The following is a 72,089-nucleotide window of genomic DNA, read 5'->3' as shown; positions in this document are numbered from 1 at the left end:
TTTACTGGCTTTAGAATTCTGTCAGCAAATCTCATGTAGGCATGTTTGCTGTGCTTCAGCTTTTCTGACCAGAAAGGAGAAATATGGGAAGCTCAAGATTAGCCTACGTAAAATGAACAAAATAAAAATTCTAGTTAAAACCTTTTTTTTTCCTAGTTATATTTTAGTAATAGCTATAAAATTGGCTTAGGGAGAGATTTTTGTTTGGCTTTTTGAGGTTTGTCACTTGCTTATTGGAGCACCCTTGTTCAATAGCTTTGTATTTTTTACTAATTTTCTTTAGTACAATGTCTTTGAGAGAACTTGCATTCTTATTGGATGATTAACTATTCATTTATAACTACTGGTAGTAATCTTTCTTTGTTTTCCTTTACACTCCTATAAAGGTTCCTTTTATGGAAGGGAAAAGGATACAGATGGTGTTTGCCACTCAGTGTCCAAACTGCTGAGCTGGGGCCCCCTTTTAGCAAGCTCCAAAGGCAGGAGGAGTTTGCTGGTCTCTTATTCTTTAAGTATGGTTCTGTTTTGCTACTGTGAAAGCAGACAAAATTGCTGCTGGCAGCACAAACTTGTACTCCGGTCCTCTCATGTTTATGGAATCACACATACAAATAAATGTGCCTGGTCTATTTGAAGAGGTAATTGGCCTGTGGTCACTACCATATGTGTAATGCAATAAGCTGGGCTCCTGCTTAAGCCAGTTAGCAAAATAGCTGCATCTCAAGTAGATTAGATAAATGTAAGAAAGGGGGAAAATGATTTGGAAGAAGGACAAACTTTATCAAAGAGTGTGTGCCCCTCTGCCTTGCACCTCTGTTTGTAGGTAGGGAAAACTGTAACAGCTAGGGACACTTCAAGAAACCCTTTATCAGTGCAATTATACCAATACTTATAGACAAAATGAAGTTATGCAAGTAGCGAGGGAGAGGAAAAACTACGGCTTATGTAGGGCATCTTCTAACAAGTTGAAAACAAAGTTGCTACTTTGCAGAGTTGCTACTTGTTGCAGATACCTAAAGCATTTACTGAATGATGAGCAAACTCTTTATCGCTTCTTATTAAAAGGTGGCTAAAACCCACTGTGCTTCTTGCAGTGCTTTTTTGTCTATAGCTCTTCGTTTCTCACAAATGCGTCCACATCCACAGCTGGAGAAACTGAGGTAAAGAAATGCAGCAATCTGCTGAATGGCAGCTAAGACTGGCAAGAATTATCACGATATCTTTGCAGCAGTAACATATTAAAGGCTGTTTCTAGATACTGAGCACGTGAATGAATTGGTCTTTTTCGTAATGGTTGTTATTGGAGAACATAAAGGTACATTCATGAAGCATATCCCATGTCTGCTGAGCACTGCTGCTTACTGGAGTGCCTAGGGTGTATAGCAGAATGTTTCTCTTGTCCTGAAGGAATTTGCTTGATCTAATGTTTAGCAGAAAAATTAAAAATACAAACAGCTAACTTGATACATGGAGAACAGATTGGGGGAATCCAGATTCTAGTTAACATTGAGCTCACACTGTTGTGGGTGATAGGATATGCTGCTACTTCAGAAATTACAGGTCTGCCTCCTGTAGGTGTTATGTTGGACCTGCCACCACTGTACAGAAAATTGAGGTAGCCTGGAACATCTAAACAGCATCAAGACCTTGTGATTAGACAACTTGAACCATCCTATATGTATAACAAAGTTTAACTTAGAAATTCTAACGCATGTGGAATTGTCATAGTACTCATATTTCATTAACTGTGTTGCCTCTGCAGTCTCACTTTGTTTGCTGTCAGTCTTTTGATAGCACTGTAGTGTTGCAGAATTGTCCAGTGGTGACTTTCTTCTGTTTGCTAATTATTGCAATAACAAAACTCAAAGGATTCGAATGGTATCAATTAAAGCCATGCTTCCACAGATCCCGTTTTGGGAACCAGCATCCTTTTAACCAAAGCTGTGATTGTGTTAGAATTAGTTTGATTTATTATATGAGTAATGAAGAATAACATGAAGGGCAACAAAAACTAATAGAAATTATATCTAAATTGCTTTTGTTGGCATTTGTGACTATTTGGTATATTATCAATATTATGAATGGCTATCTGCTATTTAGGTTTTAAGCAGTGTTTTCTATTTTAATAACTTTTGTGATTGTTTTTTGGTTGTGACAGTTGCTCTGAACAATAATGGTATTTTTAAATTAAATACTTCCAAATAGGAAGTCGAGAATTGTTAGTATACAGTGTATACAATTATGCTCTAAGCAGCTCTGTAACAAATGTAATAATAGATTTGGGGGGTTTTAATTGAGTTTTAACCTTTGTCAAAGAAAAAAAGTCTTAAATTGCTCTTAACATCCTTGTAACAAGAATTTAAGCAATGTTTGGCTGAATTTTTTAAAAATAATTTAAGTTTTGCAAAAAAGATAGTTGACTCACCTGGAACTACTGGTCTGTGGTGGTATTTCTAATGACCTAAACCACTGAGAACAAAATTTAAATTCAGTTAAAAAAAATTGTAAAATAATCTGAAGTCATCTGTAGTTTTCTGTCAGCAGCCCAAACTCTGGTTAGGAGTTTTGCCAAAAGCCATTGTTGCCAGGGGGTGCTTTTACTAGGGACTGCATTTTGTCCGAGTTTCTAAAACACAGTAATGTTTAGTATATGGTAAATACACTTAAAACTTAGTCAGAAAATACAGCAAAATTAACTTTTCTCCTATGTATGTGCAAACAGCTTTTCCTGATGGCTTAAAAAAAGTCTTCATAGCTAAAGAAGGAAAAAAACGTAATGTTAATCTTTCCCTATTAAACTTGGGGTTTTTTTCCTGAATAACGCCTTTGGTATCAGAGGCTTCCTCCATATGTTTTACTTATCTCATTTAATCGTGTAGGTAACTTATGTAAATGCTATGCTCCAGGATGCAGTCTCCTTAATAAAGCAGGAAATCCCTGGGAAACTGTCCAAACAAACACTGCACAGGCTACTGAAACAATCAGAAATACAGGTTTGTATATGAAATGTTTTCATCAAGCCTATATAATATCCCTTTAAAGTAATCCTTTTTCTTTTTTAAGGCATCCAATAAAGTGACCTTTTTACTTGTCAGACCATGTGTGCATCAAATTGCCTCTCCTCTTACCCTACTGATGAAAAGTGAGTTAACTTTTACTCCTATATCAATAGGATTGTTTTCATGGTGGCTTTCAGTTTACAGCTCTTGAAAATCAGCCATGTGCTGGGGAGAAAGTATATCGGGGTAAGATGCGGAAGAAATGCAAACTCCATAAATTAAAGAAGGAATGCAAATCAAATCCTGACTGAGACCTAAATTGCCTGTTTTAAAATAATCTTCTAAATAAGTGTTTCCATAAGTGACATGATTTGGGGTAATTAGGTTTGTGATGCCTAAATAAGCTGTGGTTTTAAGGTTCTGAGCTTCAGAGATCAGTGTCTTACAGTCTTAAATGTATTCTATAATCTTGACTATGCAAATCGATATGCAACAAATACAAATTCTCTTTACTCTCTTGCATACTGCAATTGTCTAAAGCAAATTAAAATAATGTGGTTCAAAGGATGAAAAATCCTCTGACTGAAGCATCTGCGTCTTGACAAGATGTGAGTCTCTGCAGCTCATTCACAAATCCTAACCTCAGCTATGTTCTGGTTCAGATTAGGTTTGTACTGAACAAAACAGAGTGTAACAAAAGTGAGCAGGAAGCAATTTCACCCCCCAAATGAGACCATTCCAGTTTTTGTAAGCGTTTAATAAGAAACTTAGCAAATTGCCAGCTCAGGTAGAACTTGTAGGATGTTACTGTCTCTCCTTTTGTATAGTGATGCTCTGTTGTTCAAAGTGTCACATCCAACAGCCACAGTTTCTCAGGCAATGCTTACCAAACTCAAGTCTCAACTCATTTATTTGAAGAAGAAATCCCCAACTCCACAGACTATTTCCTGCATTAAACTAATTAACCTTCACACAGAAACTACGTCTTGTAGAGGTGGTTATGTTTCCTAAGAGAGCAGCCGCAGCACTCCCAACAAGTGTTTGATGTGGAGAAAGAAAGTTTTTAAGAAGACTGAGTTAATTCCTAAGGGTGCTACCACTATGAAAAACAATTTCCAGCATTAACTGTGTTCTTATCTTAGCTATATAGTAAAATGTTTTTTTATTGTGTAAGCAGCAAGTACTCATGTTTTGTTTACCACACAGACTTTAAAAGTTTTTATTCTGCAAAGTTCTTCTAGTTAAAAGTATTATTCATGCATCATTTTGTAGGACCAATGTCAGGAATTTACTATAGTTTTAATAATTTACTCTTTTCCTTTAATAAGAAAAAAAAAATGGAGGTGGAAGATAACAATGGGCAACGCTAACCCAGCCAGGGCTTAATTTGATGCAGTGATAGGAAATAGTTCTTACCTGGGGTGCTGCTTACACAGTTTGTGTTGTAGATAAGCACTCCCTTTTTTTACAAAGTGACCCGACTTCAGCCTTCCCTTTGCATAATGGGTCATGTTTGTGGTTCACCTGCCTGTGCCAGGTGCTGTGTTATTGCTTTCCCTTACTGGTGGTGAAGGGGATGTGCACAAGGGAAGACTGAAAATACCTGGGGGCTAAGACAGGAGGGTACAGCATTCCTCCCAGGAAACTTGCTGATGTGAGACCTAACAAGGGGGGAAGTTAACAGCAGCAGTAGCATTCCAGATTTGATTGGGGGGGAAAAATGGTGAATTACATGGCACAGCCCGCTTTATTCCTCTAAGGCTCTTGTTTTGCCATTGTGGTAGATGAGAGCTTTCCTGATGTGAGATGATACCTTCTGATACCTGTCAAGAATGGCTCATTTTCCTTGCTGCCCTGCAAGGAGATGAGCTCTTGGGCTTAAAAACGCTCTTTTGAAGTAACAAGCAGGAAGGTTGAGGTTGAGAAATAATGAGCATAATAAAGAAAGGAACAACTTTAAGATGAACCTGGGTTTCTCTGAGCAGCCACTCTATCCACCACAAAACCCATTTCCTACGCCAGTGGAAATTAATTTTTTGTATAAGTTCTGCAGTGTCAGGAGGAGAGAGGTGTTTTTTTTCTGTGCCGGAAAAACTGTCCTTTAGATACACTGGTTTCTTTGAGAAACCAAGGAGTAGTTCAAGATACTGTTTCATGGAGCAGTTCACATAACGAATGGGATTGTTATGGTTGGATGAACCCATGTAGCTGAGCAAACACGTGAACCCTGAATTTGTTGGAAGTGAGTATAAACAGATTTCATGCCCTGAGAGGTAATTCCTGAATGGTGGCAAAGATGTGTAATTATTGCTAAATTTACCAGCATAATTAAGTCCTCTAGTCAATTATAGGTGATAACACTACTTGTGCACACTGACAAGAAGTTATGGGAATATCTAAATTGCAGGTTAGTTGGCTGGCTCTGTGTTTGGAAGACTCACTAAATTCCCTCTGGTGTTAAGGAGTGGTCTGTCGCACAGACAGGGACTCAATTTTTTTTCGTTCTTTCTCTTACGGCAAAGGTCAGATTGGCACAGTTTGTATTTTTAAAGGTCTAGGAAAAGCTTGCAAGGTTGATATACTTATTTAGTTTTTCATTTGCTGTTTTCCACACTTTCACAGAATCACAGGAATGTTTGGGTTGGAAGGGATGTTAAAGATCATCTAGTTTCAAACCCCTGCCAAGGGTAGGGACACTTTCCACTAGACTAGGTTGCTTTCTCTGGGCAACCTGTGCCAGTGTCTCAGCACCTCACAGTGAAGAAGTTCTTCCTAATATCTAGTCTAAACCTACCCTCTTTTGTTCCCTTGTCCTATCAGTACATATCCTAGTAAAAAGTCCCTTTGCAGCTATCTCTTTTCCCTTGTTCTCTGGTTCAAAACTAGCAGTTAACAGCAGAGTGAGCAAGTGGTGTTTTATCATGTATCCAGACTCAGAGATTAGGAATAAAAGATCAGTCTGGATGAGTCTGAATCAGACCAATCACGCTTTATGCCAGATAAAGTCTCCTGGACAGGTGTGGTGAATATGAGAGAATGCTGATTTTTATTAACTAAGTGCACATTGATATGTCCTTAAAGAAGAGTGGAAGAATGTAGCCTATTTGTATTGCCACTAAGACTCCCAGATAGATCACGTGCTTGACTGCTACCATATGTTAGCTGGGGATGACATTGCAGCCTGTGAGAAGACCCTCACAGAGAATTATAGCCCCTGATCTTCTTTAGGCATCATTTTCTGCTGTTGTACTGGATTTGAGTTTTAATTATATCCATATATATTTGCAAATGTTTTCAAAATGGAAAATTTCAAAAATTGCCTTTAGGCAGTTTAGTTTGCCTCAACATTCCCTTGCTGCCATTTAATTTGAGCTAATTTATTCCTTAGTTATGGAGTTATAGCCGAATAAAACCCTGCTCTTGCTGACTTGCTGAAAGAGAACAGTAAAGCAACACAACTATTGGAATCCAGCTGCTTTTCTACGTAAGCACTGAAGAAAAATTCAGAAATAACTATTCAAAAATGTATTTCAAAAAGTGAGACACAGTCTGGATGGTTGCTTTTTAGGAGGTCTTTGAGTACCACTGTGCCTAATAGATGTGTGACATCAGGATTGTGGAGGCACCCCAAATGGGCTGTGTGATTCTGATGCCTTGTACCGTTATTTTTTTCTACAAATAAAAAGGATTTGTTTAAAGATGCTAATGATAATCAATTTAAAATGCTTTTGTCTTTAGCAGCATTTTTTTGTGGAAATTTCAAGTCATTTCAAGCTTTATTGCATCCCAAAAAGCTTTATTGCATAACATACGCTGCAACTTAGTTTTCTTAAACAACGTAGAGAAGACCAAACTCTCATGTGTTAAAATCAAATTGTAGTATTAAGAAAAAAAGAATCACTCCTGCAAGCATACTCTCTAATGATCTCCATCCTGAAATTTAATTTGCAGAGGTGATGCTAGGAGCAGACATCCCTCATGTTTCTATGTTAAGCTCCTATGAAGTTGAAACTGGATGAGGGATTTTCTCTATCTATAAATGTGGTGTCTCCATGAAATGTGAGTTCATAGAACACAGAAAAATTCAATTCATGCACATCAATCCTCTTGTGTGTCAAGGAAGCTATTACTTTCATATGCTTTTATGCTTCTCAAAATGTAGGATAATGATGCTGTATATATTAAAACTTAAATATTTTATAGATGCAATAAAAAAAGCCATTTAAATAAAGCTAAGGGTCTGAATAAAGTGTAAAAGCAAAGAATTTTAAAGCTCAGGTAGGAAATTCTGGTCTATATGATATTCTTCAGGATTTTCAAGACTACTGCTGAGTGCTGCTGGATTGACTGCTTTGTATAATCTTGCATTGACCTAGGAAGACCCATATGTAAGTTCTGTTTGTAAAGCTGAGGGTTTTTTAAGAGAAAAGTGAAAGTATAGGTTTAAAATTTTCATTTTGAGGTTTATGGGAAGTTACCTACTGGACATAAATATATTTATGTAATGAGGCAAAATTATAGATAATTGTATTAATGCACATTTATTTTATTATATCCTTTTTTTTGAAAATCACATGCCAAGCAGAGAAGACAATGTTCAAATCTGTATGAAAAGACACATGGGTTTATTTTATTGAGTTTCTTTGCTTCTAAGTGCATTTCTGAATTGATTGCAAGGTAAAAATTTCTCCCATGATAGAGCATTAGGAATTCTGAACTAGATCTAGAACAGCAGTGAATTGCATTTTGCTTTGGAAATTCAGTTCCTGAAAAATATTTTTCAGATGCTGACTAAGTCCAAAGTTGCCTCAGTTCTGCAAATCATTTCCTTACTAAACTGCAAGATTTTCAGGAGCCTGAAGTCTTCCTTCAGAAAGTGACCAGAATTGGTTCAGTAGGATAGTGGTATCCAAAAGCGTATCAATAGGACAGTGGTGAAGCTGGAGACTATTCATAGCATATTCAAGAACCACAAGCTAAATATTTCTCCTTCTCTGTCGAAATTGCTTATTGATACTTCCAGAGAATGGCTGATGGGGGTAATCTCAGCTAACTGTGTTCCACATCAAATGTAGCAACATGCTTTGGCTTTCTCATCAGTGATAGATTTCGCCCTGTAGACGAGTGATGAGAGCATTACCCGAGGTAAAGAAGAATGAAAAGCACATCCTTTCTTCTGCCTAGAAGGTTTTAAATCCTGTTCTCCTATGTCAGAAGAGATTACACCACCTAATCATCTTTAAACTAGTTTTGGGAGAGAACACATTCACCTTCCGGCACAACTGTAGAAGAGAGTTCAAGATTCATTGGACTAAGGGATAGGGCAGAGAGAAAAGGAAAGATTCTATAAACAAGAAGTTATTCTGAGTTATTTTTTGAACTTTATCTTATTGCTAGTCTAACCTTTCTAACCTAAGATCATAGAAATGGAAGCTTCATCATCTGGACTGAAAAGCCCTCTATAATTAAATTTTGTCCTTAAATAAGAACCTAAAGATTATGGTAAGGTCATGTCTTTGATTTCTTTGATATAAATTATTTTACTGAATGCTCAGGTACCTCATAAAGAAGTAAGTTTTCTAATCCTCGCATTGTTCTGTGATTTCTACTCAAACTCTAATTCCCCAGGATGGTTCCTTATCTCTGGATACCAGCAGTGGGAGTGCTCCAGATTCAGCAGCACAGTTTCCAAGCACAGAGTTAATGCAACCTTCCTTCCCCAGTCACTATATTTACCTTTTCAAGTAGGGATCATGCTGAAAACTTGAGTTCAGCTGGCAATTCACTAATACTTCTCTCTCTCCTTCTCTCCTTTTTTTTTTCTTTCAGAGACTTTTTGAAGTCATAACCTAGTAGTAGTGATTATTCTTAGAGGTAATATTATATATGTGGCCATATTTAGGATCAAAGTGCTTGTTTATGGTTAGGATATGAGATGACTTCTACCACTTTGTTGATTTTTTTTCTGGTTTTTGATACAAGTAACTTGTGGAGATCCAAAAAACCCCCTTTGTTCTCAATTATGTATGTCCATTAGCAGTATGTTTGGAGACCTGTCAGTCACATAATTTTACTGATATGACCTAAGCTACATTTTTGCCACCATAGTTTCTTAGTTAATAAATAAATATATCAGGGAGTACTAAGTCAATACTGTAAAGAGATCTAAATATATGAATTCTCCATTATTCCATTTTTAACTAAACTTGAAATTTCATCCTAAAAGATTCCATTTTAGTTTGATGTAAACCCATGTTGATTGGAATTAGTTATATTGTCCTCTTTTGATTTATTAATCATGTCCTGCACCAGCCAGTTATTTGGCTTAGAATCAATGTCAGTGTGACAGGCCTATAATTACCTGGGTCATCTTATTTGCCCTTTGAAAGTATCTTCAATGCCTCTATTATTTCATGGTGTATTGAAAATCAACACTAATGGTCCAGAGAGTTCCTTCAGAAGCTGTCTCTGAAACCTTTAAAATAAGTTATTTGGACACTCCAATGTCTGCTTTTAGGAACTACTTTTTAATACCTTTGACAGTTACTATTAAAATGGAAAATATATTGACATCATCATCAACTGAACATGTAGGGAAACCTTTTTCATTAATGTATTTTGGAAGTCTTTGGGAAATGCTTCTACATTTTCACTACTACTATTGTTTGAAGAGTTTTTTAGATTTTAATCTTTTGATAATGGTTTGCAGATCCTCCATCTTGCTTCCTCACAATATAAGCAAAACCCCATTACTGAGTTTGACATCTACTTGCCATGGAAATCACTAAGGACTAGAGCTGTGTTGTCAGAGGACACAAGAGACAAAAGGTGAAATTTGAGGTAAACATTATATTTATAGTATTAAAAGCTCACCTGGATGCCACAAATAAGACTTCTCTCTCTGTATGGTTTCAGCACCAGATGATATGCCATGAAAGTATAGGATAAGGGACCCTTAATAGAGCTGAAATGGGGACATGAAGAGCCCAGTGACACAACAGTTTTAGTTAGTGTAATGGGGAGGACAAACATGTTTGACAGCCTGCACTGAAGCGCTGAACAAGCCTTGTAACATTGTTTTAAGATAAATGTAATGCATGAACCCTGAGACCCACTGATGTCTGTCAAACCCGATGTTCATTTTCTGAACAAGGAAAATATCAGAAAAGTATATATATCAGTTAAATTGTGCAGGATAAAAAAGCCTCTTTGAAACTGAGTAATGAGCAATAAATGTGATAGAGGGGATGCTTGATGGGCTCACAGCCCTGGTGCTGTGAACAGCTCCATTGTCAATTGTACCATTTCTCTGAACGTCACTTCTGGTGCTCCGGAGCTGTGGGTCTCCTCACTGATGGGGTCCTGCCATGCATAAACACCATCAAGCTGCTGCTCAGTAGTGGTAAAATCAGAGAAGGTTTCCTGCGCTGCTGCTGTAGCTGATGGCCTGGAAAAGGAATGCTTTTGAAATGGGCTGTGGTGTTCACAGCTCCACTTGATTGTTTCCATCTCTGCATCAATCCCTGATTCAACACAGTGTGAGCTGGCTCTGGGTGAAGGTGGGTGTCCATTTGACAAACAGGAAAAGGAAAATCTTATGCTATCTTTAATGAAAAATGTTTATACAAATGTATCTACAAAATGTCCAAATCTTAATTTCTAAAGCAAAAGTCCATATTGAGTGCACCTAGCTTCAGACGGAAGATTAATATTCATCCTTTAACACCTTGTGGCAGTACATTTCTCTCTCTGTTGGCTACATCTGCTCAGCTGGATTAACAGCTTCTTTTCAGTGTTTCCACCCAGTCTCTTTTTGTTGAGACTGGAGGTACATTCAGTTAAAGGTAAACCTAAAAAGCCAGTGCACCCTATTGCTCAACATCTGAGGCTAATCCACGTATAAACCACTATGAAATGTCAGGTCAAAACAAGGTAACAAAAGGTTCACGTTTTACCAGAAATACATACCCTTCAGTATCTGACTTTGGTAACTTCATAATGAAAATAATCAGTAATATTTCATAACAATGTACTTTCAGTTTCCTGAGGAGCTGGCTCTAAATTCTGTTACAGCCAGGAGAGATCAGAAGAGACATTCCCTATTCTGGCAATAAAATCTCCAAAGGCTTCTGATCATGTTAATCATCATGAAAAGCTTCATTTCAGTACAGCAAACAAACAAATAGACAAACAAATACTGTTTATACAGTAATTTTCATGAGCTCAAAGAACATTACCAGGGAAAGCCCTCGTAAGTGAAAATACACTCATTTTACAAAAGTGTCAAAACTGCCTTTTAAGACTTTAAACTCCCAGTGCTTGCATGCCTTTCAATCTTCCACAAATCTGTAAAAAAAATATAAATTAAATACAGAAGTCATAGATCACAACCCTTTCCTTTCTGTGTCTCTTAACATGTGAATAAAATTATTTTCACCAAAAATGAAATGAACTCTACATCTTGTCATTCTTTGTCCTCCTAATGCATGAAGCTTCTTGTCCCTGGTAGTGCAGTGGTAGAGTCAGCCTCAAGTATACAGAGCTTTGATTTAACTATAATACAAGACAACAGATAAAATGTAAGACAGAAAAAAATCAGAGTGGTGGCATGTTTTTGGTGGTGTTAAAAGTCAATGGGGATTCTAACTGTTGCTGCTGACATTGTAGAATTCATCAACATAGAAAATAGGGGGAAATCAAAATTATGTAAAGATTATATGGATATATAGGATATCTATATATAGATAATAAACATATATACAAGGACATAATTTTTAATGATAACAGAAATATTATGATGGATACACAATTTTCTGGGTTTTATCGGATTAGGAGAAGCTTTAGTTTGATCATATAAGGCAACAGCTGTGCTCATATCCTTACTATCATGGGAAAGAGACGGCTCATTTTGGGAAAGTGATAATAGAACTGTTTCTTGCAAAGGCTTAAAAGGAAAGGTAATGAAAGGTAAAGGAAACATGGGAAACAATTCAGCGGGAAAAGCATCTGACTACCAGTAAAATTCTGTATATATTCATCGTTGCTGCTTTTTATCTGTGAAGTCCTAAATCTAGTCTTTCCCACAGATTCTCTCTCTCATGTGTTATCACCACATTTGCAAATGCCAGTGAGGCTTGAATTGTAACCTTAATATGAAAAAGAGTAAATTTCCAAAGCTTTGTACTAAATAGTTTGTTATCATTTAAATATCAGGGCATGTTACAGAGCACATCTGTTTTTCTGGACATCTGGGTGGTAAGGGATTAGAGAGTATGGGATGGACAAAGTTTAAGAAAGAGTAGACTACTGGTATTCATTAATAACAGATAAATATTTAAATATTCAAAGATTATGACAGCTTGTATAGAGTGTAACATCAGTCTTTTATATTTTGTTATTGAAATAAATATTAATAACCATTGCCAAATTTTTGTACCTTGCTGTTGTTGTTGCAGCTTACAAACCCTCACAGTTTCTCTGTTAATTTTCTCTATGTATTTCCCAAAAATTACTGATACTTGTCTATTTTATTCAAGTTCTTGAATCCAATAAGAAACCAGCAATTTTTGTGTGCTTTCTTTGGTCTGTTAACTATAAAACTGTGGTGAGCACTTTGGTGGTTTAAAACCAGTTGTTCAATTTCTAAGGATATCATAAAGTACTAAATTTAATCCTTTCATTAATAGCATATCCCTTTTCTGTAAGAGCAGAGACACAGTGGGGAGTCACTGCTGCAGCTCTGCATATTGTATTCCAAAACTGTATGTTGCCAATATCTCAAAATTCCCCACCAATAACAATAATGGTCATATTGTTTTGTGATTCTGACTTTGTTCTTTAACTTTGTTTTATAATACTGTCAACCCTTTGACTTGATTGGATCCCGCCCCCCACTCTCTGAACAAACAGGTGACAGTAACCAGAGACCCATTAATCTGGTATATTTAAAAAGTGCAACTGTTTGGCCTCCATTTACTGTCTCATTAAACTGGATTGTAGTGTTCAAGTTTCCATGGCTTATGGCTGGATATTTAATGTGCTCTTTGATTACTGATGTACTTTGTGCTTCCAGAATTTACACATCGTGATTACCATTTTTGAATGGCTTAAATTGTAAACCTCAATTCTGTTTTCTACACTGTCTAAAACATAAAATAAAATCAAGGAAATAGGAAGCAAATTCTCTCTAACAGCATGATTGGTGTTTCCTGAACTGGCAAATAATGATGCCCATTAACAATTTTTTTCCCCTATTCTTCCCGCTTTAAAGTGTCCAAATGCACAAACAGGAGTCATGCCAGGTTAAGCGATTGGCTGTTAATGAAACCTCTGTGTGAAGACCCTCCCTAATCTACTGAACCCTCCAGAGATCAAACAGAGAGCTAACAGAGCAGAGCAGGTTATATGTGATGGATGTGTGTGTATAAATCACTTCCTCAAAGCCAAATTGTTCCAATTCACTCAGTGGCAACAAACTGCAAAGATTCTCACAGAAATGTAACACTCCCTCCTCCTCCTCCTCCTCCTTGGTAAGGATTATTGTCTGAGAGTTAGAAAAGCCCTGGGAATCCAGGTAACACAGTAACAGGGTAGGAAGCAGCAAGTCAAGTAGGGAATAAAAGCAAGCATGAAAAAGAAATAAGCATGATTTTTGTCTTCTGATTACCATTTTGTTGGTCCTGAGGAAATCCATACTGTTATTTCAGGTTTTGGCATTGTACAGATAGCTTTGCTTAGATGTTCTTAAAGAAGGTAACATTAAATGAGATGTAGCGGCAAAAGAAGAACAAGTGATGATTCTTTAAGGAATTACTTATAAAATTATGGAATAAAATTCAGCTGTGAATCATAAGCTCCAAGCTTCTGACAACTGCTACCCGCAATCAAAATTTTTTTCTGGTTTGCTTTTGTTATTCTGATAAAGTAAATTTTTGGAATCTGATGACATGAAGAACGCTAGTCTTTGTACTTATTAATGTCTCTCCTCTGCCTGCCTTCTCAAATATCTTTTTAGGAACTAATCTTAGAGCTCCTAGAGAAGAAAAGTTCAGTGCTGGCAGATTGTGCTGACACTAAAACCATCTTATTTAGTTTGAGAGAGAAATTTTGACCTTCATCATTATCCCAATGGTTTCAGTAGATTCTATTAATATAGTCAGGAGCTGAATGGCATCTGAGGAAAATTTTAAATGGATGCATGAAAAAAATTCAATTAAATGGATTTCTATACTCTTTTTTCCCAATTAAAATTATTCTTCATATGTTTATTTCTAATGTTTTTCCCTCTGCTTTTTTTCCTACTCTATTTCTAGTATGCACATTTTCTTCCTTTTCCTAATATCCCACTCCAACTATTTTTAGCTTTCTCCATACTCCAGAAAAAGACTTCTGACAAAAAAAATGCTTATTATTTTTCTTTATTGAAGCATTGACATTCATGGATAGTTGTTGCTCATTAGGAGTTTTTGCTGAATACACACTATAGAGTAAAGAAAGGTTGAATAGGTCATGATTGTAACTATGGGAAGAGTTAGTCTTGGAAGGAAAAGGAGGAGTGAAAGGCTCAGACTCTTGCCCCTGTTTCGTATTTTAAATTTATTATTTACACTGAAGACAATGAAGCTGAATATACACATTTCTTGACATGGTCATAGATCCAAATATGGTAATTTACATCTTTGTCCAGAGACAAAATATTTATATGTGAGATTAATGGCGAATAAGTTTCTTGACTATTTAAAGAAAAATCATTAACAATGGGGAGAGGGGGGAGAATCTAAAAAGGTAATCTCTTGTATAAAAGAAGTACCTTCAAGGCATTAAACTTCAGGTCATTCCTATGAAATTCATTTAATTTCACTTTAGATGACTACAATTTGGTCACCTTTAATTCCCTTCTTACAAGTACTCTTAGGTTTGCCTATGGCATTATATCTCACTCTATAGCTGATGTCTTTGGATTAAAATTAATCACACATCTCTTCTTTGATTATATAGGATATGTGATTAATTGAAATACTGACATCTACATATGGACATCTACATAAGTCTACAATACAGACATCTACAAATGTCTGTATTGATGTATAGACATATATATTTTGTCAGATAAATCCTGCCCAAAGCAATATATTCAGCAACCCCACTTTTTTTCCTTAAACCCCCCCCTGCATGTACGTTTCTAAAGACTTTCAAAGTATAAGGTTTCAATTTCAAAGCAGCATGTACAAGTAGACAAGCTTTGAGATTTCAGTCAAATATCATTTGTGACAGCTGAGCTTAGCAACAAAAAAACCCGAGTCCTTTTTTTTTGATGGTGAACATACTGACAAATCCTCTGTTATAATAAGTGTATGGATGAATACAATAAATTACAATTGAAAGCCAACTGATGTCACTTCCTTCCATACATTGTGGAAAACATAAGTGTGCCTTTGTACACGACAAAAATTAGTTTGGTTCAATTTATTGTGTGGGTAAATCTAAATCTTTAATCAAATCCCTGCTTAGTCTTCATGCCAACTTTTGCTCCTAACTTTGAAGATTTCATTCCAGAGGTTCAGACAAGTCAGTGCAGAGAACTATGTACTTCTCACACTTGATCAGCTGGGTCATCTATGTCTAGGGGAAAGGGTGGTGGTGGTGGGAAGTCAAACAACAGTGCAAAATAATTACTTTTTCTCTTTTTATATAGAAAAAAGGAATTTTGTTGAAATGGCTAAGTCTTCAAAAGGCCATTTTGCAAAACAGAAATACACTTAAAAGCATATAATCTTTAGCTGGAGGCCAGACTGAGTATGTTTCTGATTATACTGGTGACCCTCACCCTAAAATCCCTTTGTAGAAATGCCTTTATTCTAGACAACATACTGACTAGCAAATGATCTAACAGATTTCACAGCACATAAATTAAGACCCAATAAATTATTTCAAATTCAGACTCCCTAATTACAGAATCAGTGAAGCATTCCATTTACAATTGCAATTATCTAAACAATTAATAAATACAACTGAGTCATCACAGAAAAAATATTAGATACTTGCTTACTATAGAAAAGATAGGCTAAAATTTTAAGCACCAGATAAAACTGGTAAGGATTGTTTAAAGCCTATTATTCATGGTTGGTCTAGATATGAGGATAGGAATATTTCATTACGTTAGCTTATCAGAGTGTAAGTGGTCAGATATCAACCTCTGTTACTGATTAATTTTTATACTTATTTAGAAATGTTTCACTTTTCTATTCCTTTACAGTGTAGTAGTGTACTAATTCTAGCAGGAAAGGTTTTTGAAATGTAGACTATATATTATATATATTAAATATATAATTCCTGTATATTCTTTGAAATTTATAGATATGGGAAGAACAATTCTACCATTAAGAAATGTACTTTGTTTATAGGTATGACTATGGCTGTAAGTGGATCGCTCCAACACATATTAATGTAAATTAAATGCATTTATATCCTCTCATCACCCAATAGAAATGTAACATTGGAATGTGTATCACCCATAAAATATCAAGCAGCTCACCCTGTGCACAGAATGGTGCTTCTAAAATACCCTCCTTTTGTCTATTATTTTCCCCATGCCCAGAAACAAAGATCAGACAAACTAAAAAAAAAGGAAAATGTAAATTGCTACTATCAATTAATTTATTTGAGATTTGGGGATACCTTCAATGAGAAAATTAAGACAGACTATTGACAAATAACAAAGAAATCAGTATTGTGTGTAGGTATGGAGTGCTCCTGTCCCAGTACTTTGTATTCTCTCAAGCACTGTTACTGAACAATAATAGCACTGCTGCCTCAGAACTCCATGTCTCCATGATTTCTAGGGATTTCATTGCATACAGTACAGTGGGACTTCATTTATTTCTGCACTGCCATCTGAATAAAATACATGAAGATGTTGAAATGTAGTACTGAGCTTGTAGGAAAGATCCTCATTGCTCCCTGTGACCCTGAGCAGCAGAAGGTTGTTCATCAGAGATGGAACTTTAATGATGACCATGTCAAAAAAAAGGGAAAATGAAAACAAAAATGTAACTGCTGTTGTTTATTGTCTGCCACATGTAAGTGTCTTCCAAGCCAGATGATGCATTAGAGATGTTGGGACCTTGAGGGCTCATTTCAGAGTGTTCAGGAGCTTTCAAGACTCTTGTGTCTTCCATTCAAACAGTGGGTTCAGACTCTGTGAGGGAACCACTGTATTCATCATCTAATGGCTCTGAATTATTCCTTAGGAGAAAGTTTTCCAAAAAGTCAGTTCTTTCCAGAAACTGTTGCTTAAGTTTGAGATTAGGATTGTGAGTCAATTATGAGCTTGTTAACAGAGTTTCAGGGTCTAGTTAAGGAACTAGGACTGTTGAGGAACGTGCTGAGAAAGGTTTCTTTTGCAATTGCTGCATGTAGGTCTGAAGGAGCTCTTGCCATGGCTCTTTCATAGATTCTTTGGATTTTCTGAGATCGTGGACTGCTAGTAGAAGAGTGATAAAATAATCTGTTCAGCTGACTGAAATACTGAAAATGAATCTCTGCTTTAAATTAATAGTGGTCCAGCAGAGTAATCTTCCATATCCCAAATACAGGATTCTTGTTTGTGCACAGTCTATGTTTTTCTAGGCACAGATCACTCCATACAAACCCTGAAATAACAAATTGTCTTCATACAACAAATAGCATATTAAACTTTGCACATTCATCCTTGAAATGGTCCCTAACTATATTGAACTTTCTTTCTACTTACCAATCAGACCTGAAATATTCTGTAGGAATGTAAGAAATCTCATGCTGTTCAGACCAGTGATGAATGTGACCTCCTGCTCTGCTTCTGACAACAGGAACAGGACATTGAACATCAGCTGTGTACCCATCTTCTCTTTATCAGTCACCCTGTATTCTCTTTGTCCCACTTTTATTTTGTAACAGTAGGTGGTAGGTTTTTATTTCTAGTGAATTTAACACTGCTTGTTACAAGGGCAGAAAAAATTGGATGGAAAAACCCTTCCACTGAATTAACATCAGTGCAGTAGCAGATTCTAATCACATCAGATCTTTCTAGAGTCAACTCTTATGATCCTTACTGAGTTAAAGCTACACTCTGGAGTGGATGCAAGTTTAGCCTCAGTAATAACAGAGTAGTTCCAAGGTTTGTCCCTTTGTAAAATAATTTGTAGTTTTCCACATATTGCTGTAATATACATTAATTTTCCTTTTCACCCTTAGTCTACACAGGAAGCTGCTTATGTATTTTTTGGAATGCCAAGAAAAAAAATAACAAATCGTCTATTAGCTATTTGATTACACAGCCTTCTAAAGTTAGTTAGGTTTTCTTTACCAAATATATTCTACTCCTTCTAATGCAATTCACTAGGAAAAAAAAAAAACCATCAAGCTGCTATACATGTTGTCTCTTACTTTTTTTAATTGTTGGAATGTCATAAAGAACATCATGGCGAGGCTTCGCGAACGAAGATTTGGGTATAAAGAACATACATAGGTGCTGATGTGCACAAAGAACTTACTGTACATTTATTTGCAATATCAAATTCCAAGTCTTAGTGTAAATTATATTTGTGATACTGCTTTGCATCATAAAGTTGTGGTGTATTATTTATTATACAGCCCTAATCTTATTTCATTCAATTCTTGGACTCAGTTTTAGCAAACTGAAACAGCAAGAGAAGCATTCATGCTAAAATTCACAGAGAATCATGGCTGTTAGGCAGGAACGATTCACTTATGTCCAAATCAGAAGGTGGTCACTCTCATGAGCTGCACCTGAGGAAAAGGAACAAAAACCTCATCTCTAATTGAATCAAAAATGCTTTCTTGAATAACCTAACATCAGTAGGGACAACAGCTGTTTGACAACCCTAAGAATGGGCTTTTCCAAAATTCCGGTATGGAAACAAAAAAATTGATTGCTAAATCTGGCAGTCTAGGTCTTTAGTAATGACTTAAGTTGTGGGTATATGTCCATCAGTGGGTAGCTGAAACAGGTAGAGTTGCAATATAAACTTCTTCGAGAGTCAACAGTTTCTCTGGAAGCCTGATAGTTGCTATTTTAATTGACGATCTTTTGTAAAAGGTAACAAAGATGCAATGGCTTTAATTCTACTTACTAGAAAACTATTTCTAGGACACATTATTACTGGCTCTTTCATGCCAATTAAAAGCTTAAGACTTGATGCTGCTACATCACCTACTTATTTCCTCCTAGAAGTATGATTTGGTTTTCAACAAATATTTAGAAAGGCTATAAAATCAAAATCCGTCTCAAGAGTCTCTTCTGCCTGAATTACGAAGCAGTCTGATACAATGTTTGAGTAACAAATTGGAACAATGAACCTAAAACCAAACTCCTGACCTCAGTTCCTCTGAATTTTTCTTGTTAGTGAATCTTTGCTTGAATTTTGTGTCTTGGTTGCTTTCCAATAGCCTGTCCTATGAACCAGATGCTGCCTCTGAATCCAAAGCGTTTGTAAGGAAGATGAGGGGGACTATTTATAAACACATTTAATCAAGTGCATGAACAAACTAAGGTGTAAATGCAGAGTTATATTTGTTTTGAAAAAGTAACAGCTAAAATTGGTTTGCCACTCTTGTATAACAATGTAATTGAGCAGTAATGTCTTCACATCAGAAACCAACTCCTCCACTGGAAAACTTGTATATTCTTACACACAAGTGCCTCTGTAGAGGCTGTGCCTCTAACAGCCCGTGACTGACAGAGCGTGTTTCCTTGTTTTAAACTGGCGTTCACAGACATGTTTATAATTTTGATTTTAAGGATCCCATGGTACATTCCTCACACATCAGAAACGCCACTTAACTTCACTTTCCCTAACAGAGCTAAACAAGGAAGAAAACTGAATATAAATTTTCTTTGTAATAAGACTTTAGACTTTTGTAACAGAATCATAGAATATGCTGAGTTAGAAGGGACCCACAAGGATCATTGAGTCCAACTCCTGGCCCTGCACAGAACCACCCCCAAGAGTCACACCATGTGCCTGAGAGTATCATCGAAATGCTTCTTGAACTCTGTCAGGCTTGGTGCTGTGACCACTTCCCTGGGGAGCCTGTTACAGTGCACAACCGCCCTCTGGTGAAGAACCTTTTTCTCATATCCAGCCTAAACCTCCCCTGACACAACTTCAGGCCATTTCCTCAGGTCCTGTCACTGGTCACCACAGAGAAGAGATCGGTGTCTGCCCCTCTCCCTCCCCTCACAAGGAAGTTGTAACTGCAGAAAACAAAAGTAATCCTAAAAACCTAAAATCTACCAGAAATACCTAACATACTATTTGATCTTCTGCTTGTGCTATTTTGCTTCAATTCACAATAAAGTAACATTTCTGCTTCATCAGCACCTGCTGTGTATCACTGCAAATAAGTACATAAGCAGCACAAGTGCCTTGAAAAATGAGAATATACTGTTCAAAACATGCAGACAACTACATGTGAATTTATGAATTTCATAATTCCTTCTGAAAAATGTGAACTATTTTAAAAAATAATCCTGTTGCAAGTCTTTATTCTAGAAGACTATATTTTCTTTCCCAGAAAATTACACACATCAAGGGCTGAGGGTACTGGTGATTTGTCAATAATGACATTCAAAAAGATAAGAGCTTTCAGCTTTTCTTTAGAAACTGGACAAAAAAAGACGGATATTCAACTAGCAAGTGCTTATGAAAACAGTCTGGAAAGAAAATAAACAAATCCCTCCTGCAGTGCACAGTTTAAGGTTAACCTCAGACACATTTAGATGCATATATTGTTTGCCTCCCTCCACATTTGTGTTGAGACACCAGGAATAGACAGGTTCATATCTACATTTGGACACCTGAGTTGCTCAGTACCTCAGAAATGCTGTGTGTAAAATCCTATCAAGAAAGAGATTTTCCTGCAGCCCTCTCTGCTGCTGGGAGCCCGCATCCCTGTTAGGGAAGAGTGATGGCTTGGAACATAACATGTCCAGGTGTGTGCAAAAAGACTGATTTTGCTCAACCCATTTAGGTTCCCCAAAATCCTATCTGTGTGGGCGTTAGGCTTATTGCTATTACCCAGTTTGCCTCACAGATGTCTCATGGTGGAAAATAACCTTTGCCTTTGAAAAACAAAAAAGGTAGTAAGTGATTAACCCAAGAATATCCCTCCAGGAATGCCATTGCCTATTGCTGTCACTCCTGATGTCTTGATGCTCGCTCCAGGAGTACAATTGACCACCCTGACTCAGACACCATAGTTCAAAGCACATTGAATAGGAGGAGACAAATAGGTTTGAACACCTAGGACATCAAACTGGACAGTGTCCCATGAAATAGCTGTTCTGTTGGCAGCGGAATTATTGACATCCTAGGGCATCCAAGATCGGTAAAAAAGAGGGATGCCTGTGAAGTCTGCCGTTTCATCTTGAGCTTAGATGCCTATGTACAGCTGTGACTTAGATGTCTCTGAAGGCTAAATTCAAAAAAACCAGAATAAGTCTTACAAGAAGGCATCTCTTAGAGTGCAGGCAGCTGTTCCATGTATATTTTAGAGCACAGCCAGAGGAGCAGAGTTGCATGCCTTTCACACAAGAGCTTAGTGGCTGCAGAACTTGCTGAGGCTCTGAGATGACTCCCTCTTATGGGACTAAGGAGAGGAAAACAGAGGTGTAAGCAAAGGATTAGGTTACTTTGCTGAGGAGAAAAAGTTTTGGGTTTCCAGTCATTCCTTCAGTATTTCTGGTTTTATCCAATACTTGCTTATTGTGCAATATATAATCATCTAAGGTACCTTGCAAGTTCCTGTGTGATCAAGTGGTTATGTGGAGATTTTGCAGATCACTCATCTAAACTGCTGTTTTCAGGCTTCACAGTCTGGGCCTGAAAGAAACCTCTTGTAGTGTACATCTGGCTCCAACTTACTGTGCACAATAGCAATAAGACCTTCATAGCACTTCTGTATGGGATATTTAGCTTGTAGAGGTACTACCAGTGATTTTAGGCATGATTGTAACAATCTACAAAAACCCTCAAAAATAAATGCACTAGTAAGTCCATTTTTTTGTTCAGCTGCCTGTCCCAGCAGGGCTTCCCTGGCTGTTAGCGCTAGCCCTGTGTAAAGGCAGCAGGGCTACTTCTGCTGCTTGCTTCAATGATTTCAGGTAAGCAGGGGATTCTGCTGCATCAGTTTGCCGTGGGCATTGCCTGTGGGAGATCATCTCTTGAGAGAGAGACGATTCAGTTCTCTTAACACTCAGGCTTCCATAAAACTTCATGAAAATATTCTCTTTTTCCATGCTCCAAGCTAGAGTCATGACACCTTTAGAAGTCCATGATATAGGTGGTTACCTCTGAGCTACTGACACTGGCTCTTTTTATAGTCCATAGAGACAGGCATTTCCAGCAAGCAATTGATCCCTTTCTAATCTTTGGATTATTCACACCCTATTTTATTACCTGAGTCACTCAGGTGCAAATGTCTGCGTTTGGCCAGGGGGTTCCCATCCTTTTGTGCCAAACTGAAGTGACAGCTTTAAATGATCGCTGAGCAAATGGTTGCTGTCACCCTGTGCACATTTGTAGGGAGAGGTGATTAAAAGAATGGGTTGCATGCCCTTTCCTCTGCATTAACACCCTCAGTTCCTACGTGTATGCTCAGGATCATTTGAAAACTTTAAAGGCTGTTCTGCCCTCCCAGACAGATATCAGCGAGACCCACATGATTATGTCTGAAACTATTATACCATATGAAAAATAACCATAACACTTTTTATTTTAGAAGCTTTGATGCCATCTGCATCTTTTGAACTCCTGATGTTCACTGGTCACCCTTCACAGATCTGACTTATTCTGTACCCAGTTACAGGGTTATTTTTGTTTGTTTTTCTTTTTTTCATCAAAAATCTGTGATGGCTAAAAATGCGGCAAATTTTGCCAAAAAACAAAAAAGAAATTGGAGAGAAAATCAAAGAAGGTACCACATGGCTCCAAAGTTTTATCTAAATGTGTTAATCTGTTTTGCCATATTGAAATAACTTTCGTCATCATCATCATCATGGCTAGGCTTCGCAAATGAAGATTTGGGAAGGGCTTTACCAACGTTTGTTACTGAAATAACTTTAAGATGCAAAGAAATATCCAATACCAGCCGGTATATGAAGTGCTCCTAGTGTACTCAAATGTGTAAAATAGTTAGATGGTTCTGGAATGGCATTATTTAAAACACTTAATTTCTCTATTTGCCTTTTTTTTGTTTGTTTGTTTGGTTTTGTTTGTTTTTTTCGAGTGCAGTGCAATATTGATGCTGTCAGTTAATACAGAGTGTCATGTCAGCAACTGGATAAGAGTTCATCACAAATAATGGTGCTGTTTAAAAGAATGACCCTTATAGTCTACATAGATGGGTTTGTTCTTTAATAGATTTTTATTGCAAAACTAAATAATTTTCCCTCAGCATTTGTTAAAAAACAGATTACTCCTAACATAAAATCACCACAAGGGAACTATTTACATATTGCCACTCTTTAAAATCACGTAACTAATGGTTACAACTGCAACTTTTTACTGACCTTCTGTTTTTAAATAAAACCATCATAATTACATAATTTGAAGCACTTTCTTTAAATTGCAGCTTATTCCCTATCTTCTGCAATAAAAATGTTTTTAAATTATAATAATTCAGTGCTTTTAAACCTGATACTCTCCACTCTCCTAGAACTAGGGGTCCATACTAGATATCAGCGGCATTCCATGCAGGCACAGGAATCTCCACTAATGAACCTGAAGCAGATGAGGGTCATCATTAATGTTTGACTGTGTATTTACAGAGGGAGATTTGATGGGGAGTGTGGGCAAAAGTAATAGATCTCCCACCTTGCTTCCTTAACCATAAACACTGCTTGAGAACAAGTGGCTTGTGTTTGACTATACACTTAGATGGATTTCAGTCAGGCTAATGACTAAATATCACTGAATTTCCATAGGCACATGGAATTTAAAAACTTCTTTTTCCTGAATGAAACTTTGGAATAAAACTGTGTTTGAGCACAAATTGAATCACAAACATGTCATTTACCAGAAGCAGGAAAGGAGTACCTTTCACAGGCTGGTAAATTAGAGTGCAAATTCACGTGAATTCTGCAGGAGAGAGGGTGCCACTAAGCAGCCTCCCCAGTGCAGAGACAACTGATTGAAAAGCTACCACATGGCCATCTCAGCTATGTGTCCACACCACCTAGTTTCAAAGGGCAGGGAATTAAGCAGGGAATCAGCCTATTGACTTCAGCTGGCTTTAGATTAATGCCACCTCTTTGCAACAAATCCATGAAACTACTTTGAGAAGCTTTAAAATGTATTCCTGGATATCCCATTCCCACCTCTTGCAGAAGGGCAATTAGTGGCAAAGCAACTGTAAAACACAGTTCTCCTTAGCTTTGGTACCTTTTATGACCTGTCTAATAACATTTTTGTACTAAGCATGATGCAAAAATATTCTGTGGAGGTGTTGTTAAAGCTACTGGCAGTATGCCACTTCTAAAGACACTAGAAGATTTGTATTTTTCTTCCTACTGAATAATATTACTTCTGAAATTAGACTTCTGAAATTTATGCTGGATAAAATGAATCATGCCATGGAGCACAGGGCTGGACAACAAGGTGATAAATACACTTGAATCCTACCTATGTTTTATTGTTCCTTGTGAGTGCCAGCAGCCAGTTGGATGATGAACTGTGTCCATGCAGACAGTGGCACAGGCAGCTTAGAAATAAATGCTGTTGGTTTCACATGGTGTTGGAGAGCACTGAGCTGGAGCTGAGTGGAGAGAACATGACTGTGTGTGTTCATGGGATTGGAAGGGCCATCATGTTTCACAGATTTCCAACAACAAATTCTGACAAGTGAAAAATGTCTGATTTTAAAATGTCACACAGATAGCTTTTTTAAAACACTTTCTGTATTTATTTAACCTAGTAAATAGGTTTATTAGCAAGGTTCCATTCTTTGTAGTTTAGGTAATGGATTTACCATATGTTTATGCTTTAAGGACTTGTGTAAGACTGCTAACACCTATTTCTCCACCTCCTGTCTCAGGGGTTAAGACCTTGGTATGTTGCCAGTTTACTGCTGTGGTCCTTTCCCCTTGTATAATTGCAGTCCTTCCCAGAGTAAAGGAAATTCCCCGAGCTTTTGCTCTAACTAGCCGCAATGTTTCACTACAAAAAGGCACTTCTTTAAAAGAATAAAAGTAATAAAACTTTCACATTATTAACTTTTTCCCTTTTAAAAGAGGCTGAAAAATGCCATTGTACCACATTAAAGACCTTTACATGAGACTCACCATTGGCTAATGAGCCTTGCTGTACAATCTACCATGTGCAACTGCCTTCAAGTGCTGCTTTTAACTTAACCTTGATGTAGTGCCAGGAATGTGCAAAGTATATACTTTGATAGTGGGGGCAGTCTACTCCCCACCCCCTTCCCCACCCTTTTCCATATTGATACTCTTCAAAATACCTGTAACATTCAAATTTTACTGTTGTTTAGCAGAGCAACTGTTTTAAATCCTGTAAAGGCGGAATGACTGTGTTCTATAGAAATAAGAAAGTAGATCAGTTGTTTATAGTAGAAATGATAAGAAATTGTTGATACTTTGTACTTGTGCAGTGACTTTCTTCCTGCAGATTCAGAGCAGTACAAAAGCATCCTCACAACTTGCCTGTGGGGAAAGTATCATAATCTCTGCTTAATCGTTAATAAAACCAGTTCAATGAGTTTCCAGAAGATGACACAGAATATGTGTATCAGTAACAGGATCTGAAGAATTTTTACTTGTAGTTCCCTCTTTGATTATCAGTCATTTCCTCTCATTGCTGGAGTGAATTATTTTGGTAGCAGTGTTACTGGAATCTGTTTAAACTTGATGTTGTGGTCAGATGTGTTCTCCATAGAAACACATATTTGACTTATATAATAATGTTTATAACACAGGTAATATTCAGAAGTGATATTGCTCTTTCCTTGAATAAAATGGCTATGATGTTGAAAATGAAGCCTAAATTTTCCATTAAGACTATTGCAATGTTGAGTTTCTTGAGTTTGATTGCATTCTCAAAACATATAAGAGCTGTTATCTAATTTTTTTTACATTTCCATAATTTGAGAATTTGATGAATAAAAAGAGTGACAGATATTTTTGAAACCAGACATGAAAGGTCATTCACAAAGAATATATTCAAGGGTGAAATGGATGACATAGAGCATGGGAAAATGAATAGTGAGGGGCCAAAAAATGGTTTTGCTCTATGCAAATATGAACATTTTATCAATATCTTTTTAAGGCCAGGTTGGATGGGGCTTTGAGCAACCTGGTCTAGTAGAAGGTGTCTCTGTCCATGGCAGGGGTGTAGAATTAGATGATCTTTAATGTCCATTGCAACCCAAAACAACTCAAACTATGATTCTATGATTCCCTAAGAGTAGGCTATGAATTTTCAATTTACCAGGATAGCATAACTGACAGAATTAATAAAACTGAGTATGAATTGTCTCCTTTAAGTAAGGACTTAATTAAATTGTTCAAAAGTAAAGGTGATTTAAAATGAGACTTCCTTCCATTCCATCTTCTTCACAGTCAGGAAGAAAAGTATTTTCCGCATGCCAGCTTCTGACACAGTGGGAGGAAAACTGGTGCTCAATTTCACAAATTACCAGGTGGCATGACTGCAATAACACAGTTGAATCAAAGCAAGTGAAAACCAAAAGATTACAAAATGGCATTTGTATCTCCTTTCCCCCTCTTTCTATTACTCCATATTAACCATGCACTGTCATTGTCTTGAGCTTTTGTCAATTCAGTTGTCTCTCTCTCTTTATGGAACAGTCTTTTTAAAGAGAAAATTTAATTTTCATAATGTAATTTCAATTTTTTCTTTAAAATATTGTTAGTGGTTATGAGAAATTTTGACCATTTCACAATATGGCGGACTGACTAGAACTGGTTGAAATCAATCAAGATTTTTTTTTCAATGTATTTGAATGCTTTATATTTTTCAAATTGAACATAAATACATCGAGTTTTGGAGGTATTTATGAAATGTTTTCTAAACAATTTGAGGTATGCCTTTTTAATGAAAATCCTATGGTTCTGGTTTTATTCCCTGGTTAATCAAAAGTTTTGCTTAATTTTAAAAAGAAAAAAAATATTAAAAAGACACACATTTTTTGAAATGGCTAGTTTTTAAAAAATAGTATGGTTTATTTCATATTTTGAAAGAAAAAAAGAACAATCAACTTTAAAATATGAAAAAGCCCTGCTATGGGATATGTTGAGACTTAATTTGGAGATTCTCTGATCAAAAGATAATGATAATAGATGAAAGTTAAGATGGTGGTAGAGGCATGATAGAAGCACATACAGGTTGAAAGGAGAGCTGGAGGAATAAAGGTAAAAACTAAGAAGATTGAGACTGAGATAGGACAGGACTTAAAAAGTGTAAAATGAACAGTTTACCTGACCAATTTGTCTTCACCCTCCATCTAACTTCTTACAGTTATTATAAACACCCGAACAGTTTGGATAATTACTGAAAAAAAGTTATGTTGAAACAAAACAGAAACCCTTAGAAGACAAAAATATATAAATATATAAACACAGCACTGTAATTTCCTGAAAAATTACCTGTATGTGTATGGAATGTGATTTTTTGATGGAGGTTTGGATAAGAATCCACACGAGCTCTGTCTGTTACATGCAGTCTGCTTACACAGGCAGAATTGTTTTATTTTTTCTGTTAGTGCCCCCGAGTGGTATTAAATCCTTGTAACATTCTTCCTTCCACCATGTTTGGTAATTAACTCTTCAAATGCTAGCATGTGTTAGAGATTAGTCAAATGTGATTTGCTTTGTTAATATCTTTATGGAGAAAGGATCAGACATTTCCATGTAATCATATTATCTTTTTTTGATAGTGCTTCATGTCATTCAATCTATGATATACTTAAAATAAAGATATTTTCTTACTAGTTGAAGAATTCTGAGACTTCCCAGAATCCTGTGATATTTGTGGACTTCAGTTAAAATATAGAATTTTTGATCTTTATTTGCAAGGCACAACTTGCTTTGCAAAAAAAAGAAAAGGAAAAATACCTCCTGCTCTCCCCTCCACCTAAGGGAACAAAAACATTCACTGAAGTGCAACCAGACAGTTTATTTCAGCTGCAGACACATAGGGATAAGTGGTTGGATCTACATGAGGACAGTCCTATACAGTGGTCAGCCAACTACCATTTCTGTGAGGGAAAAAGGTCATATTTAGTTACTACCTAATAGCTTACATAGCTATTATCCTACAGCCAACCAGGTGTGTAAATTTATCGGTTAACAAAAATTTGTGGGTTAACAAAATCTAGATCCTCTGATATTAGTGGTGTTTGTAGGAGTGGCTGTGAGTCCACAGGTTGCTACAGCTCTTAATTCCCTATTAAAGACTTGAAGCTTTGTTGTTCTGAGCTTGTTGAAGTTGTTTCAGTGAAGAACTATGATCTAGGGAACAATTTGCCTGGCAAGTGTGTATTTGCGAAATGAATGGAAACTTTGGAGACTAGCCACCTTTCTTCGTATATTTTTAGTGGAAGTAAGAAGGAATATTAAAGATTTTTCAGGACCTCAGCTTTCAAAACTAATGAGTTGTTTCACTAAAACTATTTCCTTTTATCTGTAACTTTTTTACTTATTAAATTCCTCCTATAATGCTATTAAAGCAGATATTAAAAATTGACAGAACTGAATGTTCTGCCTTGGTGTTTGATGGGCTGCTACCAGTGTAGTGCATCTCTTTGTGACCGTAATTCTGAACTGCTCTGTACCATAGAATACACTCATGATGTGCTGAATGGTAGCTGTAACTGTAAGTTGCAAACAAAAAACCTGGAAATTAGCTGAAGTGCCTGGTATGCAGCATAAGCCTTATGATGGGTAATGTAGAAGGAAACTGAAAAGCAATGAGAAGAGACATCTGGAGATCAAGCCCTCTGCTCAAACCAGGGTCAATTAGAGCAGTTTGCTGAGGGCAATGTCCAGTTGACTTCTGCATATCTCCAAGAAATGAGAATTCATAACCTCTCAGCAATCAGTTCCAGTGTTTGACCACCACATAATAAAAATATTTTTACTCATCTTTAGATACAAATAATGCATGTGTGTTGTTGCTTGTCCTTCCACTGAGCACCACCAAGAAGAGTCTGTCTCCTTATTCCCCTCATGAGGTATTCACACACCTCAGCAAGATCCCTCTAGAGCCCTCTCTTCTCTAATCTAAACAATCCCAGCTCTCTCAGACTTCACTTATAGTATGCTATAGTCCCTTAAGCATCTTAGTGGCCCTTCAGTGAACTGTGTCCATTATGTTCATGTTTCTCTTGTGCTGGGGAGCCCAGAACTGGACACAGCAGTTGTATGTCTCACCAGTGTGTCTTTTCAGATGTGTTTCACCGGTATGGGGCAGAAGAGAAGGATCACCTCCCTCAATCTTCTGGCAACACTTTTCCTCATGCAGTCCAAGATGCTCTTGATCTTCTTTGCCTCAAGGGCACATTGCTGGATCATGTCCAGCTTATTGTCCGCTGGGACCCCTAGGTCATTCTCTGCAAATCTGCTTTCCATCCAGTCAGCCCCCACTTTGGTGAACAGGATTATTCTTCTCCAGGTGGAGGACTCACACTTCCCTTTTTTGAACCTCTTTGCATTCCTGTTTGCCCATTTCTCCAGCCTGTTACACAGAGTGTATCAGCCATTTGTCCCAGTTCTGTATCTTCTGAAGACTCTGTCCCATCCTCCAGGTCATTAATGAGGATATTAAGCAATATTGACCCCCGTATTGCCCCCTAGTGGCACGTCACTGGTGATTGGACCCCAGTTTGACACCGTACCACAGATCTCAATTTTAAACAGTATTGGAAACACATATTGTAAAAATCAAATTTGAAAGAAAGAATCCTTGTACAGTGGGCACAGACCAAAAAAAAAGGAGAAAGATTAGTTAAAAATGCCAGCTATCCTATCTGCAATGACAATCTGATGCTGAAATATTTTGACAGCATCCTGAAAGTGTGTTCATGATCTATAGGCAATAAAAGAAATCTTTGGATTTTAATGCGTGTGCTTACTACAGTAGGTGGGAATAAACCATAGAACAATTAAATATGCATTAGATTGCAAGGGAAGTTGGGAAAAAAACAAGAGAGAACAGAAGAGTTGTCCTTGATTGCTGCACTGGCCTGGTGGAGTTGTGCATGACTGCATGTGACAGGAGGATGTGACCAGGGCCATGGGTCACAGGAACTACAAGGAATCCAAGAACAATTTTTTTTTCTATGGGGAAAAACAAGTAGAGGGAACATGGCTATCAAGAAAGCAAGTGCGGGTTTTTGAACGTGTAAATGGTATAATTTTAATTGCTCGTCTTGTATTCAGGGATTCAGGAAAGATCTATTTTGCTACAAATAAGTTTGCAATCAGTATTATGATCTTACCTTAGAAAAAATGGCAACTGCATGTTTACTTCAGTGGATTATTCACTGTCACTCTGTTGTACAGAAAGAATGCAATTCTTGCTAAATGAAGTGTAAACACACACACTTTTCCAGGAAGTTCCTTGGTCTCACAAGTTGATTGCAATTACATGTCCAGGACTGGTTCATCTGAAAGGAAATATAGGAAAATTAATGCAGCAATGGATGTCTGGTGTCTTCCAAAACTAATTTTCACTCCTTTATTTATATTACCTTATAGAGAATTCTGGTAGATTTGGGGGGAATGGTGTGGCAAGAAAGGGACCATGAAATGGAATTTTTCTTAGTGTCATTGGTAATTGCTTGCACTGTCAAGGGCCACCCCTGGCTAGAACAGAGGGACGGCATCATCTTTCCAGTCATGCAGATATACTGTACATAATCTCGCTAGATTTTCCCTCCTCCACTTGTCATTCTTTATGTTTTGCCACAAGTAAGGATCATTCATTGCCGGTAGAAAGTCACCAGGGCTCAGAGGAAAATGAGCATCAGTCTATGTGCTCCAAACTGGAACAGAGCACAAAGGTAGGCAGGACCCGTCTTTCATGGTGTGTTTTACAACTAAGGAAAAACTACCGAGGGCCCCTGAACATCCACCAACTTTCAAAACCCTTGGGATGAGAATCCACATTAAAAACTGTATCACTGCAGTGTCTGCTTTGTCAAGATTACTTCAATAATTCATCTCCTTATGTGTATCCTGTTTTAACATGAAAAAAAAAATCCATTTAATCCTGTGTTTGTCTTTTGTTTTAGTTCTTTCCTTTTGTCATCATTCTCTGGATTTACTCTCACACAGTTTTGTTGTGTGCACAAGCTCACCAGATTTTCTATTATACACAAGGATAACTTGTTTACAGAGAGTTTTCCAATTCACTTCTACTCCATGTCAGCAGACTGAGTTGTGATCACTTGGCTCACGCAGAATGGTAATTTAATTATCAGAAGAAAGGTAAAGGTGCAGTGATTTTCTTTACTTTTGAGGCCACCAAAGAGGATGAAAAAGATTATACATGCCTTTTCAGTTAGTCAGACTGCTCAAATGTGAGTTTTCAGGTAATGACAGTAATAGCTCTCATGGCATATTTGTATCTATGTTTTAAAGCTGTGTAAAGCAATTTGAGCTGTTACACAATGCCAAATGCTTTCCTTAACCCATGGTTTCTCCCATAATAATCTAAACTCTTCAGGTTCTTGCAGGAACAGTGTAAAAAAGATTTTGACTGGAGAGGGATCAATGCAGCAGGGATTGTTCGCTTACATGCTGAAGGTAAATTAGGCAGAGAAATTATACCCTTTTAGGTTTTGTTGTTGTCTAAATCTCAGATTTTGTAACTGTTTTCATCCAAGTTCCCTTGAGATTTGTGTATTGCTTTGTAATTCACTGGAAAGTGATGCTCAGTCATAGGGCACATCCACTGCCTTTCCTCACAGCTTTCCCTTGCACAGAGAAGTTTGTGCTCTGTGGGATACAGGTGTAATTTCTGTCTTGATACTTTAGCTCAAATAGCAACAGAGCTTTTGAGATTTATGAAGATAAAACAGTTTCTGAGATGTTGAACACTGTGACTCCAGGCAGCTCACTGAAAAGCTCAGTGTAAAGAATGCTTCAGAAATTTTGAAATTCTGTTCAAAAATGGATTTTTGGGAAACTGATTTGCAAGATCTATTTCTGACTTACATAATGGGTACATAATGGGACTTGTAGCTGATTCTTATTTCTTCTTTGTAGTCTACAAGATTCAACTCCATTTTTATATGAAAGTGCAGTCCCATAAAGCAGATGGTGGGAGACAGAATTAGTGCATGGGAATTTTGAAAGAGATTGTACTTCAGGGGGTCATACCTCTCTCTCAGCTCACTGAGGCATCTGAAATCATCCTGTAGGTATAATATTAATAGTAAGCATTGTTCATATAGATTTTGACGTTCTACTTCATGGTTTCTAGGTATTGTGCTGCTTAAAGCATTATGGGTGAACAGTAGTTTGAAATACTTTAAAAAACAGCTATTTCACACCATTTTCAACTGACAGGCAAAGAAAGATGTCTTGCAAAAGTATCCTGGCAACAAGGCTTATAGCATCAGTGTAATTCTTGTACATGCATTAGGATGCTGTGGAATATCTCTGTATTCAGAAAGGAGAGCTGCAAATATATTTTTTATCCTGAAGTGGCAGTTTGCCTGAACTATAGCAGTAACTAACCACTTAAACCAGAGTATTTGTTTGAAAAAGATAATAAAATCAAATAAAGCCAGGTTGCATAAGCCCTTTGTAAGACTTTACCATTATTTGCATTAAAAACCTCTCCCTATTTTAGAATCACAATCCTCAGCCACAGGGCTGTTAGCCTGAACCCTCTGCATTCAGATATCCCTCTGATGCCACAGATCTTTAAAATGGTTATGAGTGATTTAGAAGTACTTATAGGAAACATTAAGTGGTGAAACCTGCAACACTGTGAGGGAGATGGTATTTTTCACAAAGCCCTTCCATTGGGAAAGAATAGTAGTTTGAGCCCAGAGAACAGGGCTTATTTAGTCTCAGGCAAAGTAAACAGTAGCTTACAGTGACAGACTGCCTGAGATGGCAGATGAGGACGTGCAGTGCATTGCTTGAATAGCCAGTCTCTGCCTCCTACCTGCACAGCCTTCTGCTCTTTCGCTGCTGTCACTGAGCAAGGGGTAATATTTTTGCAGCAACAAGAAAGAAGCAGTGGGAGTAGGAAGCTTAATTGCCTGGGTTCTTCGCAGCTTTCTGGTCTGGCACTGCTCCTTCCCCTCCGAAGTGCCTTGTCCTCATTTCTGTAGCAAAATGTCAGTGTTGTGTACACTGTCAGGAAGCCTTAAAACCGAAGAAAGAAGTGCCCCAAGTGACCCCAAGTGTGGAATCAGTTCCAAATAGCAGAGTGCCAGGGAATGCCATGGGGTCTGCTAAGGACGCTACTGATTTTTAACTGAAAGAGTTTCGACTGCAATGGCAATAGGTAGTGATATGAAGCATAAAAAGACATTGGATATATCCAAGAATCTCTTAAATGTTTCTATAGGCTGCCAATCTTCAATGGGCCCCAATTTGTGACATAATTTAGAACAGAAGGGGAGAAAAAAAGACAAAAATATCTGATATATGACTGCTGTAACTATGTGAAATACTTGAAATAAAATCTTTTGATATGTTGAAGAATTTATTTTGTGTATGCATGTGTGTGTGGAGGGGTGTTGATGCATGATTCAAGTTGAGTCATGGGAGGTTTAGGTTGGATATCAGGAAAAGTTTTTTTACCCAGAAAGTAGTTGGACACTGAAACAGGCTCCTCAGAGAAGTAGTCAAAGCACCAAGCCTGCCAGAGTTCAAGTAGTGTTTGGACAATGCTGTCAGGCACATGGTGTGATTCTCGAGGTGTCCCGCACAGAGCCAGGAGTTGGACTTGACAATCCTGATGGGTGCCTGCCCAGTATATTCTGTGATTCTAAGCTGAATTTGCACTACAGCTGCTTGGATTCAGTATTTTAGAAAATGCAGAATCATAGAGACTATAATAATAATGGCCAGTCTTCGCGAGCGAAGATTTGGGAAAGGTCATTAACCCTTTGAGACTGCGCAGTGGATTTTTTTAGGTGAGACACAGCGTGCGCTGAACTGAGCCCACCCTTTAATCCTGAGGTTCATCTGCCGGGGCCGAGCAAACTTGGACAGTAGCAGTGAGGGTCTCAGGACATAGGTTTGTTTAGAGTGACCTTCTCTTAGATGGATTGCCTCACAGGGCTAATGAGCTCCATCTGCCCGGGGGGCTGGGAGTGACCTTCTCTTAGATGGATTGCCTCACAGGGCTAATGAGCTCCATCTGCCCGGGGGGCTGGGAATCGAACCTGGGTCGCAGTGGTGAGAGTCCTGCACCCTAACCACTAGACCACCATAGAGACTACACAGTGAGAAAATATGAGGCATATGAGCTAGTCATTTAAAACCTGAGATTTCTGGGACAGTGTTATTGAACTCGAATAGTTTTCCATGAAGTGATTCATTGGTTTAATTTGTCAATCAAAACTCTTCCTACCGACACAGAAATATGTGTTAATAGTGACTTTTTCATGCTTTTGTATCTGTAGCTACAACAGATGTTATGATAAGGAAGAATATGGACTGTAAAAAAGCTCAGAAACTTTAGTTAAACTTTAGTTTTCGACTGATGTTCTGTGTAGCTTAAGCATACCTCTGAATACCTTTTCTTTCTCAGTAAAATAGAGATAGCTAAATATCATATGAAGCATTTGAACATGAAGGTGTCTAGGACCTTGTAGAGAGCAGCAGAAGTGGATACATTCTTTCCATCTTCACTCAAAGTAAGAATAACAGAAATTACTGCACAAAAAATAGTTAATTGACAGCTGTTGGTGCAAACAATAAGATGAAAACTCATTAATTACCCCTGAGTATTTTATTTGCAATAAACTTGTAAAGGTTCAGGTTGGGTAAGTATGTTTTAGATCTCAAAATCCCTCTAAGCTCTTTTTCCTACTCTGTCCTATAGTAATATGTAAATTTGAGTACCAGCAGCACAGTGTACTGCAGATGCTGACAGTACTCCAGTGTAAAATGAACTTCTTCCTACTGAACAGAATTCTCAGGTGAAACAGAGCTTTTGATGATTTGAGGCTTTTGGAGTTTCAAGTGCCACTGCATTTTGCCAAGGTTCTCATATATGAGGAGTGCTTGAAATAAAAACAGATAGCAAAGAGTAGACTATGCTGGCTTTTTTCCATTGATTCACCAGACATTTCTACACTGCAGCTGTGAATAAGAAGTGGAAATAATATTATAGGCTCAAGGATCTCATCTCAATGATCTTCAAGATATCTCCTGATGTAGAGCAGTCACATTAATTTTGTATAACCTAGCAGCTTGTTTTAGCCACTTTTTCTTGTTTTAATTTTAAAAAAAAAGCTAAAATTATCTTTTACATAAAAATTCAGATGATTAAAACCAGTTCTATCTAGTTGAATTTAATGTTAAAAGCAGAAACTAAAGATACTGGGTAAAAAAATGATGGGTAGAGGGATTTAGGTATACAAGTACACATTTATATTTTTGAAAACGTTTTTCTGTTTTCTTTATCATTAAAAAACCAATCTAGATAATAGCGTTAATAACATAAGGAAAACAGTGTTTAACAAGCTGAGCAGTTCTATTGCCACTCTTCATCTCTCTGTGGTCTCCCAGTGAAAAGGGACAAAAGAAGCTGTCAACAAAGAGAAATACTCCACTAAACACCTCAAACACTTTTTATGTATGACAAAGACAAATGAGAGAGAGAGACAGGTAAGGAGGAAGGCTAGGGAGAGTTTTGCTGAAACCCTGCTCAAAATGTGTGTGTGAGTGAAGGATCAAAGGATAAGGTAGAAAATGAGACCTGAGATCAGCAGGTTGACTTGCCACAAAACCTTTTGTATTCTAAATAGGACCACAGAAAATTTCCTGAGGCCAGAGGCAGCAAAATATTGGAAGGCAAATATAACTGTTCTAAGTGGACAGAGCTCTGCCAGGCCTACACAAATTACATCCTTGAGTCTGAAGAGGAAGCAATGAGGGAAGAAATAGGAAAAACCTTGGCAAGAGTTTTGAAATCTTGCCATGGGTGGCAGTGACCCCAGAGAAAAGGACAGATGGCTAACTCAACTCCTGATGGTAAGAAATTAGTAGGAGCAACATGCCCACAAAGTTGACTTCTGCTATGAGAAAGATTTTGTGATAATCAGCAAGGTTTTTCAATAATTTTAATCTTTATTATGTACATATCATGTTCTTATGCTTCCTAGAAAACAGGATGGATTAAGTAGTCTCTTGGCATCTTCTTAAGTCCTGCATTTTTAACTTCTTTGATTTAAAATAACTTGTCAATGTCTGCTTTATTATGAGAAGAAAATTAATTTTAAAATAAAATTCATCCTGATATAGATACAGGTGTAAAAAGCAACTCCATTAGAGGGAAAAGTCTGAAAAACAAAGACACTATGAAATATGTGAGTTATCATATATATATAGCAAAGATAAAATAATAGTATATGTGAAGTAATTTGTATGGAGTCTGTAGCATGACGGGAGGCTGGAGGCAGATAGGACCAGCAGTCTAACATTTTCTACACGTTATTCTATAAGCTATTGCTTCCTTTATGTTTCTATTTTGAAACACACCTACCAAGGTACAGAAATTATTACTCTCTCAGACCCAGCTGAAAATACAGTTTAGTTTATGTTCTGGTACTTAGCATCACTGAACTGAATAATATTGAGGAGAGTGCAGAAGAACTTTGTAAAAGCCTCCTCTTGTCAAAGGAATTGCTCTCAAGTATCAATTAAGATTCCTTTCACTTAATGGAATGAAATATTCCATCCATTGTGCTTGACAAATCATCCTGCAAAATCTGCTTCTGAAGATTATGTTTGATCACTTTATCTCATGTTCCTTTTCTGATGAAAAAAGAGATGGACTTTAAAAAGAGAGACTAGCAGATAAAGATGTATAAAAATTGGCTTTTATTGACTGGACAAACATAAATGCTACAACTCACACAGAATTACATTTCCCAAAGCTACCTTTACGTGTACAGTCCCTTAGTTCAGTTATGGACAATTAATTTTCAGTAATTCTTTTTAAAACTTTAGTAGTAATGATCTCACAAATATGAAGAAGCATAATCCTCCTGCATTAATATATAGGGAGTTTATTTACTGTTAATAAGTAGAAGACAATGGAAGTTCTTGGCAGGAGAGAAAATGATAGCTCAAAACTATTTATTTTTTTTTACATACTTTCTTTTTTTCTGACATCCATCGTAGTAATGTTGTCACATCAATACTAAATATGTTCATTTACAGACTTTCTTTTTTTCACTTCACTTCACTTTTGCTAAGGCAAAAAATCCCCTGCTTAAAGTACATTCTTTCCTAGACAATGGACTATCTTCACGAAGAAATTTCTTTGAGAATGTTGTTGCTACTCAGTAAAGTGTGAGAACTGTTTCTTTCCAGAAGCAAAATGCCAATTGAGGTGGAAATCATAAATTTAAAAATTATCAGACTGAGAATCTGTCTCTTGCTCTTCCTCTGCTCTGAATGCTATAATCACCTTTTTGTTACAGAAAAACTGTTGGTAGCAACACCTCTTCTGGTGATGTTTAAGGGGCAAGCTATAGCTGTGATCAGTTACTTTAGATGGTACCTGCTATTTTTCTGTAGAGAATCCTTGTCTTTGGATTCAGACACATTGAGATATCTCTTGGAGTTTCCTAAGGATCTCAAAGCATGACAGAATTTCAGAAACTGGGATTTCTAAGTAGCTTCTTAGAGTGTGAGGTTTCTCACTGCCTTTCTGAGGTGTGTGACTCTTCTCAGTTGTCATATAAACAAGGAAGGGAATCTAGACCTGTGGCCTTAATTCAGCAAATGAGATGGTGTAATGCCTAGTTTGTATCATTCTGAGTTACTTTAATTCAAATTATTCTTTAGCTGTAGAAACTAGTACATGAAATCATCTGTGAACAAAAACTCTATGGAGCTGTTGCATCATTAATAAGATAATCAGTACTCCAGGCTTTGCAATACTGCAGGCTTTGTAATCCTGACAGCAGCCTGCCTGTGTCCATCAGTCTTTCTTGTAACTGTTCTCTAAGTATAGAACTAGCAGGGACTTTTTTTTCTTTGCCTTCTCATACTTCCATCTTTGTGAGACTTTTTGTTTACTTCACTGCATATATTTATACATAGAGCCTGATTGATAGGTAATAAAATTACCCACTTTTATTGGAATAAAACAATAATTCCAGATCCCAGAAAGAAAAAATAAAGCTGTTGAAATCTTAGTGGAATCACTGGTGCAAAGTTGTTATATTAACATCAACTCTCCCTGGAAAGGGAGGTTGAATGCAAGTAATTCATTATTCAGATTCTTTATCTGTTGCTTGCAACCTTGAGATCATTTGCCTGTTCCTGACTAGACAGAAATCAAATCCAATTTGTAAAAATAAACTCTGACTTTGAATGGATCAATCACAACTGGTTCTCTTTATTACATTAATTGAACCACCTTGTAATTATTGAAATATTTCTTCTTAATTATCAGTTTCCATTTGTTCTGAATGACTTTATTCTGCTTCATTACTCCAAGAACAATTTAGAAATATACTATGGAAACTTCAATAGGTTCTATTGTGGAAAAATAATAATGAATTTAAGAAGTGAATAAAGTGAATAAAGGATAATGATCATCCCAGAGATATAGCTGTTAAAATATCAGGGAAAATTGTCTTTCCAAAGTAACGCATTACTTTTCACCCTTTAATAAAAGTGTCACTATCACATCATGAATATCCCTAATGGCATTATTCCACCAAGGCTCTTCCTCAACTATATCTGTCCTGAGCTTAGATAGTCAAATGCACTGCTCTATTGCTAAATTAGCATCAAAGCTCTCTTATTCCTCTGAGTATATAGGTCAGCTGCTGTTCCAGAAATGAGTCAGTTTGCTATTTCCTGTAAGTTCCCATAACATTTTTACTGATAGTTTAATGAAACAGGAAAAATAGATTGGTTAGGCGCTTTAGTGAAATTTGAAGATAGTAGGAGCTTAGCTAAATTTACAGTATGGAAAACTTAGCTTGGCTTTGACCACAGCTCAAACTACATTCTGGACTAACCACTTTTGAGGCAAAGAATTCTGTCTGAACAAGCAACCCTTCCCAAAGGTGGAAGTAGAGATGTGGAAATACCTGCTTCCATGCAGAATAGTTTATTGCTCTGAAAGGCATTCACAATTAACAGACAAATAAATATTTTCAGATGTTCTGTGAGAAGCACTGTCTTTTCCATGGTGTCCTGGTTTCAGCTAGGGTAGAGTTAATTTCTTCTCAGTAGGTGTTACAGCGTTATGTTTTGGATTTGGAATGAGAATAGTGTTGATAACACACAGATGTTTTGGTGTTACATCATGTTTATCCTAAGACAAGGACATCTTTTTTCTTGTCCCATGCTCTGCCAGTGAGGAGATATGCAAAAGAAACTGGGAGGGAGCATAGCTGGGACAGGTGACCTGAACTGGCCAAAGAGATATTCCACATTATAGAGCATCACGCCCAGTGTATAAACTGGGGGGAGTTACCTGGAAGGGGGGGCTGATCTGGCTCGAGAAGGGGGGTCTGGCATCAGTCAGTGGATGGAGAGCAATTGCATTGTGCATCATTTGTTTTTTTCCCCATTATCATTATAATTTTTATTATTATTTACCTTTATTATTGTATTTCACTTTATTTTCAATTATTAAACTGTTCTTACCTCAACAAACAAGTTTTTGATTCTCCTCCACATTCCACCAGGGTCAGGGAAGGGGAAGAGAGGTGAGGCTGAGTGAGAAGCTGTGTGGTGCTTCATCTCCAGCTAGGCTTAAAACCATGACATCATGGTCACTTGAGAGTCTATCATCTACATCAGAGTATCCAGTTTCCCAAAGCTGTGTGTTGCTGCCCATTAGCTGCTTGGTTGCACTGATAAAATCACTGATGCAGTGCAGGGCAGGCGTGGGCACCAACAGCTGGAGTGCTCTGGCTGTTCAAGTGTTTACTTACCACTGGTTTACATGAGATATTAGGGATCACCATATGAAATATTAGAATGACTGGCAGGGAAGGAAAAAGTAGTGCTGTGCTATTCTGGCATACAGTTTCCCGCCATCCAATTTTCTGCCTATGGAAGTGACCCAAACATCTCTCTGAACTTTGGTATCTCACACTTGATCATTCCACTGCTTACATCAACACGGTGGAACAGTGAACTTGCCATGACTCAGTATTCATCCATGGTGTTTCTTTGCTTATTTGAGATTTTTGGAGACAATGATCTTTACAACATATGTTCTTTCATTGCAAGATTGACTTTTTTATTTTTTATTTGTTTTCACATAAATTATAGCACAAATTAAAGCAAAGCTGTGGTTTTTGTAATGCTCCAGAGTTCCTCATTGTGGTCACTCTGAAATAGGCTGACCTGCAAGGAAGTACTTCCCTTCTGGGAGTGTCTTGATGATCCTTATGGGTCCTTTCCACTTTGAGATGTTCTGTGATTCTATGATCAATTAGTGTTTGCTTTCTCTGTCACAGTTAAGTGCACAAATAATTCCCCATGTATTTTCTGAGCTGAGGAAGTAGTACTCTTTCTGGTAAAGCTGCACATCAGGAAAACATTTATTGACAGTCATACTGATTGGTTGCCAATGATAAGGGCTCTGAAGGCATTTGATTCACTGTCGCTAAACGTCTCCAGGAGTAGGTTATGTACTGTGAGTGAGAGACAAACATAGATACAACCCCTTTCCTGCAGAGGGCAGAGAGAGATGATCCAAGCCCATAAGGTATTTTCCATTGCTATTAGGTATAATTAATTCAGGAAAATAATTTTCCTCCCCTCTACAGCTAATTGTTTTTTTGGGAGGCCCTGTATTTCCCTTACTGTCACTTAGATAATTAACTGTTTGTTTTTCTTTCCATACATACACGTTCAAATTCCATTGATACTAATGGAAAATACATGTGCAAAGGATAATAAACATTCAAATATTTGGATTCTGCTAAGTCTTCTGCCTGGGGCATAACAGTAAAAATGTTATAGGAAAATACACTTGTGCGTAAGAACCAGAAGAACAGAAGGACCAAATTTGGTGTCTCTTTTTTTTCCCACTACAATGAGATAAAGAAGCAGTAGAAAGTGTCTTTTGATTCTCTTTAGATAAATCTATTCACATAAATTATTATTACTTACAATAAATTATTATTACTCCAGGAGCTGTGTTTGAGGAACATGACTTAGTTCTGCCTAGCAGGGATAGACATGACATTGATGTATTTGTCAACTTCTTGGTAGAAGGGAAAGGCTGCTTGTTAGAGGGCTGGCAGAAGCAGCGTGCAGAAAGATGTGGATTCAAGAACCTTACTGAGACAACTAAATTAAAAGCATGGCCACTTTTTGCTTTATCTGTCATTAGTGATGAACAAGATCACCGTGACTTCAGGGCAACTGAGGTCACAGGTGAGATGAATCCTGTTGGGGGTCAGGATGTCTTAAAAGCCATTAACAATGCATGGTTTGTTGTTTCTCTGTGTAGCACAAATCTACTGTATCACAACACTTAAATGGCATCACTAATATGTCCAATTTTGGCCCTGTTTTACTACTTTTATTACACTAGGATGGGAAGGGACCATCTATGTCAGCAAGGCCAGGCCTTAACAATCATTGGCATCCCTGCTTGTGGCATGGGGGTTGGAACTAGATGATCTTTAAGGTCCCTTGCAACACAAACTATTCTATGATCCTATGATTCTATGAATTATAGGAAACCATGAATGAGATGGCTTTGTTAGGAAGATCTTATTCTATATGTCTCTGCAACCCCCTCTCTAGCACCATATGGGCAGTTGCTGAAGATCTGCAGTATGAGACCAAAAGCTGCAATGACAGAGTGGCACAAAATTGGGAATCTGAGTGGATAACACCACTACCTGAGAAGATGCTGGGACTCATTAAACCCTCTAGATGATCCTAGGTAGGAAACCATGACCCATCATGGAAAGAGGTGAAAAACAAGCACATAAACATCCTTACATGACTCAGGGATTCAAATACCCAGCCAAATCTGGTGATCTGAGTGTGTAAGCAAGCTGCACAAATTTTCCCATACAATGTAACCACTGGAGAGAATGCAACGTTCCAGAGACACCAGAGCAACCTGCCCAGCTCTGGTCAATCTTCTGCATCTTGGGAAAAGGTGAATGTGTCCTCACCCCTCATAACTATCTCTGAAGCAAATCAGGAAATCAGCAGAACCCATAAATATGGAAATAGGAGATTATAAATAAAGTGACAACAAGACAACCTGTTTTCAGACTCCTGTGCATACAGCAAAAAAACCACATAGTTCAGGTTTCATTTGAGGAGTCAGCCCAAAGGCAGATGCTTTCCTACTCTGCAGGTCGCAGGGAAAAGTTTTTGTATATGTGTGTCAGGGGAGTGGAAGGGATTTGCTGGGGCAGGGAGGCATATGGTGGCGTTCTGCCACACTAATCTCCCAACAGAGCAGTGTCTCTTAAGGAACCTGTGTTGCTTGGATGCAGCTGGTGCCCTTGGGCCCTCTGATCCACACCAGCCAACACTGAGTATGGGAGCCTTCGGCACCACCATCCTGCTTCCTCGGCCAGCGGCACTGCGGCAGGGAGCAGAGGGGATCTGCCCTCCATCCCTCGCCGTGTACAATGGGACAAAAATATTTTTTTTTAGAAATCTTGTAGGACTGCATTTTTTCCTGGGGTAGTTCAAGCTAGCATGAAAGTAAAAATTTGTAGCGGCATGTAGCACATTTTTTTCCTGCAACTGAATGCTCTGGGATGCCTGGCTGAGTGAAGAACAAGCACAATTCTTTAAATCCAGGGAGGGATCTCTTCCATGGCAAAGCTCTAACTACCAATATGCCTGTGTTCCCTAGGGTTAGCTACTGGCAGCAAAACTATGAAAACAAGGTAACATTTCACTGCCTTTTATCATTTTCCTAACCCTACCCTCCTACAAACCAGCCAGTGAGCAGAGGAAGATCCTGACACTCCTTTTCTTGAAGGAACAAAATCAGCAGGAAATAGCTAAGCAACTTTGCGCCCCTTTGGTAATTGTAATTCCCCAGAACACACTTGTTATTATAGTGATGATTAGCAAGCCATGAATGTTCATGTTGCACTTTTTTTTTTTTATTAGATTTGTAGTATTTTCCTCCCCTAGGAAAGTGAGAGATGTGTGAAATTGGGAACAAACTTACTGAAAATTGCAGAACACTTTTATCAACAAGGATATTCAGAGAGATATAGAAATTATAAACATCTTTCTGGACAACATTAATTAAAGCCCTTCAGCAATGTCCCATCCCCTTTGAAGAAGAGTCATAGGATTCCTTGAGTGTGCTAAAGTCTACTGTAATTGTCACTCCTGTTATGAAATTACTTGCTTTCAAAACATTCTCAATGGCATCCCACGTAATCTAAGACATGGTCAACCTTAAGAAAATGATAAATAGTACTGAGTGCAATTCCAAAGCAAGAAAAAAGTCAGGGGAAAAGAGCATAGTTGAATATTCATGGTCAGACTCCTAATGAGTAAAAAGGGTAATTTCCAGTTTTCTCTCCAGTAGTCTCTTTAGTTAGTATTTTAGAGAACTATATACTTTAAAAAATGAAGGAATAGCTTGACAGTGCTCACCTAGAAGCTGTGTCTTGTCTTCCTGAAGTAAAAATTCAGCTGATCTTTAAGGTCCATTCTGTAGTCTCTGATGCTATCATTCTATGATTTTATGGGGTTAGAACTAGAGGCAAACAGGAACTCTGTATACAAGCTACTTGATCTAGTATGTCCATAAAGACTGAAGACATAGATGGTTATTTATTTCTCCTGAAAAAGATCACTGATAAACCAAGCAAATTAGAAACACTTTTTGTCAGTATTTTCTAACCAAAAAAAAAAAAACAACAAACCAACAACAACCAAAAAAACCCAACACCTGTTCCACATCCATCCCTTGCTCTTTTTTGACCAAATCAGTCCTTGTTTGTGGGAAAGGGAATTAAGAGAAAAAGAAAGGCAAAAAATAAATAAAAACCAGATAAGATGAGTACTTTTAACACAGAAAAAAAGAACTTTTCAAAATGTTTCTCTTTTTCCCCAAATCACTTCTTCCATGAGTTTTAAGCCTTCCTAGTCATAATATATATACAAAGACAAAACTTGTGACAGCGGATCCCTCTTCCAGGTTGTTCCTGTTTAGTGTAATTCTTTCTGGTTTTTAGCAAACATAATCTCCTTTAATTGTGAGCCCTCCTTAATGAAGACTATTTTTGAAACTGTCATTTAAAATAAGTCATTAATTGTTTTCCACCCCCCATTAAATATAATAGGAAGCTATACCATTAATTCTATCACTGCTAAATCCCCACATTGCCAGATGCTGAAGCAGAATGGGACTATGGATTACAAAACATATGGATTTATTTACACTAGGTAACTTCTTTATTAAAATATCTTAACACAGTCATTACTGAGACTTCTTTCCCAAGCCCCTGCTGTCACACTCTGCTCTGCTCAGGAACACACACCACATCTGCTTTTCACATATGCTTTCCATCCCCAGTCCACCCACACGGGCCTCTCTCACAGCAACATGTGCCCCTCCTCCTGAGCCTCAGATGCAGACACGCAGTGGGGCTGTAGCTCTAACAGGAGCACAGGGCTTTTAAATTGGCCTTGGCTGGCACTGAGGGTATGCCTGTACCATCCCTGTTTCAGCATCTCTGGTCTTCAGCAATAGTCTCTTCATCTCCATGCTGACTGTGTGGGGTCTTCTGTGATAGCAGTGCTCCCCAGAAGCAATGCAGCTTCTCTGGCATAAAGCTGCCAAGGAAGATTTTTCACTAGTTACCCACAACCAGGGGTTCCTAACTCATTTTAAAAAATTTAAGAAGTGAGCCCACACCTTCCACTCTCCTTTTCTTTAAACCCAAGGACCTGAGCTGTAGACAATTGCTAAACACACTCCCTTGCTACTGGGGAGTAAGAAAAGAGAAAGACCCTGGGATGAGCCGCCTGTTTCTCTTTCCTTGAAAACTGCTCAGACACCTTTCTGAGCACTGTAAGAAAGATGCCTGCTGGAATAGATAGATTTTTCTGAGGCTTTCAGTTTGCCCTCAGTTTACCTAGGTCTGGTTTTCTAACTGCAAGAGCAGGCATGCCCTTCCCCTCCCTATGAAGTTTGTTCTCAGTCAGCAAGAAGATAACCAGCAAAAAATAGAAACTGCTCTCAAAATGTACACTCTTTTTTTTCCTACCTGTCTCTTCTCCCCTTAGTTACAAACTGTCTTTTCTCTGTGGGCAGCATGCTTTTGCCTTATTGTCTAGTTCTCCACCCCTTCAGTGATATTTTTTTTTCCAGGTTATCATCTTTCAGCCAAAAATGAGTGACCTCTTTTTTTTTTTTTTTTTTTATTAGCAGAAAACACATATTCTAACAAAGGACTTTTGAAACTGCCTCCATAGCAACCAAGGATTCTTTAGAAAAGAAGATATTCAAGATCTCCTCATTGCTTAACAGTGTGTTTCAAATCACAACCCCCCTTCTAGTGAACTATATCTACAGTGCATATCACACCACCATCCCCCACATTAAAATACTAAAGATGCGAAGTAATACCCTCTAAAATTCGGAAATAGATAATTAAGGCTTATTACTAAGACCATTCTATTTTTTTCTCCCCACCTTTAATCTCTTCTCAGTGGCACCAAGATGAATTACTTCTCCCTAGTGAACATCTTTTGTATCCCTTTAGTTCAACCATTATCATAAGGTCAAAGTACATTGTTTCTTGCCTTCTAATCATGAAGTCTCCACTTAACCTCAACCCAATTTGCAAATCTTCTCTCACCTGGGATTCAAGCCAGGTCCTGTTCCTTCCTCCACTCATAATCTAGTTTCTTACCCTTCCCCTCATCTAACTCCTTTTTTAACTCCTCATTCACTCCTAATATTCTGTGTTCCACCACTCCCTGACTCTTGCTCCCCTCCTTCTCTGCCTTCACTTGTCTGGGTTCCTGAGCTCTTTTGCTTCCCATCTCTTCTTTGTCTGCTCAAATCCAATTGTCCAGATGGAAAATTGTTCTAGCCTAATTGCTCCTAACCTGAGTTCTGTCTTCCCGTGTTGATTTGTCTATCAAATGGTCACATTTGCTCTAACAGGCTCTTCATGCTGACATCTTTTTACTCAAGCAGTTCAATTCTGTTTTATCAATGAAGTTCACTATGGCGTGAACTGCCAGAACATTCTTATTAACTTTTTATCCTTTGTAATATCACCATCATGGATTCAAATATAGATTTCATTACAAATGTCTAGTAGATGGCAGCTCCTTCCTTTCTACATAATAAGTGTAAAATGTATTTAATTATTATATAAACAAATCTATCAGGGCAGGTAGAAGATAGGCAATCAGCAACAGTCAATAATCAGCAGTTACTGGAACTACCTTCCAAATACAGGCATTGCACGCCAGTACTTAAACTTCAACAGTGTGGATATTTCTTCTCTCTCCAATCCCCTTACTCCTCTGATGTGGATTGCTAAGGCTTGATTTTATAATGTTATTTGGGGGGTGAGGAACTCTTCTTTCTAGGTACTTGGGTTACCACATCTTGGCAGACTTGAGCAGAACATACATATAAAGTGATGGTGTTCTTCAAATGAGAACATTTAACAGACTCAAATGAGGCTTAAACAAGAATGTGGGTATTAATGATGTGTGTCTTTACAAACCCAACCAACATGACAAAATAAGTTGAAGTAATACTAATGAATTATTACAAAATAAATGTGCTTTACATACATCAAAACAGCTTTGCAGAACACCCAGGTAATATCAATAAATTACCAACAGTAGCAGTGTCCAAAAATATTGACTGAGAATTAGAATTAACATCTAACATAGACCAGATGTGAGCTCACAAGAGCAATGGCCATATTAACATCAATGGGTTTCCACATGAAACAGTAACCATTTTTCATTAACAACAAAGTTGTCAGTGAGCTGTGCTTATGGTGCTAACTGATACTTCCACGTTGGGCCTTCTTCATAGGGGGTTAAAGCAGGATACAGGATACAACAGATTTCCAGAGGAAATTAATTAATTCAAACCATTTACAGCATGTTGACGAGGCTAGGTTTACAATGCTGTCACTCAGCTTAGACAAAAACACACACAGGTTGGGCTGATCCCAGGATTTAGTAAGAGAGGGAGGAAAAACAAGAATTAAAACCTTCTAATGTCAAGAGTTTTGTTGGGTTTTTTGTCACAAATAAACACATATTCTTCAGCATGCAAAAATAGTTGAATTTCATTAAGATTTAGAGTAGCTTTAGCAATTTTCTTGAGAACACTTGGCTCAAAATGTCCATAAGTATAATATGTACTTATATAATTACCGAAAGATTTAAATCTTCAAATTTTGAAGATCATAATCTTTGAATTCTGCTTCCTGCATTTGACTTCTTAAACAAACCTCAGTGAAGACAATCTCATGTTGTATGTAAAATCATTTCAGCTCATGGAAAGAAGATGAAAAGAAAGGAAGATAATTGTTCTATCACATCACCTTTTTCAGATTAATTTAGCTAATGAGAGTGCTGTAAGGACAGAAGTGGATTTTCCTTTTTGGTATCATACAGCTCTTTCAAAGGGATGTTCTGGCTTTTTTTGTTGGAAGAAACAGAAATTATCAGCATTCCCTGAATGTTACATGCTGCCTGGACAGACATCAATCCCTCTAGGAAAGAAACTACATGTACAAGGAGGGGTCCATTCTGCCATTTTGATACACCTTTGGTACGTCTTCTGTCAATCCAGTATCACAGGCATCTCGGACATCACCTGAGCAGTGGCTACAAAGCCACACTGGTAGAATTAAAAGTATTGTTTCTTCTCTTAATTTGTCTATGAGAGCTTTGGACTAGAGTTATGCACAGTAACAAAGCTGTTGACTTTATTTCCTCTCCACCCTTTTTCCTCATATGATTCTATTTCTGTTTTGTACCAACTGTATATCTATACATCCAGATAGCTGAGCTGTTTCCCATTACTCTGACACCTAAACAAATACTAATATTGAAATAATTACTGAAGATTTTAGAGACTGTGTTCAAACTGGATAAATGGACTTTTGGATGAGGCAAAATTCATTAATTACATTTTCTGTCAAGTAAAAGCTGTTAAGAAGTGAAGTTTTGGACATGTTTTCAGCTCTTCATCTTCCAGCCAAACCAGAGATGTCTTCATTCTCAGAAATCACTTCCTTCTTCCTAGAACTCTGCTGCTGGGGTACATGGAGCAAAGAAATGATCTGCTTTGAGGACAAGGCCATCATTTCAGTGTGAAACTTAGGAACTGGAGAACTCACATGAATCTATAGCAGCTGAGTCATGAAAAAGGCTGCTGTTTAAAGCTGCCAGACTCCATTCATTGTTTCCACAAGGAGCTTTAGAGAACAGGAGGAGCAATACACCAGTATGGATGTATATAATTGCAATCAATGTATGTCAGTTCTAATCAGGAGAACCATGGTCCCATAGGAAGCTATGGGGGATGGAAAAGAGGAAAGGGGTTTTTGAAACTGACTAAACTGGCTGCTCTTTAGAGTCTGATGTTCTCTATTGAAGGCCGAGTCTACCTCGACCCCAGTACCAGCATGCTGTCCTGAGAGCAAGTGTAAAGAGTAGGAGTAAAGAAGTAAAGAGGACAGAGGCCATGAGAATGCAGTGCAGGACTCCAATGAGTAAATGAAAGACAGAATTATTTAGTAATTGAGTCCTGAGAGAGTTGAACTGATCTATGTGAGTCCTGGCCTTGACATTCCATGCGCTGTATACCCTGCCAGCACTCTTAATCCAGCATGGTAAGAAGAGCTTGCCGAGACCCATTTGCCCCAGTGGTTACTGCTTCATGCTAATGTTCATCCATGTAGGAACTCATGATAGTGCCAGTGCCAGGAATAATGCTGAATAGATAAGAAATCATATCCTCCTGGGAAGGAGGGTAAAAGAGCTGGACTCAGATGGTATTTCAGTTAGATTTCTGGGAGATGGTAAAAGTCTGGGGAGAGCAAAAAAGAAGCCACTGCTGAACATATGGTGTCACTGGGAGGGTTTCAGACTTCTTACACTTATGTCTAACTTGTGCTGAGTGGGAAAAATGGTGACGCTACTATTACGTGGCAATTATCACACTTTATGAATATTTTAGCAGTGGTTCATAGAATATATTCTATTTTGGACTATAGGGTCTGTCCTCTGTTAGAAACTGTGCAAAGCTCTTGTTATAAATGGAAGGCAAAGATGTCGTAATTTTATCATCACTTTATTGAAGTTGCAAATGGCACTAGCTGGAAAACCTTTGAGTACACAGTAGAATAGAATCCAAGTTCAAAATCATCTTAGAAATTGAGAGAATCATAGAATTTTTCAAGTTGAGACGATTTCAGGGAGGTCACCTGTCCAGTCTCTGGCTCATTAGATCAAGCTGATCATGGTCTTTCAAAACCTATACAGAAAACAGATGCAGTTCTAAAAGGGGCACACACAAAATTATTCTCTGTAAATGCAAACTGAAAAATCTCTGACTAAATGAACAGATCTGAGAGTTACTGTGGCTCACAAAGCTGGACAAGAGTCATGAATGTTACGCTTTTCTGAAAAAAAAGTAAATAGGAATGTTATCTCTAATTCAACTGAAATATTTGTGGTATTTGGCACTAGCAAGGTGCCAGTTGGAGCACTAATGTCTGATTTTGTGCACAGTTCAGGAGAGATGTGGATCAACTGAGTAATGTATTCTGATTACACCAAGGGTTTCTAATTAGCACAAGGGAGATTAGATCAGATGACAGGAAAAGCCTTATAACAGAAAGGTTAGTGCAACACTGGAATGCATTGCCTAGGCAGGTTGTGAAGTTTCCATCACTGGAGGTTACTGAAAAACAAATTGGACAAGAAATTGCCAGGAATTACATGGAAATATCTGGTGTTCTCTCTGGACAAAGGAAGGCCAAGATGGCCCATTAAGGTCTCCTCCAGACCTCATCCTATCAGTAATTTCTAAATTTGTCATTCAGATTTAGTGAAGAATTAAACTCTGTGGCAATGTGTTATTTAAATTATCCCTTGGAAACAACAACCAGATTATTTCTTTCTGATCTGGATACAGTCACTGCTCATATGTGTATGGTGCCTGTTCTGCTGGAGTCCTAATGAGCTGAATCTGCCAAGATCCATTAGGCGAAATATTTCAGCTCACCGCCCCTTACTTTAGAAGATAAAAGTGCTCATGTGAGTATCTCTGCAAGCAAATTAAAGTGGGGGTAATAAATTCTGCAAAAGATGCAGTAATGACCAGCTGGATATGAGTTAGTATATGGCAACCTTTTTTACGGGCATACCTGTTTGAGTAGTACACATCTGTACGCACTCTTAATGATGGCTTGCAGCTTTTATGTGCACTTTAGCACACCAGTACAATGCAATTTGGTATCCTGCAATGGAGAAGCTACTCATCCTTTTGCAATAGTGGGCACTTTTTTTCCTTGGTAAAAATCAAACATCAGTAAATTATTATAACATTCAGTGTATAAGAACTAGAATCAGACCTGAAATGCACAAAAACTGCAGCACATGCTTCCTCAGATTTAAAAGACAAAGTAAAGCTTTTCTTTCTGGAATTTGGAATCCTGGAATTGGTTATTTTTCTTTCTTACTTTCTTTTAAATCAGCTCTGAGCCAATGGTACTTCCCAGTGGCTGGCATGGTGCTTTGAGAGCTGGGAATTTGGGTTTCTCTGCTTGGGGCAGTGGTTCACTTAATCTGGGACCTGGGCCAAGTGATCTAATATCTTTTTGCCTTTTTCACAGCTTTTTAATCTTCAGTACACTTTATTCTTTCAGAGAAAGGATGATAGGAGTTATCTGAGAAAGCAGATGTCACTTGTACTGTTTTCCTGCTCAAACACAGCAGTAAGCACACTGCTTACTAAATTCCTAATTTTAGTTAGTGCCATCCACCAGCTCCAGCCATACTGCTAGCCCAGTCTTCTGGATCATTACTAAAACAATTTTGTTATTTGTTTAGGATCTTGTCCTCAATGAGATGAACATAAATGTAATTCATATTCCTTCCACTGATTGCAGGTTGTTCACCATTCAATTTCTATGATCTCAAGCCACCTATATGTATAGACTGAATTTGTACTATACCTGGGGAAACAAAGGATAACTGGAAAGAAAAAGAAACAGAAAATCAGAGTAGGAGGCAGTAATATGAATGAGGCTGTGCTAATACATATGACTGATTGCTGTCTTATTGTTATCATTATGTTATTTTTATTGATATTGAAATAATTATTAACACTTCATGGTTGTTACTCTTAACATCTGTAACCAGACCTGGAAAACATACTGTCTCACAGGAGCAATGAAAGAATTTTTACTTATGTTTTATTGAAGAGACTGTTTGTTAAAAGATAGTCTTAAAATGGCTTCTACAGTAATAAATAATGGATTTGATTTTCCTGAATGTATTAATTTTTATAAAAAGTAACTTCACTCCTTATTAAAAATAAATAAGCAACACAATGTCGACAAAAATTATCTCAAACAAAACATATAGAATCAATTATATGACATACTGTAGATGTTTAATACTTACAATGTAGTCTATTCAACTTGAGAGGGATAGAGCATTACTTTTGTCAGAAACAAAGATGGAACATTATCATGCAGTGAATCAAACTGTGTTTCAACAGATAGAAGCATGGGAAAAACCAAAAAGAAAGCAAACAAACCAACCTAAACATCTCTCCCTTTTCTTTTGTATTATTATGAATACATATATGAATAAGAAGAAGCACACTGACATCCAACACCACCAGTCCAACTATAAATGAAAACCAATAATTTTACTGTTACATTAAAAATAATACTAAAGTATATTACAGATTTTCGGAATAACAGTGGCCAATGAGTGCATTCATTTAATATAATGAAAGTAAACATATTACCAGTGTTCATACTTATAAAAGTTTTGTGAAAACTTCCCACTTAGATGAACAAGCAGAATTTCTTTTGCCAGTGCCTTCTGTGTCTTTGGGCATAAGGCTGGAAAGACTTAGTGGGTTGTAAAGCTCCACTCCCTGTTGTTATAGGCAACTGAAACGTGTTTATAAATGCTGCAAGACTCATTATAAAATTGGCTAAGATTTCTCACCCTCCTGTTTCTGCCTGAAAGCTGTTCCTGGTATTAGAAATCTCCTAACTTCCATTTAAAAAGTATTCATGACCATTTTACACCTTTTTACTACTGTGCCAACAGTATTTATTAGCTTAATAGCTCTTTTTTCTCCCTGATGGTTTCCACCATATGTGCTTACAGATATTTATGATTTTTCATATATATTATCTCCGCTTTTATTTTACAGATCTATATAGAGGTTATTCTCCAAATTTGTTCTAGTTTAAATTCACAGTTTTTGAACATGGACTGCATCCAGTATTTCAGAGGAGAATATTCTAGCACCTTATATAATGGCATCAACACATCTCTATTTCTATCACTTTGCCTGAAGCATGCTAGGATTATTTTTGCCTGCTTATAGTCACATGACACTATTTGACTGAATAGGGATATTCAGGTCTTTCTTGTCTTGTGCTATTTCAAGTTGATGAAAACTCATTTTATAGAAGAATTCTATTTAGAATGTAACTTTTGAGGATAAAATTACATCCCCCCACATGTTCTTCTCTGGGCCTTCTGAGGTGAATGACAGAAAAGACAGAAGTGATGGGTGGACATTAATTCATAGAATATTCAGAGTTGGAATGGACCCACAAAGATCATCAAAATCCAACTGCTGGCCTTTACTCATATGCCTGAGGTAATTCAGGTAACCAACATACCCTCAGTGATGGAGGTGCCTTAGATAACTGAGTTGGCCCATGTGATACAAATTGCCCCCTTGCTATGTCATGAAGAATCACCTAGTACAGTGTGGTTTTCATAGGTAGGCCCAGTTAGTCTATTAGTGACAAATTATTTTTATATAAAATGAATAAAATTAGCACAGAATAAGACCTTGAGAAACTGTTACAAATCTCATTTCATCCCAAAAGTTTTAACCAGTGTCTTCTTTTTCAGTCAGTCCAGCTTTGTGCACATTCAATTCTTCTAACAACATTTGTCCTATTCTCCTTTTATAACTTCAAGTATTGTGCCATACAGAAGGTTTTCCCCCTCATTTTAGAAATAACCTGAAAATTGGGTTCTTTTTATTGTTTGAGTACAAGCATAATTCTTTGAGATCTCTGGTAGGAGAGACATAGCAGCTAGTTTTAGTTATCTAGGATGTAGACATTTGTGTGTCAGCTAGTCATCTTCACTCTCTCCGTAGTCACTGGGAAGAAGTAGGTGCACTTACTGCATTTAATCTCACAGTACCACCAGACAGATGAGACAAACTCCAATGAGAAGCTCAAAGAGAAAGACTACATCAGGTGTAGCTGTCTCCAGTTTATGTTCAAAGCTTGTGGAGAAAATTCTTACTGTACACATTTAGGATATCCCTATAATCTAAACAGGCAGGGTTTTCCCAAACTGGTCTTCTGAAGAGTCCCATAATTTCCTCCAGAACAATGGTTCAAAGAGTTTTAGCATACAGAGCAATGTTGCTACTGGAGACTTGGATATATTCAAGGTGAGTATGGGCTACAAAATTATTTCCACAATTGATTCTCTGCTTAGTTTAAGGGTAAAATCAATTGCCCTTGCACAAAACTCGGCTGACATAACTACTCAACTGACATATTAATAATATATAGGTTTATATGTATAAATATATAAAATAAGAGGGTATTAGCTGGTATCTTCCAGTCAATGAAGATGAAAGAGATGGTGCCTCACTTATAAATTAATTTTGTAACTTTCCTGAAATTTGCAGATTTACATTAACATAACATGGGCGTAGCAGGTCAGAATAGTTCTTTTGTGAATAATAGCATATTAAGTGATGGTTAGTAATTAATTTACCATCAGGTTGTACTATAAAGTTACAAGTAAATTAGGGGAAGTTTGGAAATGATGAAGAACCATTGAGGATATGTATACAATAAAGTTGTGGTATTCCAAAGATTGTAGAATGAATTAACTAATATATAACTGTAAACTGAATTTTGAAAATATATCATATTAAGACTTTTTTAGATACTGATTTCATACCTTTTATAATTTTTACTGGCTGGCATTCTTTAAGTATATTTTTGCATGTTCTTATAAGATGATAATTTAGAAAATGGATTAAAAGCTATATACTCAGGACTGCACATACACCTGTGAGTATGGACCATGGGAAACTTATAAGACATAAGCAATGGATAAATATTATTATTGTTATTATTGTTGTAATTGTTGTTGTTATGAATCTTACCTTGAATTTTACAGAAGTAAAACAGGTAAAGTTCTTAAAGTGTTCATTGCATGGAAGGTTTTTCAAGACAGAAATATTTTACTACTTTGAAAGAGTGCATCTGTTATCAACACAGTATTAATATTCTTAATTCTGCCTGATTTTTTCTTAGAGAGGAATTGCTTTTTAGAACAGTATAGCTAATGTTGCATTCTTTTACCCCAATGTAGAAAAATGCCATGTACCTAGACTAAATGGACTTTGTCCATTCCCAGCCACAGAACAGAGAGGTGGTATCTTTTACTGACTTTAGAAGTTTGCATCTGAGACCTAGCTTTTCTTTGAAGCAGGAAAAGGAAATTAAGCAAGCTAAAAAATACATAACACTCAGTTTCCAGCCCTTGCCCACTAATAAGTATACAGAGTTACAGGAAGCAAATAAAATCTCTTCTTCAAACAGACTTTTAAATGCAAATTTTAAATCGTAAATTACCTTATAATTCGGGAATCAGTGCCATCCCAGCAGGTGGGAAGGATTTAGGCATCATTGGAATGCTGAAGATGAAATATTCCAGACATGCTACTGTCAGGTAGATTAATATTTGACCTGAAACCTTCACAGTGCTCATTTCGTTTCCTGCTAACCCTGTAGTATCAGTGATTATGCTGAGATAGCTTAACCTGAGATGTCAGGGGCTGATCTGTTGAAGTGAAAACTCTCTGAAAAGAAAAAAACAAAGAACCCTTTTCAAAGCAGCTAGTGTATCTTGCCTGGAAAACAATTTTAGGGAAGGAAATTAAATAATTTATCTTGAAAATAGATCTTGATAGCTACCTCAGAGTGAGCACAGAAAACTTAGATGTTGTCAGAGATATAACATACTCCAGGCTGCTGCAGTGTTTACTGCTTCACAGGAGTTTGCTCAGGAAGCATACCAGAAACACTAAAATGTATTCAGCCCTGATAGAAAATTCAGGCCCTGTTTAACTTATGAAGGGGAAAAGAACTGTAGCCTGCATGTACCTGGCTTCTTCTATGGAGTAGAACAATTATACTATATTGAGATGTTTGCTATCTTTTTTTCAGTGTCTTATGCACCTATCATGTTCTCAAGGGGTATTTTGGTTTCAAAAGGCCAGAATTCAACATCATATGTAGATATGTCTTATATTTCATTTCACATATTGAAGTATCTAATATGTATAAAGGGTACCACATTAGGTGACTCATTAAGGTGGTACTGCCCAAAAACACTTCTGGAAGTCTTCTTGGAAGTTGCATCTTTACATTTCATAAAGAATTTTGTATAATCACATTGAGCAAACAAAGAATGTAGGAACTAAATTAATGTAATAAGAGTCTATCCTCCTCATGCAGTATACTACTGTCATATAATAGAGATGGTGGACTGGTCTTTCTCTTTGGGAAGATGTATTTGATATTGTCTTTCAAAAATGAAAACTAAACTCTACTTTAACAAATATGTGGTATTGAAGTAAATTAAGTTTTCCAGCAAAGTGTCCATTCTGGAATGATTATTCTTTTCTTTTTGTCACTTTTTACTCAGGATAATCAACTGAACAGAGCAGAGAGCAACAGTGCAGAACAGGACATATTGATAACTGAAAGCTAGGGAAGATAAATATTTAAAATCGTACCTGCACACTGCCATCTTCTCAGTTACATTTTAGTCTAGACTACATCAAATAGGCAGTATTTGATAACCATGTAAAATTAAAGATATTGTTAATCCTGTCCCTAATAAGCAAAAATATGTGTTATATATCTTACCCTAGAATGAGATTTCTTGCTGGACAAAGGCTTTTAGATATGGAAGCTGCAATATACTCAATCTCCTAAATGTGGTTGGGAGACAAAAAATGTTCAGAGGATTACCATGAGAGGCACTAACTTTAAATGCACAGTGAACTCCTGTTTCAAGGTTGTTTGTCACTTTGCATGAATAGCAGGTTTACAAAAACTACATTAAAGGCATCAGGTACATTAAAAATATCTGAAGCCTTATAAAAAATTTTCAATAGCCTCAGCAATCATTCCTCAAATTCTATAAGAAAATTTTACTAATTATTCACTTAAAAATTTGTCTGGAACATATCCATCTTAATATTCATATTTCAAAAGAAAAATAATTAAATTTTAAAATGAAGTATAATGCATATACCATAACATAGACAGTGAAAGATGAAAATCCTGGATTTTAAAGTCATACATTGGCCAAAAATCATACCAGAAATTTCCATAATAGTTTATTTTTGTAGAGAAAATTATTTTCAGACTTTGTTTATTGATTTCCACAGACAAAAAGTGTCAAAAAACTTAGATAGAATGATACCAGATTGGTGTCTGAGGAGGGGGAAGAATCAGAGTCTTCTGAATTGCTGCCCAAAAAAATTGCTAAAAGATGTCAAATTGGTCCCAAAACCAAAAACACAGCCTTTCAGCTGCTGCTCCACAAGTTTTACACGTGCCATATTGGCCACGAAACAAAACACAGTTTCTCAGCTGTTGTTCCAATTCTTCATACTGAGCACATACAAATGAACTGTAAATAATATCTTTATTTTTCAGTATCGGCAGAACTGAATCAGTGCAAATGAGGAAAAAACACTTGGGTCTGGAAGTGTAAAGACTTGGAAGAAAGTGTGCATGTTTCGTAGGAGCAGCCTTATGGACACTTATGTTCCATTGTAGACTGCGTGTGGCAAAGGTTATTTAAAAACTTTGCTCACTGGATGCTTCTATTGTACTTGGGAACTCGGACAGGTGATGAAATTAGAGAGTTCAGAAAGATTCAGAGGAGAAGAGTAAGAATTTCAAGTGGAGAAATGCTCCAGATTGAGATTTGTGCAACTGTGAGAATGAGGGAGACATTTCCTGCCACTGCCACTCCAGTCCCTTTCTCCTGCACATTTTCAGAAGAGATGAAAATTAAGAAGAAAATATAAATAAAACATAAAGGGAGATGTGGGACTTTAAGAACTGCCTAACTGAACCTCAGGGAAGAACCACTCTTCCCTGAGCAATCTCAGTCTGTGTTTGCACAAATACTTGCGTGGCCCTCATGGAGTGTACTTTCCAAAAGGGCAGGGCTGTCATTCCCTTCTCCATCTCAGATGTCTTCCTCCCTTCTTCGCAGCTCCAGTAATCATAGCTCTATGATTGTATTGGCCAAGACACTTTTTTAACTCTTATATAAACAGTTCTATTTCACAGTCTAATGGAAAACTATCCTTTTAATTTTTTTCGTTTTGTTTGGTTTTGTTGGTTGGTTTTGGGTTTGGTGTTTTGGTTTTGGGGGGGTTTTGGTGGTTTTTTTGGTAGGTTGGCGACTTGTCTCAGCTCAGAACTGGAACAAAATGGGAGTGTGTGGTCAGGACTAGGTAAAAGAGGAGAAAGGAAGACAAAACCCCTTATTGAATTCCTTATTTCAGAGAATGAACTATTACATCAGAGCATTGTAATTCTTGAAGGTGCAGTCTCAGTACTTATCATGACACTGAAATAAAAGGATTCATTTCAAATGAATCCTTACTTTTCCAGAAAGAGGAAACATCGGTGCATGCTCTGGCTTGGAGTCCACTTCCTGTACTTATCAACTAAAGGCTGAGCTATTGCCTTTAGTTCACTTACCTTTCCAGTGATTAGAGACAGCTTTGAATTATTAACTTGTGCTTAGTTTACTCGTGGAATGATCTCCAAAAGCATAAAATAGGAATTTTTTTAACAAATAGTTGGAATTTATATTTAAAGCCTAATCTGTACTAAATATCAGCATTTTATAGAAAAATATATAATTATATATATTATATTTTTATAGAAAAAATATCATTATGAATTAGTTATATCATGTATGTTAACTTGTATGTCATTCAAGGGAACTAATATGTAAAATAAAAGTGTTCTTACAGGATGTTGATACTGATATGATAGCTATTCATAATTAACAAAAACATAATAGCTATATTTTGATTACCATGGTTCAAGGGAAATGAGTTGAAATTGTCCAAAGATTTAACATATTTTGCTAGAGAATAAGAAAAACTTTCATGCATGTAAGTTATTGATATGAGGAGTTCAGACTTTGACTGTTTTCCAAATGTATCGTGATATTACCTCTCCTGACAAACCCTGCCTAAATATTTTGACTTTCTAGAAATTTTGTCTAAATATTCTTCATGGGGAAGTACAGTAAAAATTATGAATTATATTACCTTGTTGTCTCTTGGTCTTGATGGATAGTAAGTGGTGAACTATCCTCTGCTTTTTAGTTGGGATATTTATTTTAAGGAAAAGATGATGGAGACATTCCAGTGAACTAGCAATCTTGGAAATACCTTTAGTGGGTAATGAAAGACTGGAATGAAAGAAATCTCATCAGATTAGGAGAAATTTAAATGTATTAGTCTGATGTGTTTGAGACTCTATGTGTTCTTCTCAACCTCCATTTTAAATGCAGCATAAAGTAAAGGAATAACAGCTAAGGCCCTGGGGAACAGCAAGCTGTAGAGGAGAGATTAATTGGTGTCAAGTAGGGACTAGTAAAAGATCAGCTGATGCTGGAAGAATTAGGCTGCAGGAAACATTTTATAGTTGTCTTTCTCACTGAAAGCATGGCATTGTTGTTCAACAGTCTAGTGCCTTTCCTTCTGTCAGCCTCGGTGAAGCTTTTAGCTGGGGAAGAAAGTGGATAATTAGCATTCCATTTGGACGCCTGCAGACCAACAGTCTAGAATATTAAATAGCTTTGCAAAACAGGAGTGGTTTGAAGTGATTCATATTTCTTTATCTAAGGTGTTTGAAATGCGGGTTTATATATTTCTTAAAAAAAAATCTTTGCTCATAACTTCACATCTGCTTTTGACGTTTGAAACTAATCTCCTTGATATTTAACAACAAATTCCTAAACTGGAGGTGTGGAGGGAGAAGATGATAAAAGTGCTTCTGCACATGTTATAACAAGTATCCCATGTCACTTGGGATCTCTGAAAACTGTGCTGAAGGTATGGAAATACAGGATATTAGTAATCATGGTGGTTTAACCCCAGTAGGTAGATCAGTCCCACACAGCTGCTCACTCACTCTTCCCTCAGTGGAATGCGGGTGAGAATCGGAAGGGTAAAAGTGAGAAAACTTGTGGGTTGAGATAAAGACAGTTTAATAGGTAAAGCAAAAGCTGCACACTGGAGCAAAGCAAAAGAAGGAGTTCATTCACCATGTCCCCCCCATTCCTTCTTCTTCCTCCAGCTCTATATGCTGAACGTGATGCCATATGGTCTGGGATATTCCTTGTGTTGGTTGAGGTCAGCTGTCCTGGCTGTGCCCCCTCCCAGATCCTTGTGCACCCCCAGACTCCCTGCTGGTGAGGTGGGGTGAGGAGCAAAAAAAGGCCTTGATGCTGTGATGCTGTGAGCACTGCTCAGCAATAAATAAAAACTCATCTTATCAATAATAATTTCATCACAAATACAAATCACAGCTACTATCTGGAAACTTAACTCTAAGACAAAACCTGTACAGTAAGGCCAAGGATCAAGCTTAGGCTGGCAATAGCACATCCCCTTGTCTGATTATGTCTTTATGTATGGGCACAATGCTCTCTTTAGAGGATTCATCATTCTAATTAAAGATTTTTTCTAATTATTTTTCTTGCCTTATCCTGAGGGCATATGAGGTATAGGAATTTGTTTACTAATTCTTGTGACATTATGGTACCTCTTACATCAAAACCATTATTTCTACACCAAGCAGAGAATTCTACTGGCCAAAAATTAATATACAGCCTATCTTGGAGGCAGAAAATTCAGGAAATCAGGCAAACAGCTGCCCAGAGTGCTTAGTTCAAGGTGCTTGTCAGAATAATATTGTATAAACTCTTAACAGAGGCTTCTTTATACCTGCTCTACAGAACTGCACTGTAAGTGAGGAACAGAATAAAAAAGATGTGGAAACTAGAATGATCATTTTCTTTGCTTTTCTTTCTGAGGTGTGTGCATGTCTAGAAAGCATGATGGTAATCTGGACAGCTGTTTGAGGGCAGGTGGGAAGCACTGATGAGCAGCACATTAGGTCTCTCTGTGACTCTCCTCTCTGATCATCCAGACTGTGAAGGTATCAGCTGCACCAGGACCAGAGGACTGGTCAAGTCCTCCATAGCAGGGTGGCTTAGTACAGAAATCACTTGGATCTGCAAAGTATACCCAGCCTTCTCCCCTGTCAAGCACTGAAAAGGGTGATTCTCATTCTCTGCCTTTCTATGGCCTTATACAACTGTAATTTTCTCTCCTGGTCTCCAGATCTTGGAGCCTGTCCAGTTACCCCAACAATCCCTCACCAGCCTCCCCAGGGTTCCCTTCACCTTGCTGACAGCCTAGGACCCCATTCTGGCCTCAGCAATGATGCATCAGGGCTGGTCTCCAGCTCCCCAAGGTCCAGCCCTGCCTGGCCATTCATCCTGTTAAGCCAAGTCCATCCACAAGTTCATCTCCCAGTCTGTTCCCATACCAAGGGGGTGTCCAATGCCCCAAGCTGGAGTTGGGTAGGGAAGATGATGAAACACGACTTGGGAGCCATGTCCAGGCACAGGAAGGACAAAAAAACTGGGAACAGCCAGCACTCATTTACTAATCATGCCTGACCAGTCTAATCGGTTTCTCTAATGAGACACATGGCTCTGTTGATGAGGGTAGAGGAACAGGGATTTTTCCATGGCTAAGAGGACAAGATACAATCAAGGTGCATAGATTTGTGAGTGCATAGAAAGTTATCTAGATGACCAGCCTCAAAGAGTTTTGATCAATGATCAAAAGAGTTTTGATCAGTGGCATCCAGTTTCCTCAAGGGTCAACAGTGAGACCAATCTGTACCTTTTAACATCCTCACTAGTGACAGAAGTGCTGGGATGGAGTACACCCTTAGCAAGGCCGGGGCTGTGGGAGGAACAGTCAATATTCTGGACAGTAGCACTACAATTCAAAGGGACCCCAGAAGCTGGAGAAATGAGATTACATGAACCTTATGAAGTTCAATCAAGCTAACCGCAAAATCCAGTGTCTGGGATAGACTAATCTCACACAACAGCACAGACTGGGAACCAGTTGACTAGAAAGTTACTTTGAGGAAAAGGTCCTGAGTGAGCACTTTACCCTATTCAGTGAAAGGGTTTCTGGAGTACTGTGACAAGTGTTTGTCATTAAAGTAGTCAAGAACTTCAGAAATATTCAGTGTGCATGTTTATGTCTAAGCCAGTCAACTTATGCCCCCTGTATAGAAAAAAAGACAAAAATATTTTTAAAATGTGATTCAGCTGACTGATTAGGGACATCTAATTGAAGAGAAACTAAACTGTGCTATAAGAAGTGCCTATATTTCTCCACTGATGAGGAGTCCAGACAACTGTAGACATCTGGGGCATACAAAATGGGTGTTTGATCAAATGCTTCATGTGAGAGAAAACAACTTCTCTGTTCACATGATACTAGCATGGCTGGGGTTTGAAGCTCATGTCTGAACTACAGCCCTGTAGTACTTGGGAAATGGCTGGTACCTGCTTTGTCCATCCTATCAGAAACCACAGTCTTCCCAGTCTTCTGCCTCTGCTCTCAGGCTCACCGAGATTGCCAGATCTGGATGACTTTTAAAATTTTCCTCTACAGTCACTGGACTGTAAAACTTACCACAGGTATCATGCACCTGCTTTTTAAGACAAATCAAGAAATTCTTCTGCTTTCTTCAGCTCTTAGGGACGAACAGATGCTAGTGCAAGAGGGAAAGGGTAGAGTATTTTTACTGTTTAGAAAGTGTCAGAATTTTTAGATGAGTTGAAAAGAATTGTATATACAATAATTTTTTTTACAGAAATACTGTCACAGGTACCTACCATTATGGACTTGCTTTTTCCAGTCTTCTTTTTTATATCAATGAAAATAAATAAAGATTAATAAGTTATAAAAAGGAAAGCTAGAAGTTAGAGGGTCTGTCTTATTCCAGGTTTGCAAACAGACTTTATATTGTCTAGACAAGTAGAGATTGTATATTCACCTTTCCTTTTTCCTGTTCTAACATCCATGTTTGGAGAGGGACATCCTGACTTTTTTTTTTCCTAAGTGAAGTATGAAAACACTACACAGATCTTTTTGAAGGAGGACAGAAACAGGTTTTTTATCATTCAGAGCTCCCGAAAGGACCATTTGAGTATAGTCTTCCTGTTCAGAGAGGAAATAGCCATTTCTGTCTCTCAAATGGACTCTGATTTCCAATAATTTTCCAGGGGTAAATTATGATTCAGTTTCCATTTATAAAGTGAAAAGAGTGCTTAAATAATCAACAGTAAGGAACCAGAAGTAGGAAATGAGCCATCCTTCAAAACAATTCCTCTCTATTTAGTTTGGACTTCATTCCATTGTTAAAGGATTTCCTTACGTACAAGGTGTTACAGATTGGCAAGTTGAAGCCATTCTAGGCGCAAGTATTTCATTTTGTACTGTGTGTGAATATGTGATAACTATTGGTACAACTTTAAAAGTCTTCTGGTACAGATGCTAGCTCTTCCAATGCTTTAAAGGAGAACTAGTTGCCAGGGCAGTGGAAGACTATTACTAATGAATGTAAATAGAGCATCTCTTAAATTGCTTTAGTTTTCTGTAATTACAAAAGCAGCCTGGCTGATCCAGCTTTGTTTAGGTGAGGGTGAATTGGGAACTTTTTGCTTCGTCTATGATATAACCTCAGCAAATATCACTATCTACTGATTTGTCAGCTGCAAAGATAGATAAGACTCAACAAGGTCATATGAATGCTGGAAGCTCTGTCTCTGAAGGATATTCAGCATTTTAGGTGGTTCAGACAGAATACAAACACATCCTTTGGGGTTAGACACAGTCACATTGGGGGACTGAAGGAGGTTGCAAGAAGAAGTACACTTAAACACATTGCCTAAAAGCTGGCTCATCGTGTCCCCAAGGAGTCACCTTGCTACCTCTTCTCAGCACTCTATATGTACAAAAGTTAGTTGTTGATTGCTGAATGAAATGGCTGATAGAAAACTTGTCATTGTACTCAGTGAGCTCACTTCCTTCGCTTTCCACTCAATCTTATCTATGCAACAACACAAATTAGTGGTGAATTCAAAGCAAAATCTATGATTTGAAAAATCCTACATTTACATTCTGAACTGGGACACAATTTCAAATTTATGAGCTGGCTCATATTTCTTTAAAATTCAAAACAACAACTTCTGCCTAATAGCTGATTGCTGAAGTGCCCCAAGTGTCAAGTGTTGCCAAATTTATATGTAAGGTTCAGAAAATAATGGATTTGCCCTAAAAGTCATTTAAGGTTGTTTTTGTTTGTGTGGGTTCTTTGTTTGTTAATTTTTATATTTTTGAATTATTGCATTTTTCCTCTTTTCTTTCTGGTTTCTGAGTAATGTACATTGCTTATTTCACAATTCCAGGCAACTCACCCTCTGAGGTGTCTAAAATATCTCTTTAAACAGAAGTTTAAATTCTTTTACTTTCTTTTGATTTTAATAGCTAAGGTTTTAAGGCAAATAACAAATATTCTGACAGTTTGGCAAGTTCTAAATTGGAAATGGAATTTTGACATTCAGCCTAATTTTTCTGTATTTGTTCCACAAACTTATTTCTAAAGCCAATATTTTTTACATGCTAGCCTGAAACCTCGATGAAAGACTAGCTGAGGGTTTTATAAGACAGCCCACATACGAAATTTTTAGCCACACTGAAAATTAACTTCTAGGATATCCCGTCCCATCTTTTTTACTATCTATCCCGTGTGTTACTTTATTGAAAGAATGTTAGCTAATTATGATATATGCAGGACCATTAGCAGAAAAAGTCTGTCTTTCACAGACATGAGTGAACTGTAATGTGTCAAATGAATTTCTGTCCAGGTGCACGAAATATTTCAGACAATTTCTGAACTTTTTCCCAATCTAGTTGGCTATGGATTCAGTGATAATGATTCACACAGTAAACAGTGATGTTCAGACTGTTCGTTAAGTTCCATTGTCTGTTTCTTCTCTAGACAGTTATTTACCTTCATTTACAATAAGCAATTTTTCATCAAGAAGAGTTTTCTTAATTTGATTGGCTGTATCAGGCTACTTTTCTGTGATTTTTCTTTTTTGGCAACAATCTTTCCAGCTTGTTCTTTAACTGTCATTTGCCTTCTCCTGTATTTTAAATCTATCATGCATCATGACAGACAGACTTGTAATTTGGACTCTAATCATTTCTGATTCTCATGTTTTGACAGACACAGACTTGTCTTTCTGCACCTCCTTCCACACTTTCTCTCTTTATTCTGCATTTGCTTGTGGCACACAACACTCTCTGCTTAACCCTTTACTTTTCCATCTTCCACTTTTGTTCGACGCATATACTATAAGCAGATATGCTTTAAATTATGGATGTATTAGAGAGACTTCCAGAAATTACTCCGTTGAACTAAAAATTCTGGTGTTTGAAACTATGTACAGGTATATTTATTTCATGCTCTAAGGTTCTAACTCAGTTTGGAAGGGCTTTAAGTAGAGATTATTTAGTTAACTGAACCATTTTTCCTACTCTTTTTTCCTTTTACCCTGTTTATTTTAATATTATATTCAATTTCTGAGAAAGTCTCTTCTGCCGTTGTCAGTGTTCTTAAGACCAAAACATTCCTACTTTGAGAAGAGAAGGATTCAATAAGAATTCAGTTGTTTAGTTCCACCTACAATTAGCAAGACCATATCAGCTGCACTGGAGCTAAAAGTCTGTCTGCTGCTGGGAAAATGAGGTTCCCTTCCCAGTGAGAAACCACATGAGGACTGTGGTATCTGCTTCCAGGGAAAAGACCACGCTATATCATCAGCTGTGCTTTGAAAAGGTGAGAGGATGCTTCTTCTTGAATTCAAATACGCTGTGTTCTGCTTAAATTCATAATCATGTTTTTACTACATTACAACTACCGCTTTGCGGAAATCATCCCATTGGCAGCTTGTCCTTGGAACAGTGCCTGCCTATCACATCTACCCTAGGGAAGGGTGAAGATTTCCTCTTGTCCTCATCCTTCCTGTTAGGACAGTCCACATAAAGTGATTTCTAGAACGAGACACATGTAGTTCACTTTTGTCTTTAGTGTTTTCTGCACCTCTTTTTGTCTCAATATATATCTTAAGCATGTGTATATATGAACAGATACACACACATATACGAATGACTGCATTATCTCTTAACTAACTTTTCATATCTAACTGATCCAATAGTTTTCTGAAATAAGAAAAATGGCTTGGAAAATGAGGGGAAAGCAGTGGATGTTGCTCATCCACTTTAGTAAGACTTCTGTTTTTGAGAAGATCTAACTGAAGAACTAACTGATTAAGCAGGACGAGATAAGAGGACAGTGAGGTAGACTGAAAACTGATGTGCCAGGCTCAAAGGTTGTGATCAGTGGCCAGTCACCAGTGGTATGACCTGAGGGAGGATAATAGGAACAATGCTGTTTGGCATCTTCATAAGGAGCTGGATGATGGAGTTTATCATCAGCAAGTTTGTAGATTACATAAATCTTGGAGGAATGCTTGATGTACCCAGAAGGGTGGGTTGCCATTCAGGCAGCTTTGACAGGCTTGAAAAACAAGCTGACAGGAATCTCATTAAGTTCAACAAAGGAAATGCAAAGTCCTGTGAAAACCCCATGCACCAGGATAAACAGGAGGCTGTCCAGGCAGAAACCAGGTTTGCAGAGAAGGACCTGGAGGTTCTGGTGGACAAGAAGATGAGTGTGAGCCAACAATGTGCTCTTGCAGCAATTTGATCTGCTAATGGGACTGTGAACTGAATGAGGAAAGCAAGACAAGAGCGGTAATCTTTCCCCTCTGCTCCATATTGATGAGAAACATCTGGACTCTTGCGGTTCTGACTTATTGGAGTGAGTTCAGTGCAGGACCACAAAGATGACGAAGGGACAGAGCATCTGTCATATGAGGAGAGACTGACAGCATTGGGACTGTTCAGTCTGGAGAACAGAAGACTGAGGGGGATCTTATCAATGTGTATAAATACCTGACAGGAAGGTATAAAGAATGGAAATAGATTTCAAGGCTATTGGAATACACACAATTCTATTTAAACACAAGGAAAAAAACATTTTTCCTATGAGTGATCTGACACTGCAACGGATTTCTCAACAAGGTAGTGCAGTCTCCATCTGGGAGATATTAAAGAACCAACCATACACAGCCATGGGTAACTTCCAGCAGATCAGTCAACCTTGAGCATGGAGATTGGAGTAGACAATCTCCAAAGGTTCCTTCTGACCTCAGCTATTCTGCAATTCTCACTTGTCTCACTTTACCACATCTATTTTATGGACTGACTCTACAAACACAGTTAGGCAATCTCTTCAAGTCTTCTTCACTTGTACATGGTTTTGTAAGTCCCAAAATGTTCTTGCAGCATCAGGGCTTGACACTGGATTTACAGAAACTTTTCTTGGGTTTTCATCTATACAACTGAAGTGGTGTGAGGAAGTTCTCCTGCCCCTGCAAACTTGAAAAAAAATATTCTGGAGACATGCTGTCTAGGCTGTAGGGACTGACTGAAATTGTTCCGTTTTGTCCCAGGGATCATCATCTTTTTGCACTATAAGTTTTGACCTTGAGTTAGAAAGCAGCATTGCAGAGCAGTTTGTGTGCAAGGGAGACAAGGTTGAGCAGAAATAATATTAGAGTGAAAAAAAGAACAAGATTATTGAGGTAATACACTCTTTTCAAGAGAAAAGTGAACTCAAGAGATAATTTCATTATCTCTTCATGAGGCACATTAATGAAACGGAAAAGTACAGTACCTCAGAACTACAGTGACCTGTTTGGCATGGAATTTCAAGGGAAAAGAGGTGACAGCAGAAGATACAGCAGGGAATGTGTAATTTGCCAAAACATTCTGAAGAAGGAAGAGAAGAAGGAAAAATACTGAGATGCCACTGCCTTCAGTGGAGGAAAAATTCTTATCTTTAATCGACTTCAGGGTCTTTAGATAATGTTGTCCATTTCAAGGGTATCTTTTTATGTTGTTCATTGTTAGGATCAAGACAAATGTTAGCAAGAAGAAAAGTATTTTTCCATTTCTATTTCAATAAATTCTTTTATGGCTTTATAAACCAAGTGTGGCATATCTGTCTTAGACAACAATGCAAGTATGTACACCCAGTGCTATCATCTCTAGATATTTTGCAGATAAAATCAAAAGCAATAGAATATTTAGTAGATTCTCAATACTATGGCTGAACTGTTGGACACAGGACTAATGCCTAGCACTCAGGTCTGGATGGACATCTTCTCTGCCTCCTGGCAATTCTATTGAAGGAGAGACATGGAGTGTCTTGGCCTGAGCCACCAAACCCCAGGTGGTGATATACCTGTAGCACAACACAGACTTTTTATTTTTTAAAATTTCCTGTTTCATTAGCTGTTTGAAATTTAGGGTTATGTGGGTGGTTGGGAGTATGACTCAGTGGCGTTGTGTTTCCCTACTTGTAACCTGCAGGTTATCTGTAAAAAAGATCCACAAGTTATCAGCAGGACAGGTTATTTACATGGGAGAGTATAATGAGGAGAAGCTTGCTACAGCGTTCCTTCTCTTTTTGTAGCTAGTCTGCTTTTTACAGGAACTTCAGATCTGAATGGAGGTTATGGGCAGTGAGTTTCTTTTTCTTCGTAACCCATGGACCTGTAGAGCAGAAGTTGAAAAATCGCTCGATCTCAAAACTCAGTTTCCCCACTGTCTTTGCTCTGATTTTGCCCTTTTTTTTTCTGAGGGGATGGGAGGTACTTATTTTCAAGGCACAAAGTGAAATGGAAGCAGGTTGTTTGAGTGTCAGCTGAATTATTAGATGGATAAAAAGTATGGTGACCGTGTTTAGCCAAGTACAATTCTGATGAAAACAGAACAGGCAATATCTCAAGCTTTCCCTTTGCTTTATAGGATACTGGCTTTGTGTGAGAGTTTTGTATATGCATGTTTACATCACAAACATTATATACAGGTACTTTGAGTCTAATTGTCCCTGACAGTCTACCATAATGCCTCTAGAATAACTCCAACAATTAAATTTCTGTCTCTGAAAAGTCAGGCAAATCTTTGATTCCTTGATCTCAGTACAAACTACAGGAATTCAGAGGACATAATCCTCACAATGCTTCCTCCAGCTACAATAGTCTTCATAAAGCTTGAGGTAAAGAGCATTGGCTGCACGAAGATTTTGGAGAACCCTCCCTAAGGCAAGTGTGACATTGCACAAATGCTTCAGTTGAAGAAGTAACAGCTATGTTTATTTTTCATTTTCATAAAAAGCTAGAATAATAAGAAATTATTTTCTGCTTTCATCCAGCTCATGTTGTGTTACACACTTGTTAAATATTGCAAGTCTTTAGTTTTATTCTTCCTTGATTTGTGATTCTCTCAGTTTAAAATAAATGCATTTATAGATAAAGACTCTCTATTATCTTTCTACCTGTAAGGAAATCTAACAATAGATGCCATAAAAGTGCTATGATTAAATAATGAGCAATTGGAAAAGTAGGGGACAATAAGAAGAATAGTTCCTGGCATTTTCTTGAGGAAAAGCGCTATTTTATCTTGGCCTTTAAGCGGTTCAGATTCTTTTTAAACTGTTCTTTTTTTTTTTCCTTCACGTAGTACAACACTCTGAGACCAGCTGTCAAATATACATGATGGATAAAATCTATTCTGAGGAATGTGCTGTTGTAGTTACTTGCTTTACTGGTCATTCTTATTTTAGTGTTTTGCATGCTGTATTTTAAACATCTGCCTTACCCAAGAACATAATTCGGAAACCATGTAACAACCTTTGTAGCAGTTGGCTGCGTTCCCGGTTTGAGTTCCTCAAAAGCCTTGGCTGTGGGCCGCAGATGAAAGGAAAGCAAAGCAACAAGATGGTTTGCAGTGTGGTCAACCCTCACTTGCAGCACAGTACCAAAGGCACTTACTTCTCCAGTACTGCTCCCTGTCTGTGTTCCCTTTAATACCTGATGGCTTCTGTGACTAACCAATTTTTTTACTCCATGATTCTCCTGTGAGCTCAATGGAGCCAGGATCAAACCTAGAGCTAGAATATATTTTTTTATTATTATTTTTTATTTACTTTGTGATAATTGGTTGCATCGTGAAAAGCCCTTTGAAACAGCTGGAGTAATATCCACAGTTTGGCTGACATACCTGTCCTCTGATATTTTTTCGAAAAGGACCTGAGGGTGCTGATCATGTTCAACAGCTGGCTGAACATGAGCCAGCAGTGTGCTCAGGTGCACAAGAAGGCCAGTGGTATCCTGGCCTGTATCAGCAATACTGTGGCCAGCAGGACCAGGGCAGTGACCATCCCGCTGTACTTGGCACTGGTGAGGCCACACTTCAAGTACTGAAGCCCCTTAGTACAAGAAAGACACTGAGGTGCTGGAATGTGTCCAGAAAAGAACAGTGGAGCTGGTGAAGGGTCTGGAGCACAAGTCTGATGAGGAGCAGATGAAGGGACCTGGGGTGTTTAGCCAGGAGAAAAGGAGGCTCAGGTGGGACATTATTGCTCCCTACAGTTATCTGAAAGTAGGTTGTAGGGAGGGGGAGGTCAGCCTTTCCTCCCAAGTAACAAAAGATAAGAGGAAATGGCCTCAAGTCGTGTCAAGGGAGGTTTAGATTGGATATTAGGGAAAATTTTTTTGCAGCAAGGTTTTTCAAGCATTAGAACAGGCTGCCCAGGGAAATGGTGAAGTCACCATCCCTGGAGGTATTTAAAAGACATGATGTGATGTAGATGTGGTAGTTGGTTAGAGTATGGTGCTGATATCACCAGGGTTGTGGGTTTGATCCCTGTATGGGCCATTCACTTGAGTTGAACTCGATGATCCTTGTGAGTCCCTTTCAACTCAGAATATTCTGTGATTCTCTGTGATTTTGTCTAGTGCTGGCTTAATGGTTGAATTTAATGATCTTAGAATTTTTTTCCTATCCTAGAAGATTCTATGATTCTACTTTTTTTTTCTTTTTTTTTTTTGCTACTAGTGGTTAGGACTATGGTTAGGATTATGCTAAAAGATTTAGAGGGCTAAGTATTATGTGTATATCATGCCTCAGTGTTGCTCAGCTTTGATAAACAAAGCACGTGGATATATGCTTCACTTTAAGCACAAAATCTCAAAATGGGATGCACGTATTTGAAACTAAACATATGGTTAAGTGTTTAACTAGATCAGCATCTGAGTACTTACTTTGAGACTATGGTATTGGTTAGCTCTTCTTTCCATCTGGTTTAAAGATTTTCGTTGATGATCCAAAAGAAAATATGGAATAAATCAAACAGAATCTTACATCAAATTTTTCTTCAAAATATCTTAAAAGAACCTGGAGAATAATGCAAATGTGTACTCTGAACAACTGACACAAAGGAATACCCTGTCTACACATTGCATTTGATATTGAATAATGCTGTACTTACACTGCATTTTTTCCCCATTTCCCTTCAACCCTTCCTGTTGTATTAAGTAATATTCTTGGCACTAACAGCCCAGATAAAGGATGTTGTTTCTGATGTGTAATTGGGGTGGTGTAATTCATCATTTAGCACTTCATTTCCATTCACATTCGCACTTCATGGCTTATTATCGGCTACAACAGAATATGTCTGTAAACCAAAATTAGGTAATGCTGTATAACAAAGGCTGTCTGTTTATTTTGATTGTAGATTTTTACCATATAGATTCTTCCTGTCAACTTATTTAACTAACTTCCAAAGAGTCTTCCAGATACTTGAAATGTTTGACAATTTTAATGTGGGTACTTTATTTTCTGTGCAATTTATTGGCTGATGTTCTCAGAATACTTTACACATGCTAATTGATTTGATTTCAGATACAGGTGAGTCAGACGGAAATTCTGTCTAGTTCTAATGAGACACAGAGAATGAGAAACTGCAAATAGTGCTGAGCTTAGTCCCAGGTGTTCAGGAGTTACTGATCCAGCCATGCACAATTTAAAGTCTCAAACCCCTTAAAAGACAGTCAGTCAGCATTGCAGGTACATCTGAGTGACTCGTCAGAGTTACCCTTGTCTATCAATTAATCTTTGAAGGGGTTTCCTTGAGAAAGTAGGATGTTTAGGCTCCCTAATAACTTTAAAAAAAAAAAAGAGTCTTTTTTTTTAGACACACTGTTTACTTTCAGTGTTTGCTAGGATCTTTGTAGCTGGAAACATTCCCCCTACTTGTTTTTCCAGTCTTCAAAAAGGGCAAGAAAGCTGACCCTGGAAACTGTCATTCTCAGTTGTGTCTCTGGTAAAATTATGGAGAAGATTATTCTGGGAGGTGTTGAAAAACACCTGAAGGACAATACAATTATCAGTCACAGCCAGCATGGCT

The sequence above is a fragment of the Lepidothrix coronata genome, unplaced genomic scaffold (genome assembly GCF_001604755.1).
Source record: "Lepidothrix coronata isolate B3197 unplaced genomic scaffold, Lepidothrix_coronata-1.0 Scaffold113, whole genome shotgun sequence".
NCBI classification, from domain to species: Eukaryota; Metazoa; Chordata; class Aves; order Passeriformes; family Pipridae; genus Lepidothrix; species Lepidothrix coronata.
Note: the sequence above shows the minus strand (reverse complement) of the source record.